This window comes from Pleurodeles waltl, chromosome 4_1 (genome assembly GCF_031143425.1).
Source record: "Pleurodeles waltl isolate 20211129_DDA chromosome 4_1, aPleWal1.hap1.20221129, whole genome shotgun sequence".
Classification (NCBI taxonomy): domain Eukaryota; kingdom Metazoa; phylum Chordata; class Amphibia; order Caudata; family Salamandridae; genus Pleurodeles; species Pleurodeles waltl.
This window is the reverse complement of record NC_090442.1, coordinates 986274775-986346863: the sequence shown is the minus strand read 5'-3', so window position 1 is coordinate 986346863 and position 72089 is coordinate 986274775.

The window sequence follows — 72089 nt, the reverse complement described above, 5'->3', positions numbered from 1 at the left end:
GGCCATGCAATGCCATGCCAAACCAACTGCCCCCTTCTCCACACTTGCTGCATCATGCATTTTCAAGACATAGTCAATCAGAGGCCTGACTTTGTCCTTTTTTGTCACTTCAAAATTCAACATGCTACCTTCTGACTGCAGCTAATAAGGGCTCTTTCACCTGCACAAAATTTTACCCTGCATTAAATCAACACCATTCAACCTATTTTATTATCTGCATGACACCTTCCTCACATAATACAGCTCAATTCTGGCCCCCCTTAGGCCATATTTGTGCTCTCCAGAACACCAATTTGAAGAAAAAACTAATACATTCATAAATGAAGATAAGGCCTTGCTCCTATTTAACCTACTTGAGCAAAAGGAGAGAGGTGGCAGGTGGTGGTGGGGGTGGCAAGATTTGTAAATGTGCCCAACTAATGCAATCAAAAAATGACTTAAATTGTTCCTGTATTGTTTTTAAGTAAAAATAATCTTTTTACGTGCAAAAAATCAAATACTGGATTTTTTTCCATCTAAATATAATTTAACGGGGGTGGTTGGATTCAAACCCCTGTCCAGGGGTAGCTTCCTGCACCAGAGGCATTAGACTTTGCCACTGAGCTATGGGCTCTTCTGGGTTTCTGTTGTGCAAGAGACCCTATCAGCATCTGACAGGCCTCGGTGTCAGTGCTAAAGGCTGCCACTGTACAGGACACATCCTGGCCATGATATAGGGAAGATTTGACAAGCTAGAGATGGGGAAGCCCGTCTGGTCCAGTGGGTAAGTTCCTGTTTTCCACCCAGACAAGCAGGGTTCAATTCCCAAGCCTGACAGATGACACACTCAATCTCTCAGCAAGCATCTGTGCATTAACCACTTTTTTCTTGCAGTTTTCCTGCAAACCCTTCACCACAAATACAGTCCAATCATTCCTCGATACTCCTTCACTCAGTCATTCCACTCCTCCATTCTACAGGCTCAACAAAAACCAACAAGAACAAGAGCTAGTTCAGCAAGCAGATTTAAAGCCTCTCTTTGGATTTATGTTGATGCTGCTGCCCTCTAGTAATGTTATATGGTAACTGCAGCATAATCACAGGATTGAGAAAGGAGCAGTCCTATGCAAATAATCTCCTCCCATGATTACTTCTCTGAGCTTCCGTAGTGGTACGATGATAGGACCTTCAACAAATGGTCTTCAGCAGATTTCTAAAGTTGCCAAATTGTCTTAGGCTAAGGATTGTTCCAGTCGAAGGCCTTCAGATAAGGACCTTACCCTCACTTAGCAGGGTCCAGAATTACCTGCAGTAATCTTCTATACAGAACATGGGCGTTCGTGGGCGTTTGTGGGAGCACTGTAAAGGCTGCATGCTGAAACTGGGATGTCTAAAGTGCCAGTCCAGGTCTCACTGTCAGAGGCACAGCATAAAAGAGCATGCCAGACATGGCCATGCAATCCCATGCCAAACCAACTGCCCCTTCCCCACACTTGCTGCATCATGCATTTTCAAGACATAGTCAATCAGAGGCCTGACTTTGTCCTTTTTTGTCACATCAAAATTCAACATGCTACCTTTTGACTGCAGCTAATAAGGGGCTCTTTCACCTGCACAAAATTTTACCCTGCATTAAATCAACACCATTCAACCTATTTTATTATCTGCATGACACCTTCCTCACATAATACAGCTCAATTCTGGCCCCCCTTAGGCCATATTTGTGCTCTCCAGAACACCAATTTGAAGAAAAAACTAATACATTCATAAATGAAGATAAGGCCTTGCTCCTATTTAACCTACTTGAGCAAAAGGAGGGAGGTGGCAGGTGGTGGTGGGGGTGGCAAGATTTGTAAATGTGCCCAACTAATGCAATCAAAAAATGACTTAAATTGTTCCTGTATTGTTTTTAAGTAAAAATAATCTTTTTACGTGCAAAAAAATCAAATACTGGATTTTTTTCCATCTAAATATAATTTAATGGTGGTGGTTGGATTCAAATGCCTGTCCAGGGGTAGCTTCCTGCACCAGAGGCATTAGACTTTGCCACTGAGCTATGGGCTCTTGTGGGTTTCTGATGTGCAAGAGACCCTATCAGCATCTGACAGGCCTCGGTGTCATTGCTAAAGGCTGCCACTGTAAAGGACACATCCTGGCCATGATATAGGGAAGATTTGACAAGCTAGAGATAGGGAAGCCCGTCTGGTCCAGTGGGTAAGTTCCTGCTTTCCACCCAGACAAGCAGGGTTCAATTACCAGGCCTGACAGATGACATACTCAATCTCTCAGCAAGCATCTGTGCATTAACCACTTTTTTCTTGCAGTTTTCCTTCCAAATCCTGCAACCCCTTCACCACAAATACAGTCCAATCATTCCACGATACTCCTTTACTCAGTCATTCCACTCCTCCATTCTACAGGCTCAACAAAAACCAACAAGAATAAGAGCTGGTTCAGCAAGCAGATTTAAAGCCTCTCTTTGGATTTATGTTGATGCTGCTGCCCTCTAGTAATGTTATATGGCAAATGCAGCATAATCACAGGATTGAGAAAGGGGCAGTCCTATGCAAATAATCTCCTCCCATGATTACTTCTCTGAGCTTCCGTAGTGGTACGATGATAGGACCTTCAACAAATGGTCTTCAGCTAAAGGCTGCATGTTAAAACTGGGATGTCTAAAGTCCCAGTCCAGGTCTCACTGTCAGAGACACAGCATAACATAGCATGCCAAACCAACTGCCCCTTCCCCACACTTGCTGCATAATGCATTTTCAAGACATAGTCAATCAGAGGCCTGACTTTGTCCTTTTTTGTCACTTCAAAATTCAACATGCTACATTCTGACTGCAGCTATTAAGGGCTCTTTCACCTACACAAAATTTTACAGTGCATTAAATCAACACCATTCAACCTATTTTATTATCTGCATGACACCTTCCTCACATAATACAGCTCAATTCTGGCCCTCCTTAGGCCATATTTGTGCTCTCCAAAACACCAATTTGAAGAAAAAACTAATTCATAAATGAAGATAAGACCTTGCTCCTATTCAAACTACTTGAGCAAAAGGAGGGAGGTGGCAGGTGGTGGTGGGGGTGGCAAGATTTGTAAATGTGGCCAACTAATGCAATCAAAAAATGACTTAAGTTGTTCCTGTATTGTTTTTAAGTAAAAATAATCTTTTTACGTGCAAAAAATCAAATACTGGATTTTTTTCCATCTAAATATAATTTAATGGCGGTGGTTGGATTCAAACACCTGTCCAGGGGTAGCTTCCTGCACCAGGAGGCATTAGACTTTGCCACTGAGTTATGGGCTCTTATGGGTTTCTGTTGTGCAAGAGACCATATCAGCATCTGACAGGCCTCGGTGTCATTGCTAAAGGCTGCCACTGTACAGGACACATCATGGCCATGATATAGGGAAGATTTGACAAACTTGAGATAGGGAAGCCACTCTGGTCCCATGGGTAATTTCCTGCTTTCCACCCAGACAAGCAAGGTTCAATTCCCAGTCCTGACAGATGACACACTCAATCTCTCACCAAGCATCTGTGCATTAACCACTCTTTTCTTGCAGTTTTCCTTCCAAATCCTGCAACCCCTTCACCACAAATACAGTCCAATCATTCCACGATACTCCTTTACTCAGTCATTCCACTCCTCCATTCTACAGGCTCAACAAAAACCAACAAGAATATGAGCTGGTTCAGCAAGCAGATTTAAAGCCTCTCTTTGGATTTATGTTGATGCTGCTGCCCTCTAGTAATGTTATATGGCAAATGCAGCATAATCACAGGATTGAGAAAGGGGCAGTCCTATGCAAATAATCTCCTCCCATGATTACTTTTCTGAGCTTCCGTAGTGGTACGATGATAGGACCTTCAACAAATGGTCTTCAGCAGATTTCTAAAGTTGCCAAATTGTCTTAGGCTAAGGATTGTTCCAGTCGAAGGCCTTCAGATAAGGACCCCACCCTCACTTAGCAGGGTCCAGAATTACCTGCAGTAATCCTCTATACAAAAAAATGGGCGTTCATGGGCGTTTGTGGGTGTACTGTAAAGGCTGCATGTTAAAACTGGGATGTCTAAGGTCCTAGTCCAGGTGTCAATGTCAGAGACACAGCATAACATAGCATTCCAGACATGGCCATGCAATGCCGTGCCAAACCAACTGCCCCTTCCCCACACTTGCTGCATCATGCATTTTCAAGACATGGTCAATCAGAGGCCTGACTTTGTCCTTTTTTGTCACTTCAAAATTCAACATGCTACCTTCTGACTGCAGCTAATAAGGGCTCTTTCACCTGCACAAAATTTTACCCTGCATTAAATCAACACCATTCAACCTATTTTATTATCTGCATGACACCTTCCTCACATAATACAGCTCAATTCTGGCCCCCCTTAGGCCATATTTGTGCTCTCCAAAACACCAATTTGAAGAAAAAACTAATACATTCATAAATGAAGATAAGGCTTTGCTCCTATTTAACCTACTTGAGCAAAAGGAGGGAGGTGGCAGGTGGTGGTGGGGGTGGCAAGATTTGTAAATGTGCCCAACTAATGCAATCAAAAAATGACTTAAATTGTTCCTGTATTGTTTTTAAGTAAAAATAATCTTTTTACGTGCAAAAAATTAAATACTCGATTTTTTTCCATCTAAATAGAATTTAATGGTGGTGGTTGGATTCAAACGCCTGTCCAGGGGTAGCTTCCTGCACCAGAGGCATTAGACTTTGCCACTGAGCTATGGGCTCTTGTGCGATTCTGTTGTGCAAGAGACCATATCAGCATCTGACAGGCCTCGGTGTCATTGCTAAAGGCTGCCACTGTAAAGGACACATCCTGGCCATGATATAGGGAAGATTTGACAAGCTAGAGATAGTGAAGCCCGTCTGGTCCAGTGGGTAAGTTCCTGCTTTCCACCCAGCCAAGCAGGGTTCAATTCCCAGGCCTGACAGATGACACACTCAATCTCTCTGCATTGACCACTTTTTTCTTGCAGTTTTCCTTCCAAATCCTGCAACCCCTTCACCACAAATACAGTCCAATCATTCCACGATACTCCTTCACTCAGTCATTCCACTCCTCCATTCTACAGGCTCAACAAAAACCAACAAGAATAAGAGCTGGTTCAGCAAGCAGATTTAAAGCCTCTCTTTGGATTTATGTTGATGCTGCTGCCCTCTAGTAATGTTATATGGCAACTGCAGCATAATCACAGGATTGAGAAAGGAGCAGTCCTATGCAAATAATCTCCTCCCATGATTACTTCTCTGAGCTTCCGTAGTGGTACGATGATAGGACCTTCAACAAATGGTCTTCAGCAGATTTCTAAAGTTGCCAAATTGTCTTAGGTTAAGGATTGTTCCAGTTGAAGGCCTTCAGATAAGGACCCCACCCTCACTTAGCAGGGTCCAGAATTACCTGCAGTAATCCTCTATACAGAACATGGGCGTTCGTGGGCGTTTGTGGGCGTACTGTAAAGGTTGCATGCTAAAACTGGGATGTCTAAAGTCCCAGTCCAGGTCTCACTGTCAGAGACACAGCATAACATAGCATGCCAGACATGGCCATGCAATGCAATGCAATGCCATGCAATGCCATGCCAAACCAACTGCCTCTTCCCCACACTTGCTGCATCATGCATTTTCAAGACATAGTCATTCAGAGGCCTGACTTTGTCCTTTTTTGTCACTTCAAAATTCAACATGCTACCTTCTGACTGCAGGTAATAAGGGCTCTTTCACCTGCACAAAATTTTACCCTGCATTAAATCAACACCATTCAACCTATTTTATTATCTGCATGACACCTTCCTCACATAATACAGCTCAATTCTGGCCCCCCTTAGGCCATATTTGTGCTCTCCAGAACACCAATTTGAAGAAAAAACCAATACATTCATAAATGAAGATAAGGCCTTGCTCCTATTTAACCTACTTGAGCAAAAGGAGGGAGGTGGCAGGTGGTGGTGGGGGTGGCAAGATTTGTAAATGTGCCCAACTAATGCAATCAAAAAATGACTTAAATTGTTCCTGTATTGTTTTTAAGTAAAAATAATCTTTTTACGTACAAAAAATCAAATACTGGATTTTTTTCCATCTAAATATAATTTAATGGTGGTGGTTGGATTCAAATGCCTGTACAGGGGTAGCTTCCTACACCAGAAGCATTAGACTTTGCCACTGAGTTATGGGCTCTTATGGGTTTCTGTTGTGCAAGAGACCATATCAGCATCTGACAGGCCTTGGTGTCATTGCTAAAGGCTGCCACTGTACAGGACACATCATGGCCATGATATAGGGAAGATTTGACAAGCTTGAGATAGGGAAACCCGTCTGGTCCCGTGGGTAAGTTCCTGCTTTCCACCCAGACAAGCAAGGTTCATGTCCCAGTCCTGACAGATGACACACTCAATCTCTCAGCAAGCATCTGTGCATTAACCACTCTTTTCTTGCAGTTTTCCTTCCAAATCCTGCAACCCCTTCACCACAAATACAGTCCAATCATTCCACGATACTCCTTTACTCAGTCATTCCACTCCTCCATTCTACAGGCTCAACAAAAACCAACAAGAATAAGAGCTGGTTCAGCAAGCAGATTTAAAGCCTCTCTTTGGATTTATGTTGATGCTGCTGCCCTCTAGTAATGTTATATGGCAAATGCAGCATAATCACAGGATTGAGAAAGGGGTAGTCCTATGCAAATAATCTCCTCCCATGATTACTTTTCTGAGCTTCCGTAGTGGTACGATGATAGGACCTTCAACAAATGGTCTTCAGCTAAAGGCTGCATGTTAAAACTGGGATGTCTAAAGTCCCAGTCCAGGTCTCACTGTCAGAGGCACAGCATAACATAGCATGCCAAACCAACTGCCCCTTCCCCACACTTGCTGCATAATGCATTTTCATGACATAGTCAATCAGAGGCCTGACTTTGTCCTTTTTTGTCACTTCAAAATTCAACATGCTACCTTCTGACTGCAGCTAATAAGGGCTCTTTCACCTACACAAAATTTTACAGTGCATTAAATCAACACCATTCAACCTATTTTATTATCTGCATGACACCTTCCTCACATAATACAGCTCAATTCTGGCCCTCCTTAGGCCATATTTGTGCTCTCCAAAACACCAATTTGAAGAAAAAACTAATTCATAAATGAAGATAAGACCTTGCTCCTATTTAAACTACTTGAGCAAAAGGAGGGAGGTGGCAGGTGGTGGTGGGGGTGGCAAGATTTGTAAATGTGGCCAACTAATGCTATCAAAAAATGACTTAAATTGTTCCTGTATTGTTTTTAAGTAAAAATAATCTTTTTACGTGCAAAAAATCAAATACTGGATTTTTTTCCATCTAAATATAATTTAATGGCGGTGGTTGGATTCCAACACCTGTCCAGGGGTAGCTTCCTGCACCAGAGGCATTAGACTTTGCCACTGAGTTATGGGCTCTTATGGGTTTCTGTTGTGCAAGAGACCATATCAGCATCTGACAGGCCTCGGTGTCATTGCTAAAGGCTGCCACTGTACAGGACACATCATGGCCATGATATAGGGAAGATTTGACAAGCTTGAGATAGGGAAGCCCGTCTGGTCCCGTGGGTAATTTCCTGCTTTCCACCCAGACAAGCAAGGTTCAATTCCCAGTCCTGACAGATGACACACTCAATCTCTCAGCAAGCATCTGTGCATTAACCACTCTTTTCTTGCAGTTTTCCTTCCAAATCCTGCAACCCCTTCACCACAAATACAGTCCAATCATTCCACGATACTCCTTTACTCAGTCATTCCACTCCTCCATTCTACAGGCTCAACAAAAACCAACAAGAATAAGAGCTGGTTCAGCAAGCAGATTTAAAGCCTCTCTTTGGATTTATGTTGATGCTGCTGCCCTCTAGTAATGTTATATGGCAAATGCAGCATAATCACAGGATTGAGAAAGGGGCAGTCCTATGCAAAAAATCTCCTCCCATGATTTCTTCTCTGAGCTTCCGTAGTGGAACGATGATAGGACCTTCAACAAATGGTCTTCAGCAGATTTCTAAAGTTGCCAAATTGTCTTAGGCTAAGGATTGTTCCAGTCGAAGGCCTTCAGATAAGGACCCCACCCTCACTTAGAAGGGTCCAGAATTACCTGCAGGAATCCTCTATACAGAACATGGGCGTTCGTGGGAGCAGTGTAAAGGCTGCATCCTGAAACTGGGATGTCTAAAGTGCCAGTCCAGGTCTTACTGTCAGAGGCACAGCATAAAAGAGCATGCCAGACATGGCCATGGAATGTCGTGCCAAACCAACTACCCCTTCCCCACACTTGCTGCATCATGCATTTTCAAAATATAGTCAATCAGAGGCCTGACTTTGTCCTTTTTTGTCATTTCAAAATTCAACATGCTACCTTCTGACTGCAGCTAATAAGGGCTCTTTCACCTACACAAAAGTTAACAGTGCATTAAATCAACACCATTCAACCTATTTTATTATCTGCATGACACCTTCCTCCCATAATACTGCTCAATTCTCGCCCTCCTTAGGCCATATTTGTGCTCTCCAGAACACCAATTTGAAGAAAAAACTAATACATTCATAAATGAGGATAAGACCTTGCTCCTATTTAAACTACTTGAGCAAAAGGAGGGAGGTGGCAGGCGGTGGTGGGGGTGGCAAGATTTGTAAATGTGGCCAACTAATGCAATCAAAAAATGAATTAAATTGTTCCTGTATTGTTTTTAAGTAAAAATAATCTTTTTACGTGCAAAAAATCAAATACTGGATTTTTTTCCATCTAAATATAATTTAATGGGTGTGGTTGGATTCAAACCCCTGTCCAGTGGGAGCTTCCTTCACCAGAGGCATTAGACTTTGCCACTGAGCTATGGGCTCTTGTGGGTTTCTGTTGTGCAAGAGACCCTATCAGCATCTGACAGGCCTCGGTGTCATTGCTAAAGGCTGCCACTGTACAGGACACATCCTGGTCATGATATAGGGAAGATTTGAGAAGCTAGAGATAGGGAAACCCGTCTGGTCCAGTGGGTAAGTTCCTGCTTTCCACCCAGACAGGTAGGGTTCAATTCCCAGGCCTGACACATGACACACTCAATCTCTCAGCAAGCATCTGTGCATTAACCACTTTTTTCTTGCAGTTTTCCTTCCAAATCCTGCAACCCCTTCACCACAAATACAGTCCAATCATTCCTCGATACTCCTTCACTCAGTCATTCCACTCCTCCATTCTACAGGCTCAACAAAAACCAACAAGAGGAAGAGCTAGTTCAGCAAGCAGATTTAAAGCCTCTCTTTGGATTTATGTTGATGCTGCTGCCCTCTAGTAATGTTATATGGCAACTGCAGCATAATCACAGGATTGAGAAAGGAGCAGTCCTATGCAAATAATCTCCTCCCATGATTACTTCTCTGAGCTTCCGTAGTGGTACGATGATAGGACCCTCAACAAATGGTCTTCAGCAGATTTCTAAAGTTGCCAAATTGTCTTAGGCTAAGGATTGTTCCAGTCGAAGGCCTTCAGATAAGGACCCCACCCTCACTTAGCAGGGTCCAGAATTACCTGCAGTAATCCTCTATACAGAACATGGGCGTTTGTGGGCGTACTGTAAAGGCTGCATGTTAAAACTGGGATGTTTAAAGTCCCAGTCCAGGTCTCACTGTCAGAGGTACAGCATAACATAGCATGCCAGACATGGCCATGCAATGCCATGCCAAACCAACTGCCCCTTCTCCACACTTGCTGCATCATGCATTTTCAAGACAAAGTCAATCAAAGGCCTGACTTTGTCCTTTTTTGTCACTTCAAAATTCAACATGCTTCCTTCTGACTGCAGCTAATAAGGGCTCTTTCACCTGCACAAAATTTTACCCTGCATTAAATCAACACCATTCAACCTATTTTATTATCTGCATGACACCTTCCTCACATAATACAGCTCAATTCTGGCCCCCCTTAGGCCATATTTGTGCTCTCCAGAACACCAATTTGAAGAAAAAACGAATACATTCATAAATGAAGATAAGGCCTTGCTCCTATTTAACCTACTTGAGCAAAAGGAGAGAGGTGGCAGGTGGTGGTGGGGGTGGCAAGATTTGTAAATGTGCCCAACTAATGCAATCAAAAAATGACTTAAATTGTTCCTGTATTGTTTTTAAGTAAAAATAATCTTTTTACGTGCAAAAAATCAAATACTGGATTTTTTTCCATCTAAATATAATTTAATGGGGGTGGTTGGATTCAAACCCCTGTCCAGGGGTAGCTTCCTGCACCAGAGGCATTAGACTTTGCCACTGAGCTATGGGCTCTTCTGGGTTTCTGTTGTGCAAGAGACCCTATCAGCATCTGACAGGCCTCGGTGTCAGTGCTAAAGGCTGCCACTGTACAGGACACATCCTGGCCATGATATAGGGAAGATTTGACAAGCTAGAGATAGGGAAGCCCGTTTGGTCCAGTGGGTAAGTTCCTGTTTTCCACCCAGACAAGCAGGGTTCAATTCCCAAGCCTGACAGATGACACACTCAATCTCTCAGCAAGCATCTGTGCATTAACCACTTTTTTCTTGCAGTTTTCCTGCCAAATCCTGCAAACCCTTCACCACAAATACAGTCCAATCATTCCTCGATACTCCTTCACTCAGTCATTCCACTCCTCCATTCTACAGGCTCAACAAAAACCAACAAGAACAAGAGCTGGTTCAGCAAGCAGATTTAAAGCCTCTCTTTGGATTTATGTTGATGCTGCTGCCCTCTAGTAATGTTATATGGCAAATGCAGCATAATCACAGGATTGAGAAAGGGGCAGTCCTATGCAAATAATCTCCTCCCATGATTACTTCTCTGAGCTTCCGTAGTGGTACGATGATAGGACCTTCAACAAATGGTCTTCAACAGATTTCTAAAGTTGCCAAATTGTCTTAGGCTAAGGATTGTTCCAGTCGAAGGCCTTCAGATAAGGACCTCACCCTCACTTAGCAGGGTCCAGAATTACCTGCAGTAATCCTCTATACAGAACATGGGCGTTAGTGGGCGTACTGTAAAGGCTGCATGCTAAAACTGGGATGTCTAAAATCCCAGTCCAGGTGTCACTGTCAGAGGCACAGCATAACATAGCATGCCAGACATGGCCCTGCAATGCCGTGCCTAACCAACTGCCTCTTCCCCACACTTGCTGCATCATGCAATTTCAAGACATAGTCAATCAGAGGCCTGACTTTGTCCTTTTTTGTCACTTCAAAATTCAACATGCTACCTTCTGACTGCAGCTAATAAGGGCTCTTTCACCTACACAAAAGTTTACAGTGCATTAAATCAACACCATTCAACCTATTTTATTATCTGCATGACACCTTCCTCACATAATACAGCTCAATTCTGGCCCTCCTTAGGCCATATTTGTGCTCTCCAGAACACCAATTTGAAGAAAAAACTAATACATTCATAAATGAAGATAAGGCCTTGCTCCTATTTAACCTACTTGAGCAAAAGGAGGGAGGTGGCAGGTGGTGGTGGGGGTGACAAGATTTGTAAATGTGCCCAACTAATGCAATCAAAAAATGACTTAAATTGTTCAGGTATTGTTTTTAAGTAAAAATAATCTTTTTACGTGCAAAAAATCAAATACTGGATTTTTTTCCATCTAAATACAATTTAATGGCAGTGGTTGGATTTGAACCCCTGTCCAGGAGTAGCTTCCTGCACCAGAGGCATTAGACTTTGCCACTGAGCTATGGGCTGTTATGGGTTTCTGTTGTGCAAGAGACCATATCAGCATCTGACAGGCCTCGGTGTCATTGCTAAAGGCTGCCATTGTACAGGACACATCATGGCCATGATATAGGGAAGATTTGACAAACTTGAGATAGGGAAGCCAGTCTGGGCCAGTGGGTAATTTCCTGCTTTCCACCCAGACAAGCAGGGTTCAATTCCCAGGCCTGACAGATGATACACTCAATCTCTCAGCAAGCATCTGTGCATTAACCACTTTTTTCTTGCAGTTTTCCTTCCAAATCCTGCAACCCCTTCACCACAAATACAGTCCAATCATTCCACGATACTCCTTTACTCAGTCATTCCACTCCTCCATTCTACAGGCTCAACAAAAACCAACAAGAATAAGAGCTGGTTCAGCAAGCAGATTTAAAGCCTCTCTTTGGATTTATGTTGATGCTGCTGCCCTCTAGTAATGTTATATGGCAAATGCAGCATAATCACAGGATTGAGAAAGGGGCAGTCCTATGCAAAAAATCTCCTCCCATGATTTCTTCTCTGAGCTTCCGTAGTGGAACGATGATAGGACCTTCAACAAATGGTCTTCAGCAGATTTCTAAAGTTGCCAAATTGTCTTAGGCTAAGGATTGTTCCAGTCGAAGGCCTTCAGATAAGGACCCCACCCTCACTTAGAAGGGTCCAGAATTACCTGCAGGAATCCTCTATACAGAACATGGGCGTTCGTGGGAGCAGTGTAAAGGCTGCATCCTGAAACTGGGATGTCTAAAGTGCCAGTCCAGGTCTTACTGTCAGAGGCACAGCATAAAAGAGCATGCCAGACATGGCCATGGAATGTCGTGCCAAACCAACTACCCCTTCCCCACACTTGCTGCATCATGCATTTTCAAAATATAGTCAATCAGAGGCCTGACTTTGTCCTTTTTTGTCATTTCAAAATTCAACATGCTACCTTCTGACTGCAGCTAATAAGGGCTCTTTCACCTACACAAAAGTTAACAGTGCATTAAATCAACACCATTCAACCTATTTTATTATCTGCATGACACCTTCCTCCCATAATACAGCTCAATTCTCGCCCTCCTTAGGCCATATTTGTGCTCTCCAGAACACCAATTTGAAGAAAAAACTAATACATTCATAAATGAGGATAAGACCTTGCTCCTATTTAAACTACTTGAGCAAAAGGAGGGAGGTGGCAGGCGGTGGTGGGGGTGGCAAGATTTGTAAATGTGGCCAACTAATGCAATCAAAAAATGACTTAAATTGTTCCTGTATTGTTTTTAAGTAAAAATAATCTTTTTACGTGCAAAAAATCAAATACTGGATTTTTTTCCATCTAAATACAATTTAATGGGTGTGGTTGGATTCAAACCCCTGTCCAGTGGGAGCTTCCTTCACCAGAGGCATTAGACTTTGCCACTGAGCTATGGGCTCTTGTGGGTTTCTGTTGTGCAAGAGACCCTATCAGCATCTGACAGGCCTCGGTGTCATTGCTAAAGGCTGCCACTGTACAGGACACATCCTGGTCATGATATAGGGAAGATTTGAGAAGCTAGAGATAGGGAAACCCGTCTGGTCCAGTGGGTAAGTTCCTGCTTTCCACCCAGACAGGTAGGGTTCAATTCCCAGGCCTGACAGATGACACACTCAATCTCTCAGCAAGCATCTGTGCATTAACCACTTTTTTCTTGCAGTTTTCCTTCCAAATCCTGCAACCCCTTCACCACAAATACAGTCCAATCATTCCTCGATACTCCTTCACTCAGTCATTCCACTCCTCCATTCTACAGGCTCAACAAAAACCAACAAGAGGAAGAGCTAGTTCAGCAAGCAGATTTAAAGCCTCTCTTTGGATTTATGTTGATGCTGCTGCCCTCTAGTAATGTTATATGGCAACTGCAGCATAATCACAGGATTGAGAAAGGAGCAGTCCTATGCAAATAATCTCCTCCCATGATTACTTCTCTGAGCTTCCGTAGTGGTACGATGATAGGACCCTCAACAAATGGTCTTCAGCAGATTTCTAAAGTTGCCAAATTGTCTTAGGCTAAGGATTGTTCCAGTCGAAGGCCTTCAGATAAGGACCCCACCCTCACTTAGCAGGGTCCAGAATTACCTGCAGTAATCCTCTATACAGAACATGGGCGTTTGTGGGCGTACTGTAAAGGCTGCATGCTAAAACTGGGATGTTTAAAGTCCCAGTCCAGGTCTCACTGTCAGAGGTACAGCATAACATAGCATGCCAGACATGGCCATGCAATGCCATGCCAAACCAACTGCCCCTTCTCCACACTTGCTGCATCATGCATTTTCAAGACATAGTCAATCAGAGGCCTGACTTTGTCCTTTTTTGTCACTTCAAAATTCAACATGCTACCTTCTGACTGCAGCTAATAAGGGCTCTTTCACCTGCACAAAATTTTACCCTGCATTAAATCAACACCATTCAACCTATTTTATTATCTGCATGACACCTTCCTCACATAATACAGCTCAATTCTGGCCCCCCTTAGGCCATATTTGTGCTCTCCAGAACACCAATTTGAAGAAAAAACGAATACATTCATAAATGAAGATAAGGCCTTGCTCCTATTTAACCTACTTGAGCAAAAGGAGAGAGGTGGCAGGTGGTGGTGGGGGTGGCAAGATTTGTAAATGTGCCCAACTAATGCAATCAAAAAATGACTTAAATTGTTCCTGTATTGTTTTTAAGTAAAAATAATCTTTTTACGTGCAAAAAATCAAATACTGGATTTTTTTCCATCTAAATATAATTTAATGGGGGTGGTTGGATTCAAACCCCTGTCCAGGGGTAGCTTCCTGCACCAGAGACATTAGACTTTGCCACTGAGCTATGGGCTCTTCTGGGTTTTTGTTGTGCAAGAGACCCTATCAGCATCTGACAGGCCTCGGTGTCAGTGCTAAAGGCTGCCACTGTACAGGACACATCCTGGCCATGATATAGGGAAGATTTGACAAGCTAGAGATAGGGAAGCCCGTCTGGTCCAGTGGGTAAGTTCCTGTTTTCCACCCAGACAAGCAGGGTTCAATTCCCAAGCCTGACAGATGACACACTCAATCTCTCAGCAAGCATCTGTGCATTAACCACTTTTTTCTTGCAGTTTTCCTGCCAAATCCTGCAAACCCTTCACCACAAATACAGTCCAATCATTCCTCGATACTCCTTCACTCAGTCATTCCACTCCTCCATTCTACAGGCTCAACAAAAACCAACAAGAACAAGAGCTAGTTCAGCAAGCAGATTTAAAGCCTCTCTTTGGATTTATGTTGATGCTGCTGCCCTCTAGTAATGTTATATGGTAACTGCAGCATAATCACAGGATTGAGAAAGGAGCAGTCCTATGCAAATAATCTCCTCCCATGATTACTTCTCTGAGCTTCCGTAGTGGTACGATGATAGGACCTTCAACAAATGGTCTTCAGCAGATTTCTAAAGTTGACAAATTGTCTTAGGCTAAGGATTGTTCCAGTCGAAGGCCTTCAGATAAGGACCTTACCCTCACTTAGCAGGGTCCAGAATTACCTGCAGTAATCTTCTATACAGAACATGGGCGTTCGTGGGCGTTTGTGGGAGCACTGTAAAGGCTGCATGCTGAAACTGGGATGTCTAAAGTGCCAGTCCAGGTCTCACTGTCAGAGGCACAGCATAAAAGAGCATGCCAGACATGGCCATGCAATCCCATGCCAAACCAACTGCCCCTTCCCCACACTTGCTGCATCATGCATTTTCAAGACATAGTCAATCAGAGGCCTGACTTTGTCCTTTTTTGTCACATCAAAATTCAACATGCTACCTTTTGACTGCAGCTAATAAGGGGCTCTTTCACCTGCACAAAATTTTACCCTGCATTAAATCAACACCATTCAACCTATTTTATTATCTGCATGACACCTTCCTCACATAATACAGCTCAATTCTGGCCCCCCTTAGGCCATATTTGTGCTCTCCAGAACACCAATTTGAAGAAAAAACTAATACATTCATAAATGAAGATAAGGCCTTGCTCCTATTTAACCTACTTGAGCAAAAGGAGGGAGGTGGCAGGTGGTGGTGGGGGTGGCAAGATTTGTAAATGTGCCCAACTAATGCAATCAAAAAATGACTTAAATTGTTCCTGTATTGTTTTTAAGTAAAAATAATCTTTTTACGTGCAAAAAATCAAATACTGGATTTTTTTCCATCTAAATATAATTTAATGGTGGTGGTTGGATTCAAATGCCTGTCCAGGGGTAGCTTCCTGCACCAGAGGCATTAGACTTTGCCACTGAGCTATGGGCTCTTGTGGGTTTCTGATGTGCAAGAGACCCTATCAGCATCTGACAGGCCTCGGTGTCATTGCTAAAGGCTGCCACTGTAAAGGACACATCCTGGCCATGATATAGGGAAGATTTGACAAACTAGAGATAGGGAAGCCCGTCTGGTCCAGTGGGTAAGTTCCTGCTTTCCACCCAGACAAGCAGGGTTCAATTACCAGGCCTGACAGATGACACACTCAATCTCTCAGCAAGCATCTGTGCATTAACCACTTTTTTCTTGCAGTTTTCCTTCCAAATCCTGCAACCCCTTCACCACAAATACAGTCCAATCATTCCACGATACTCCTTTACTCAGTCATTCCACTCCTCCATTCTACAGGCTCAACAAAAACCAACAAGAATAAGAGCTGGTTCAGCAAGCAGATTTAAAGCCTCTCTTTGGATTTATGTTGATGCTGCTGCCCTCTAGTAATGTTATATGGCAAATGCAGCATAATCACAGGATTGAGAAAGGGGCAGTCCTATGCAAATAATCTCCTCCCATGATTACTTCTCTGAGCTTCCGTAGTGGTACGATGATAGGACCTTCAACAAATGGTCTTCAGCTAAAGGCTGCATGTTAAAACTGGGATGTCTAAAGTCCCAGTCCAGGTCTCACTGTCAGAGACACAGCATAACATAGCATGCCAAACCAACTGCCCCTTCCCCACACTTGCTGCATAATGCATTTTCAAGACATAGTCAATCAGAGGCCTGACTTTGTCCTTTTTTGTCACTTCAAAATTCAACATGCTACATTCTGACTGCAGCTATTAAGGGCTCTTTCACCTACACAAAATTTTACAGTGCATTAAATCAACACCATTCAACCTATTTTATTATCTGCATGACACCTTCCTCACATAATACAGCTCAATTCTGGCCCTCCTTAGGCCATATTTGTGCTCTCCAAAACACCAATTTGAAGAAAAAACTAATTCATAAATGAAGATAAGACCTTGCTCCTATTCAAACTACTTGAGCAAAAGGAGGGAGGTGGCAGGTGGTGGTGGGGGTGGCAAGATTTGTAAATGTGGCCAACTAATGCAATCAAAAAATGACTTAAATTGTTCCTGTATTGTTTTTAAGTAAAAATAATCTTTTTACGTGCAAAAAATCAAATACTGGATTTTTTTCCATCTAAATATAATTTAATGGCGGTGGTTGGATTCAAACACCTGTCCAGGGGTAGCTTCCTGCACCAGGAGGCATTAGACTTTGCCACTGAGTTATGGGCTCTTATGGGTTTCTGTTGTGCAAGAGACCATATCAGCATCTGACAGGCCTCGGTGTCATTGCTAAAGGCTGCCACTGTACAGGACACATCATGGCCATGATATAGGGAAGATTTGACAAGCTTGAGATAGGGAAGCCACTCTGGTCCCATGGGTAATTTCCTGCTTTCCACCCAGACAAGCAAGGTTCAATTCCCAGTCCTGACAGATGACACACTCAATCTCTCACCAAGCATCTGTGCATTAACCACTCTTTTCTTGCAGTTTTCCTTCCAAATCCTGCAACCCCTTCACCACAAATACAGTCCAATCATTCCACGATACTCCTTTACTCAGTCATTCCACTCCTCCATTCTACAGGCTCAACAAAAACCAACAAGAATATGAGCTGGTTCAGCAAGCAGATTTAAAGCCTCTCTTTGGATTTATGTTGATGCTGCTGCCCTCTAGTAATGTTATATGGCAAATGCAGCATAATCACAGGATTGAGAAAGGGGCAGTCCTATGCAAATAATCTCCTCCCATGATTACTTTTCTGAGCTTCCGTAGTGGTACGATGATAGGACCTTCAACAAATGGTCTTCAGCAGATTTCTAAAGTTGCCAAATTGTCTTAGGCTAAGGATTGTTCCAGTCGAAGGCCTTCAGATAAGGACCCCACCCTCACTTAGCAGGGTCCAGAATTACCTGCAGTAATCCTCTATACAAAAAAATGGGCGTTCATGGGCGTTTGTGGGTGTACTGTAAAGGCTGCATGTTAAAACTGGGAAGTCTAAGGTCCTAGTCCAGGTGTCAATGTCAGAGACACAGCATAACATAGCATTCCAGACATGGCCATGCAATGCCGTGCCAAACCAAATGCCCCTTCCCCACACTTGCTGCATCATGCATTTTCAAGACATGGTCAATCAGAGGCCTGACTTTGTCCTTTTTTGTCACTTCAAAATTCAACATGCTACCTTCTGACTGCAGCTAATAAGGGCTCTTTCACCTGCACAAAATTTTACCCTGCATTAAATCAACACCATTCAACCTATTTTATTATCTGCATGACACCTTCCTCACATAATACAGCTCAATTCTGGCCCCCCTTAGGCCATATTTGTGCTCTCCAAAACACCAATTTGAAGAAAAAACTAATACATTCATAAATGAAGATAAGGCTTTGCTCCTATTTAACCTACTTGAGCAAAAGGAGGGAGGTGGCAGGTGGTGGTGGGGGTGGCAAGATTTGTAAATGTGCCCAACTAATGCAATCAAAAAATGACTTAAATTGTTCCTGTATTGTTTTTAAGTAAAAATAATCTTTTTACGTGCAAAAAATTAAATACTGGATTTTTTTCCATCTAAATAGAATTTAATGGTGGTGGTTGGATTCAAACGCCTGTCCAGGGGTAGCTTCCTGCACCAGAGGCATTAGACTTTGCCACTGAGCTATGGGCTCTTGTGCGATTCTGTTGTGCAAGAGACCATATCAGCATCTGACAGGCCTCGGTGTCATTGCTAAAGGCTGCCACTGTAAAGGACACATCCTGGCCATGATATAGGGAAGATTTGACAAGCTAGAGATAGTGAAGCCCGTCTGGTCCAGTGGGTAAGTTCCTGCTTTCCACCCAGCCAAGCAGGGTTCAATTCCCAGGCCTGACAGATGACACACTCAATCTCTCTGCATTGACCACTTTTTTCTTGCAGTTTTCCTTCCAAATCCTGCAACCCCTTCACCACAAATACAGTCCAATCATTCCACGATACTCCTTCACTCAGTCATTCCACTCCTCCATTCTACAGGCTCAACAAAAACCAACAAGAATAAGAGCTGGTTCAGCAAGCAGATTTAAAGCCTCTCTTTGGATTTATGTTGATGCTGCTGTCCTCTAGTAATGTTATATGGCAACTGCAGCATAATCACAGGATTGAGAAAGGAGCAGTCCTATGCAAATAATCTCCTCCCATGATTACTTCTCTGAGCTTCCGTAGTGGTACGATGATAGGACCTTCAACAAATGGTCTTCAGCAGATTTCTAAAGTTGCCAAATTGTCTTAGGTTAAGGATTGTTCCAGTTGAAGGCCTTCAGATAAGGACCCCACCCTCACTTAGCAGGGTCCAGAATTACCTGCAGTAATCCTCTATACAGAACATGGGCGTTCGTGGGCGTTTGTGGGCGTACTGTAAAGGTTGCATGCTAAAACTGGGATGTCTAAAGTCCCAGTCCAGGTCTCACTGTCAGAGACACAGCATAACATAGCATGCCAGACATGGCCATGCAATGCAATGCAATGCCATGCAATGCCATGCCAAACCAACTGCCTCTTCCCCACACTTGCTGCATCATGCATTTTCAAGACATAGTCATTCAGAGGCCTGACTTTGTCCTTTTTTGTCACTTCAAAATTCAACATGCTACCTTCTGACTGCAGGTAATAAGGGCTCTTTCACCTGCACAAAATTTTACCCTGCATTAAATCAACACCATTCAACCTATTTTATTATCTGCATGACACCTTCCTCACATAATACAGCTCAATTCTGGCCCCCCTTAGGCCATATTTGTGCTCTCCAGAACACCAATTTGAAGAAAAAACCAATACATTCATAAATGAAGATAAGGCCTTGCTCCTATTTAACCTACTTGAGCAAAAGGAGGGAGGTGGCAGGTGGTGGTGGGGGTGGCAAGATTTGTAAATGTGCCCAACTAATGCAATCAAAAAATGACTTAAATTGTTCCTGTATTGTTTTTAAGTAAAAATAATCTTTTTACGTACAAAAAATCAAATACTGGATTTTTTTCCATCTAAATATAATTTAATGGTGGTGGTTGGATTCAAATGCCTGTACAGGGGTAGCTTCCTACACCAGAAGCATTAGACTTTGCCACTGAGTTATGGGCTCTTATGGGTTTCTGTTGTGCAAGAGACCATATCAGCATCTGACAGGCCTTGGTGTCATTGCTAAAGGCTGCCACTGTACAGGACACATCATGGCCATGATATAGGGAAGATTTGACAAGCTTGAGATAGGGAAACCCGTCTGGTCCCGTGGGTAAGTTCCTGCTTTCCACCCAGACAAGCAAGGTTCAAGTCCCAGTCCTGACAGATGACACACTCAATCTCTCAGCAAGCATCTGTGCATTAACCACTCTTTTCTTGCAGTTTTCCTTCCAAATCCTGCAACCCCTTCACCACAAATACAGTCCAATCATTCCACGATACTCCTTTACTCAGTCATTCCACTCCTCCATTCTACAGGCTCAACAAAAACCAACAAGAATAAGAGCTGGTTCAGCAAGCAGATTTAAAGCCTCTCTTTGGATTTATGTTGATGCTGCTGCCCTCTAGTAATGTTATATGGCAAATGCAGCATAATCACAGGATTGAGAAAGGGGTAGTCCTATGCAAATAATCTCCTCCCATGATTACTTTTCTGAGCTTCCGTAGTGGTACGATGATAGGACCTTCAACAAATGGTCTTCAGCTAAAGGCTGCATGTTAAAACTGGGATGTCTAAAGTCCCAGTCCAGGTCTCACTGTCAGAGGCACAGCATAACATAGCATGCCAAACCAACTGCCCCTTCCCCACACTTGCTGCATAATGCATTTTCAAGACATAGTCAATCAGAGGCCTGACTTTGTCCTTTTTTGTCACTTCAAAATTCAACATGCTACCTTCTGACTGCAGCTAATAAGGGCTCTTTCACCTACACAAAATTTTACAGTGCATTAAATCAACACCATTCAACCTATTTTATTATCTGCATGACACCTTCCTCACATAATACAGCTCAATTCTGGCCCTCCTTAGGCCATATTTGTGCTCTCCAAAACACCAATTTGAAGAAAAAACTAATTCATAAATGAAGATAAGACCTTGCTCCTATTTAAACTACTTGAGCAAAAGGAGGGAGGTGGCAGGTGGTGGTGGGGGTGGCAAGATTTGTAAATGTGGCCAACTAATGCAATCAAAAAATGACTTAAATTGTTCCTGTATTGTTTTTAAGTAAAAATAATCTTTTTACGTGCAAAAAATCAAATACTGGATTTTTTTCCATCTAAATATAATTTAATGGCGGTGGTTGGATTCCAACACCTGTCCAGGGGTAGCTTCCTGCACCAGAGGCATTAGACTTTGCCACTGAGTTATGGGCTCTTATGGGTTTCTGTTGTGCAAGAGACCATATCAGCATCTGACAGGCCTCGGTGTCATTGCTAAAGGCTGCCACTGTACAGGACACATCATGGCCATGATATAGGGAAGATTTGACAAGCTTGAGATAGGGAAGCCCGTCTGGTCCCGTGGGTAATTTCCTGCTTTCCACCCAGACAAGCAAGGTTCAATTCCCAGTCCTGACAGATGACACACTCAATCTCTCAGCAAGCATCTGTGCATTAACCACTCTTTTCTTGCAGTTTTCCTTCCAAATCCTGCAACCCCTTCACCACAAATACAGTCCAATCATTCCACGATACTCCTTTACTCAGTCATTCCACTCCTCCATTCTACAGGCTCAACAAAAACCAACAAGAATAAGAGCTGGTTCAGCAAGCAGATTTAAAGCCTCTCTTTGGATTTATGTTGATGCTGCTGCCCTTTAGTAATGTTATATGGCAAATGCAGCATAATCACAGGATTGAGAAAGGGGCAGTCCTATGCAAAAAATCTCCTCCCATGATTTCTTCTCTGAGCTTCCGTAGTGGAACGATGATAGGACCTTCAACAAATGGTCTTCAGCAGATTTCTAAAGTTGCCAAATTGTCTTAGGCTAAGGATTGTTCCAGTCGAAGGCCTTCAGATAAGGACCCCACCCTCACTTAGAAGGGTCCAGAATTACCTGCAGGAATCCTCTATACAGAACATGGGCGTTCGTGGGAGCAGTGTAAAGGCTGCATCCTGAAACTGGGATGTCTAAAGTGCCAGTCCAGGTCTTACTGTCAGAGGCACAGCATAAAAGAGCATGCCAGACATGGCCATGGAATGTCGTGCCAAACCAACTACCCCTTCCCCACACTTGCTGCATCATGCATTTTCAAAATATAGTCAATCAGAGGCCTGACTTTGTCCTTTTTTGTCATTTCAAAATTCAACATGTTACCTTCTGACTGCAGCTAATAAATGGCTCTTTCACCTACACAAAAGTTAACAGTGCATTAAATCAACACCATTCAACCTATTTTATTATCTGCATGACACCTTCCTCCCATAATACTGCTCAATTCTCGCCCTCCTTAGGCCATATTTGTGCTCTCCAGAACACCAATTTGAAGAAAAAACTAATACATTCATAAATGAGGATAAGACCTTGCTCCTATTTAAACTACTTGAGCAAAAGGAGGGAGGTGGCAGGCGGTGGTGGGGGTGGCAAGATTTGTAAATGTGGCCAACTAATGCAATCAAAAAATGAATTAAATTGTTCCTGTATTGTTTTTAATTAAAAATAATCTTTTTACGTGCAAAAAATCAAATACTGGATTTTTTTCCATCTAAATATAATTTAATGGGTGTGGTTGGATTCAAACCCCTGTCCCGTGGGAGCTTCCTTCACCAGAGGCATTAGACTTTGCCACTGAGCTATGGGCTCTTGTGGGTTTCTGTTGTGCAAGAGACCCTATCAGCATCTGACAGGCCTCGGCTTCATTGCTAAAGGCTGCCACTGTACAGGACACATCCTGGTCATGATATAGGGAAGATTTGAGAAGCTAGAGATAGGGAAACCCGTCTGGTCCAGTGGGTAAGTTCCTGCTTTCCACCCAGACAGGTAGGGTTCAATTCCCAGGCCTGACAGATGACACACTCAATCTCTCAGCAAGCATCTGTGCATTAACCACTTTTTTCTTGCAGTTTTCCTTCCAAATCCTGCAACCCCTTCACCACAAATACAGTCCAATCATTCCTCGATACTCCTTCACTCAGTCATTCCACTCCTCCATTCTACAGGCTCAACAAAAACCAACAAGAGGAAGAGCTAGTTCAGCAAGCAGATTTAAAGCCTCTCTTTGGATTTATGTTGATGCTGCTGCCCTCTAGTAATGTTATATGGCAACTGCAGCATAATCACAGGATTGAGAAAGGAGCAGTCCTATGCAAATAATCTCCTCCCATGATTACTTCTCTGAGCTTCCGTAGTGGTACGATGATAGGACCCTCAACAAATGGTCTTCAGCAGATTTCTAAAGTTGCCAAATTGTCTTAGGCTAAGGATTGTTCCAGTCGAAGGCCTTCAGATAAGGACCCCACCCTCACTTAGCAGGGTCCAGAATTACCTGCAGTAATCCTCTATACAGAACATGGGCGTTTGTGGGCGTACTGTAAAGGCTGCATGCTAAAACTGGGATGTTTAAAGTCCCAGTCCAGGTCTCACTGTCAGAGGTACAGCATAACATAGCATGCCAGACATGGCCATGCAATGCCATGCCAAACCAACTGCCCCTTCTCCACACTTGCTGCATCATGCATTTTCAAGACATAGTCAATCAAAGGCCTGGCTTTGTCCTTTTTTGTCACTTCAAAATTCAACATGCTACCTTCTGACTGCAGCTAATAAGGGCTCTTTCACCTGCACAAAATTTTACCCTGCATTAAATCAACACCATTCAACCTATTTTATTATCTGCATGACACCTTCCTCACATAATACAGCTCAATTCTGGCCCCCCTTAGGCCATATTTGTGCTCTCCAGAACACCAATTTGAAGAAAAAACTAATACATTCATAAATGAAGATAAGGCCTTGCTCCTATTTAACCTACTTGAGCAAAAGGCGAGAGGTGGCAGGTGGTGGTGGGGGTGGCAAGATTTGTAAATGTGCCCAACTAATGCAATCAAAAAATGACTTAAATTGTTCCTGTATTGTTTTTAAGTAAAAATAATCTTTTTACGTGCAAAAAATCAAATACTGGATTTTTTTCCATCTAAATATAATTTAATGGGGGTGGTTGGATTCAAACCCCTGTCCAGGGGTAGCTTCCTGCACCAGAGGCATTAGACTTTGCCACTGAGCTATGGGCTCTTCTAGGTTTCTGTTGTGCAAGAGACCCTATCAGCATCTGACAGGCCTCGGTGTCAGTGCTAAAGGCTGCCACTGTACAGGACACATCCTGGCCATGATATAGGGAAGATTTGACAAGCTAGAGATAGGGAAGCCCGTCTGGTCCAGTGGGTAAGTTCCTGTTTTCCACCCAGACAAGCAGGGTTCAATTCCCAAGCCTGACAGATGACACACTCAATCTCTCAGCAAGCATCTGTGCATTAACCACTTTTTTCTTGCAGTTTTCCTGCCAAATCCTGCAAACTTTTCACCACAAATACAGTCCAATCATTCCTCGATACTCCTTCACTCAGTCATTCCACTCCTCCATTCTACAGGCTCAACAAAAACCAACAAGAACAAGAGCTGGTTCAGCAAGCAGATTTAAAGCCTCTCTTTGGATTTATGTTGATGCTGCTGCCCTCTAGTAATGTTATATGGCAAATGCAGCATAATCACAGGATTGAGAAAGGGGCAGTCCTATGCAAATAATCTCCTCCCATGATTACTTCTCTGAGCTTCCGTAGTGGTACGATGATAGGACCTTCAACAAATGGTCTTCAACAGATTTCTAAAGTTGCCAAATTGTCTTAGGCTAAGGATTGTTCCAGTCGAAGGCCTTCAGATAAGGACCTCACCCTCACTTAGCAGGGTCCAGAATTACCTGCAGTAATCCTCTATACAGAACATGGGCGTTAGTGGGCGTACTGTAAAGGCTGCATGCTAAAACTGGGATGTCTAAAATCCCAGTCCAGGTCTCACTGTCAGAGGCACAGCATAACATAGCATGCCAGACATGGCCCTGCAATGCCGTGCCTAACCAACTGCCTCTTCCCCACACTTGCTGCATCATGCAATTTCAAGACATAGTCAATCAGAGGCCTGACTTTGTCCTTTTTTGTCACTTCAAAATTCAACATGCTACCTTCTGACTGCAGCTAATAAGGGCTCTTTCACCTACACAAAAGTTTACAGTGCATTAAATCAACACCATTCAACCTATTTTATTATCTGCATGACACCTTCCTCACATAATACAGCTCAATTCTGGCCCTCCTTAGGCCATATTTGTGCTCTCCAGAACACCAATTTGAAGAAAAAACTAATACATTCATAAATGAAGATAAGGCCTTGCTCCTATTTAACCTACTTGAGCAAAAGGAGGGAGGTGGCAGGTGGTGGTGGGGGTGACAAGATTTGTAAATGTGCCCAACTAATGCAATCAAAAAATGACTTAAATTGTTCAGGTATTGTTTTTAAGTAAAAATAATCTTTTTACGTGCAAAAAATCAAATACTGGATTTTTTTCCATCTAAATACAATTTAATGGCAGTGGTTGGATTTGAACCCCTGTCCAGGAGTAGCTTCCTGCACCAGAGGCATTAGACTTTGCCACTGAGCTATGGGCTGTTATGGGTTTCTGTTGTGCAAGAGACCATATCAGCATCTGACAGGCCTCGGTGTCATTGCTAAAGGCTGCCATTGTACAGGACACATCATGGCCATGATATAGGGAAGATTTGACAAACTTGAGATAGGGAAGCCAGTCTGGTCCAGTGGGTAATTTCCTGCTTTCCACCCAGACAAGCAGGGTTCAATTCCCAGGCCTGACAGATGATACACTCAATCTCTCAGCAAGCATCTGTGCATTAACCACTTTTTTCTTGCAGTTTTCCTTCCAAATCCTGCAACCCCTTCACCACAAATACAGTCCAATCATTCCACGATACTCCTTTACTCAGTCATTCCACTCCTCCATTCTACAGGCTCAACAAAAACCAACAAGAATAAGAGCTGGTTCAGCAAGCAGATTTAAAGCCTCTCTTTGGATTTATGTTGATGCTGCTGCCCTCTAGTAATGTTATATGGCAAATGCAGCATAATCACAGGATTGAGAAAGGGGCAGTCCTATGCAAAAAATCTCCTCCCATGATTTCTTCTCTGAGCTTCCGTAGTGGAACGATGATAGGACCTTCAACAAATGGTCTTCAGCAGATTTCTAAAGTTGCCAAATTGTCTTAGGCTAAGGATTGTTCCAGTCGAAGGCCTTCAGATAAGGACCCCACCCTCACTTAGAAGGGTCCAGAATTACCTGCAGGAATCCTCTATACAGAACATGGGCGTTCGTGGGAGCAGTGTAAAGGCTGCATCCTGAAACTGGGATGTCTAAAGTGCCAGTCCAGGTCTTACTGTCAGAGGCACAGCATAAAAGAGCATGCCAGACATGGCCATGGAATGTCGTGCCAAACCAACTACCCCTTCCCCACACTTGCTGCATCATGCATTTTCAAAATATAGTCAATCAGAGGCCTGACTTTGTCCTTTTCTGTCATTTCAAAATTCAACATGCTACCTTCTGACTGCAGCTAATAAGGGCTCTTTCACCTACACAAAAGTTAACAGTGCATTAAATCAACACCATTCAACCTATTTTATTATCTGCATGACACCTTCCTCCCATAATACAGCTCAATTCTCGCCCTCCTTAGGCCATATTTGTGCTCTCCAGAACACCAATTTGAAGAAAAAACTAATACATTCATAAATGAGGATAAGACCTTGCTCCTATTTAAACTACTTGAGCAAAAGGAGGGAGGTGGCAGGCGGTGGTGGGGGTGGCAAGATTTGTAAATGTGGCCAACTAATGCAATCAAAAAATGACTTAAATTGTTCCTGTATTGTTTTTAAGTAAAAATAATCTTTTTACGTGCAAAAAATCAAATACTGGATTTTTTTCCATCTAAATACAATTAAAGGGTGTGGTTGGATTCAAACCCCTGTCCAGTGGGAGCTTCCTTCACCAGAGGCATTAGACTTTGCCACTGAGCTATGGGCTCTTGTGGGTTTCTGTTGTGCAAGAGACCCTATCAGCATCTGACAGGCCTCGGTGTCATTGCTAAAGGCTGCCACTGTACAGGACACATCCTGGTCATGATATAGGGAAGATTTGAGAAGCTAGAGATAGGGAAACCCGTCTGGTCCAGTGGGTAAGTTCCTGCTTTCCACCCAGACAGGTAGGGTTCAATTCCCAGGCCTGACAGATGACACACTCAATCTCTCAGCAAGCATCTGTGCATTAACCACTTTTTTCTTGCAGTTTTCCTTCCAAATCCTGCAACCCCTTCACCACAAATACAGTCCAATCATTCCTCGATACTCCTTCACTCAGTCATTCCACTCCTCCATTCTACAGGCTCAACAAAAACCAACAAGAGGAAGAGCTAGTTCAGCAAGCAGATTTAAAGCCTCTCTTTGGATTTATGTTGATGCTGCTGCCCTCTAGTAATGTTATATGGCAACTGCAGCATAATCACAGGATTGAGAAAGGAGCAGTCCTATGCAAATAATCTCCTCCCATGATTACTTCTCTGAGCTTCCGTAGTGGTACGATGATAGGACCCTCAACAAATGGTCTTCAGCAGATTTCTAAAGTTGCCAAATTGTCTTAGGCTAAGGATTGTTCCAGTCGAAGGCCTTCAGATAAGGACCCCACCCTCACTTAGCAGGGTCCAGAATTACCTGCAGTAATCCTCTATACAGAACATGGGCGTTTGTGGGCGTACTGTAAAGGCTGCATGCTAAAACTGGGATGTTTAAAGTCCCAGTCCAGGTCTCACTGTCAGAGGTACAGCATAACATAGCATGCCAGACATGGCCATGCAATGCCATGCCAAACCAACTGCCCCTTCTCCACACTTGCTGCATCATGCATTTTCAAGACATAGTCAATCAGAGGCCTGACTTTGTCCTTTTTTGTCACTTCAAAATTCAACATGCTACCTTCTGACTGCAGCTAATAAGGGCTCTTTCACCTGCACAAAATTTTACCCTGCATTAAATCAACACCATTCAACCTATTTTATTATCTGCATGACACCTTCCTCACATAATACAGCTCAATTCTGGCCCCCCTTAGGCCATATTTGTGCTCTCCAGAACACCAATTTGAAGAAAAAACTAATACATTCATAAATGAAGATAAGGCCTTGCTCCTATTTAACCTACTTGAGCAAAAGGAGAGAGGTGGCAGGTGGTGGTGGGGGTGGCAAGATTTGTAAATGTGCCCAACTAATGCAATCAAAAAATGACTTAAATTGTTCCTGTATTGTTTTTAAGTAAAAATAATCTTTTTACGTGCAAAAAATCAAATACTGGATTTTTTTCCATCTAAATATAATTTAATGGGGGTGGTTGGATTCAAACCCCTGTCCAGGGGTAGCTTCCTGCACCAGAGGCATTAGACTTTGCCACTGAGTTATGGGCTCTTCTGGGTTTCTGTTGTGCAAGAGACCCTATCAGCATCTGACAGGCCTCGGTGTCAGTGCTAAAGGCTGCCACTGTACAGGACACATCCTGGCCATGATATAGGGAAGATTTGACAAGCTAGAGATAGGGAAGCCCGTCTGGTCCAGTGGGTAAGTTCCTGTTTTCCACCCAGACAAGCAGGGTTCAATTCCCAAGCCTGACAGATGACACACTCAATCTCTCAGCAAGCATCTGTGCATTAACCACTTTTTTCTTGCAGTTTTCCTGCCAAATCCTGCAAACCCTTCACCACAAATACAGTCCAATCATTCCTCGATACTCCTTCACTCAGTCATTCCACTCCTCCATTCTACAGGCTCAACAAAAACCAACAAGAGCTAGTTCAGCAAGCAGATTTAAAGCCTCTCTTTGGATTTATGTTGATGCTGCTGCCCTCTAGTAATGTTATATGGTAACTGCAGCATAATCACAGGATTGAGAAAGGAGCAGTCCTATGCAAATAATCTCCTCCCATGATTACTTCTCTGAGCTTCCGTAGTGGTACGGTGATAGGACCTTCAACAAATGGTCTTCAGCAGATTTCTAAAGTTGCCAAATTGTCTTAGGCTAAGGATTGTTCCAGTCGAAGGCCTTCAGATAAGGACCTTACCCTCACTTAGCAGGGTCCAGAATTACCTGCAGTAATCCTCTATACAAAAAAATGGGCGTTCATGGGCGTTTGTGGGTGTACTGTAAAGGCTGCATGTTAAAACTGGGATGTCTAAGGTCCTAGTCCAGGTGTCAATGTCAGAGACACAGCATAACATAGCATTCCAGACATGGCCATGCAATGCCGTGCCAAACCAACTGCCCCTTCCCCACACTTGCTGCATCATGCATTTTCAAGACATGGTCAATCAGAGGCCTGACTTTGTCCTTTTTTGTCACTTCAAAATTCAACATGCTACCTTCTGACTGCAGCTAATAAGGGCTCTTTCACCTGCACAAAATTTTACCCTGCATTAAATCAACACCATTCAACCTATTTTATTATCTGCATGACACCTTCCTCACATAATACAGCTCAATTCTGGCCCCCCTTAGGCCATATTTGTGCTCTCCAAAACACCAATTTGAAGAAAAAACTAATACATTCATAAATGAAGATAAGGCTTTGCTCCTATTTAACCTACTTGAGCAAAAGGAGGGAGGTGGCAGGTGGTGGTGGGGGTGGCAAGATTTGTAAATGTGCCCAACTAATGCAATCAAAAAATGACTTAAATTGTTCCTGTATTGTTTTTAAGTAAAAATAATCTTTTTACGTGCAAAAAATTAAATACTGGATTTTTTTCCATCTAAATAGAATTTAATGGTGGTGGTTGGATTCAAACGCCTGTCCAGGGGTAGCTTCCTGCACCAGAGGCATTAGACTTTGCCACTGAGCTATGGGCTCTTGTGCTATTCTGTTGTGCAAGAGACCATATCAGCATCTGACAGGCCTCGGTGTCAGTGCTAAAGGCTGCCACTGTAAAGGACACATCCTGGCCATGATATAGGGAAGATTTGACAAGCTAGAGATAGTGAAGCCCGTCTGGTCCAGTGGGTAAGTTCCTGCTTTCCACCCAGCCAAGCAGGGTTCAATTCCCAGGCCTTACAGATGACACACTCAATCTCTCTGCATTGACCACTTTTTTCTTGCAGTTTTCCTTCCAAATCCTGCAACCCCTTCACCACAAATACAGTCCAATCATTCCACGATACTCCTTCACTCAGTCATTCCACTCCTCCATTCTACAGGCTCAACAAAAACCAACAAGAATAAGAGCTGGTTCAGCAAGCAGATTTAAAGCCTCTCTTTGGATTTATGTTGATGCTGCTGCCCTCTAGTAATGTTATATGGCAACTGCAGCATAATCACAGGATTGAGAAAGGAGCAGTCCTATGCAAATAATCTCCTCCCATGATTACTTCTCTGAGCTTCCGTAGTGGTACGATGATAGGACCTTCAACAAATGGTCTTCAGCAGATTTCTAAAGTTGCCAAATTGTCTTAGGTTAAGGATTGTTCCAGTTGAAGGCCTTCAGATAAGGACCCCACCCTCACTTAGCAGGGTCCAGAATTACCTGCAGTAATCCTCTATACAGAACATGGGCGTTCGTGGGCGTTTGTGGGCGTACTGTAAAGGTTGCATGCTAAAACTGGGATGTCTAAAGTCCCAGTCCAGGTCTCACTGTCAGAGATACAGCATAACATAGCATGCCAGACATGGCCATGCAATGCAATGCAATGCAATGCCATGCCAAACCAACTGCCTCTTCCCCACACTTGCTGCATCATGCATTTTCAAGACATAGTCATTCAGAGGCCTGACTTTGTCCTTTTTTGTCACTTCAAAATTCAACATGCTACCTTCTGACTGCAGGTAATAAGGGCTCTTTCACCTGCACAAAATTTTACCCTGCATTAAATCAACACCATTCAACCTATTTTATTATCTGCATGACACCTTCCTCACATAATACAGCTCAATTCTGGCCCCCCTTAGGCCATATTTGTGCTCTCCAGAACACCAATTTGAAGAAAAAACCAATACATTCATAAATGAAGATAAGGCCTTGCTCCTATTTAACCTACTTGAGCAAAAGGAGGGAGGTGGCAGGTGGTGGTGGGGGTGGCAAGATTTGTAAATGTGGCCAACTAATGCAATCAAAAAATGACTTAAATTGTTCCTGTATTGTTTTTAAGTAAAAATAATCTTTTTACGTGCAAAAAATCAAATACTGGATTTTTTTCCATCTAAATATAATTTAATGGCGGTGGTTGGATTCCAACACCTGTCCAGGGGTAGCTTCCTGCACCAGAGGCATTAGACTTTGCCACGGAGTTATGGGCTCTTATGGGTTTCTGTTGTGCAAGAGACCATATCAGCATCTGACAGGCCTCGGTGTCATTGCTAAAGGCTGCCACTGTACAGGACACATCATGGCCATGATATAGGGAAGATTTGACAAGCTTGAGATAGGGAAGCCCGTCTGGTCCCGTGGGTAATTTCCTACTTTCCACCCAGACAAGCAAGGTTCAATTCCCAGTCCTGACAGATGACACACTCAATCTCTCAGCAAGCATCTGTGCATTAACCACTCTTTTCTTGCAGTTTTCCTTCCAAATCCTGCAACCCCTTCACCACAAATACAGTCCAATCATTCCACGATACTCCTTTACTCAGTCATTCCACTCCTCCATTCTACAGGCTCAACAAAAACCAACAAGAATAAGAGCTGGTTCAGCAAGCAGATTTAAAGCCTCTCTTTGGATTTATGTTGATGCTGCTGCCCTCTAGTAATGTTATATGGCAAATGCAGCATAATCACAGGATTGAGAAAGGGGCAGTCCTATGCAAAAAATCTCCTCCCATGATTTCTTCTCTGAGCTTCCGTAGTGGAACGATGATAGGACCTTCAACAAATGGTCTTCAGCAGATTTCTAAAGTTGCCAAATTGTCTTAGGCTAAGGATTGTTCCAGTCGAAGGCCTTCAGATAAGGACCCCACCCTCACTTAGAAGGGTCCAGAATTACCTGCAGGAATCCTCTATACAGAACATGGGCGTTCGTGGGAGCAGTGTAAAGGCTGCATCCTGAAACTGGGATGTCTAAAGTGCCAGTCCAGGTCTTACTGTCAGAGGCACAGCATAAAAGAGCATGCCAGACATGGCCATGGAATGTCGTGCCAAACCAACTACCCCTTCCCCACACTTGCTGCATCATGCATTTTCAAAATATAGTCAATCAGAGGCCTGACTTTGTCCTTTTTTGTCATTTCAAAATTCAACATGCTACCTTCTGACTGCAGCTAATAAGGGCTCTTTCACCTACACAAAAGTTAACAGTGCATTAAATCAACACCATTCAACCTATTTTATTATCTGCATGACACCTTCCTCCCATAATACTGCTCAATTCTCGCCCTCCTTAGGCCATATTTGTGCTCTCCAGAACACCAATTTGAAGAAAAAACTAATACATTCATAAATGAGGATAAGACCTTGCTCCTATTTAAACTACTTGAGCAAAAGGAGGGAGGTGGCAGGCGGTGGTGAGGGTGGCAAGATTTGTAAATGTGGCCAACTAATGCAATCAAAAAATGAATTAAATTGTTCCTGTATTGTTTTTAAGTAAAAATAATCTTTTTACGTGCAAAAAATCAAATACTGGATTTTTTTCCATCTAAATATAATTTAATGGGAGTGGTTGGATTCAAACCCCTGTCCAGTGGGAGCTTCCTTCACCAGAGGCATTAGACTTTGCCACTGAGCTATGGGCTCTTGTGGGTTTCTGTTGTGCAAGAGACCCTATCAGCATCTGACAGGCCTCGGTGTCATTGCTAAAGGCTGCCACTGTACAGGACACATCCTGGTCATGATATAGGGAAGATTTGAGAAGCTAGAGATAGGGAAACCCGTCTGGTCCAGTGGGTAAGTTCTTGCTTTCCACCCAGACAGGTAGGGTTCAATTCCCAGGCCTGACAGATGACACACTCAATCTCTCAGCAAGCATCTGTGCATTAACCACTTTTTTCTTGCAGTTTTCCTTCCAAATCCTGCAACCCCTTCACCACAAATACAGTCCAATCATTCCTCGATACTCCTTCACTCAGTCATTCCACTCCTCCATTCTACAGGCTCAACAAAAACCAACAAGAGGAAGAGCTAGTTCAGCAAGCAGATTTAAAGCCTCTCTTTGGATTTATGTTGATGCTGCTGCCCTCTAGTAATGTTATATGGCAACTGCAGCATAATCACAGGATTGAGAAAGGAGCAGTCCTATGCAAATAATCTCCTCCCATGATTACTTCTCTGAGCTTCCGTAGTGGTACGATGATAGGACCCTCAACAAATGGTCTTCAGCAGATTTCTAAAGTTGCCAAATTGTCTTAGGCTAAGGATTGTTCCAGTCGAAGGCCTTCAGATAAGGACCCCACCCTCACTTAGCAGGGTCCAGAATTACCTGCAGTAATCCTCTATACAGAACATGGGCGTTTGTGGGCGTACTGTAAAGGCTGCATGCTAAAACTGGGATGTTTAAAGTCCCAGTCCAGGTCTCACTGTCAGAGGTACAGCATAACATAGCATGCCAGACAGGGCCATGCAATGCCATGCCAAACCAACTGCTCCTTCTCCACACTTGCTGCATCATGCATTTTCAAGACATAGTCAATCAAAGGCCTGACTTTGTCCTTTTTTGTCACTTCAAAATTCAACATGCTACCTTCTGACTGCAGCTAATAAGGGCTCTTTCACCTGCACAAAATTTTACCCTGCATTAAATCAACACCATTCAACCTATTTTATTATCTGCATGACACCTTCCTCACATAATACAGCTCAATTCTGGCCCCCCTTAGGCCATATTTGTGCTCTCCAGAACACCAATTTGAAGAAAAAACGAATACATTCATAAATGAAGATAAGGCCTTGCTCCTATTTAACCTACTTGAGCAAAAGGAGAGAGGTGGCAGGTGGTGGTGGGGGTGGCAAGATTTGTAAATGTGCCCAACTAATGCAATCAAAAAATGACTTAAATTGTTCCTGTATTGTTTTTAAGTAAAAATAATCTTTTTACGTGCAAAAAATCAAATACTGGATTTTTTTCCATCTAAATATAATTTAATGGGGGTGGTTGGATTCAAACCCCTGTCCAGGGGTAGCTTCCTGCACCAGAGGCATTAGACTTTGCCACTGAGCTATGGGCTCTTCTGGATTTCTGTTGTGCAAGAGACCCTATCAGCATCTGACAGGCCTCGGTGTCAGTGCTAAAGGCTGCCACTGTACAGGACACATCCTGGCCATGATATAGGGAAGATTTGACAAGCTAGAGATAGGGAAGCCCGTCTGGTCCAGTGGGTAAGTTCCTGTTTTCCACCCAGACAAGCAGGGTTCAATTCCCAAGCCTGACAGATGACACACTCAATCTCTCAGCAAGCATCTGTGCATTAACCACTTTTTTCTTGCAGTTTTCCTGCCAAATCCTGCAAACCCTTCACCACAAATACAGTCCAATCATTCCTCGATACTCCTTCACTCAGTCATTCCACTCCTCCATTCTACAGGCTCAACAAAAACCAACAAGAACAAGAGCTGGTTCAGCAAGCAGATTTAAAGCCTCTCTTTGGATTTATGTTGATGCTGCTGCCCTCTAGTAATGTTATATGGCAAATGCAGCATAATCACAGGATTGAGAAAGGGGCAGTCCTATGCAAATAATCTCCTCCCATGATTACTTCTCTGAGCTTCCGTAGTGGTACGATGATAGGACCTTCAACAAATGGTCTTCAACAGATTTCTAAAGTTGCCAAATTGTCTTAGGCTAAGGATTGTTCCAGTCGAAGGCCTTCAGATAAGGACCTCACCCTCACTTAGCAGGGTCCAGAATTACCTGCAGTAATCCTCTATACAGAACATGGGCGTTAGTGGGCGTACTGTAAAGGCTGCATGCTAAAACTGGGATGTCTAAAATCCCAGTCCAGGTCTCACTGTCAGAGGCACAGCATAACATAGCATGCCAGACATGGCCCTGCAATGCCGTGCCTAACCAACTGCCTCTTCCCCACACTTGCTGCATCATGCAATTTCAAGACATAGTCAATCAGAGGCCTGACTTTGTCCTTTTTTGTCACTTCAAAATTCAACATGCTACCTTCTGACTGCAGCTAATAAGGGCTCTTTCACCTACACAAAAGTTTACAGTGCATTAAATCAACACCATTCAACCTATTTTATTATCTGCATGACACCTTCCTCACATAATACAGCTCAATTCTGGCCCTCCTTAGGCCATATTTGTGCTCTCCAGAACACCAATTTGAAGAAAAAACTAATACATTCATAAATGAAGATAAGGCCTTGCTCCTATTTAACCTACTTGAGCAAAAGGAGGGAGGTGGCAGGTGGTGGTGGGGGTGACAAGATTTGTAAATGTGCCCAACTAATGCAATCAAAAAATGACTTAAATTGTTCAGGTATTGTTTTTAAGTAAAAATAATCTTTTTACGTGCAAAAAATCAAACACTGGATTTTTTTCCATCTAAATACAATTTAATGGCAGTGGTTGGATTTTAACCCCTGTCCAGGAGTAGCTTCCTGCACCAGAGGCATTAGACTTTGCCACTGAGCTATGGGCTGTTATGGGTTTCTGTTGTGCAAGAGACCATATCAGCATCTGACAGGCCTCGGTGTCATTGCTAAAGGCTGCCATTGTACAGGACACATCATGGCCATGATATAGGGAAGATTTGACAAACTTGAGATAGGGAAGCCAGTCTGGTCCAGTGGGTAATTTCCTGCTTTCCACCCAGACAAGCAGGGTTCAATTCCCAGGCCTGACAGATGATACACTCAATCTCTCAGCAAGCATCTGTGCATTAACCACTTTTTTCTTGCAGTTTTCCTTCCAAATCCTGCAACCCCTTCACCACAAATACAGTCCAATCATTCCACGATACTCCTTTACTCAGTCATTCCACTCCTCCATTCTACAGGCTCAACAAAAACCAACAAGAATAAGAGCTGGTTCAGCAAGCAGATTTAAAGCCTCTCTTTGGATTTATGTTGATGCTGCTGCCCTCTAGTAATGTTATATGGCAAATGCAGCATAATCACAGGATTGAGAAAGGGGCAGTCCTATGCAAAAAATCTCCTCCCATGATTTCTTCTCTGAGCTTCCGTAGTGGAACGATGATAGGACCTTCAACAAATGGTCTTCAGCAGATTTCTAAAGTTGCCAAATTGTCTTAGGCTAAGGATTGTTCCAGTCGAAGGCCTTCAGATAAGGACCCCACCCTCACTTAGAAGGGTCCAGAATTACCTGCAGGAATCCTCTATACAGAACATGGGCGTTCGTGGGAGCAGTGTAAAGGCTGCATCCTGAAACTGGGATGTCTAAAGTGCCAGTCCAGGTCTTACTGTCAGAGGCACAGCATAAAAGAGCATGCCAGACATGGCCATGGAATGTCGTGCCAAACCAACTACCCCTTCCCCACACTTGCTGCATCATGCATTTTCAAAATATAGTCAATCAGAGGCCTGACTTTGTCCTTTTTTGTCATTTCAAAATTCAACATGCTACCTTCTGACTGCAGCTAATAAGGGCTCTTTCACCTACACAAAAGTTAACAGTGCATTAAATCAACACCATTCAACCTATTTTATTATCTGCATGACACCTTCCTCCCATAATACAGCTCAATTCTCGCCCTCCTTAGGCCATATTTGTGCTCTCCAGAACACCAATTTGAAGAAAAAACTAATACATTCATAAATGAGGATAAGACCTTGCTCCTATTTAAACTACTTGAGCAAAAGGAGGGAGGTGGCAGGCGGTGGTGGGGGTGGCAAGATTTGTAAATGTGGCCAACTAATGCAATCAAAAAATGACTTAAATTGTTCCTGTATTGTTTTTAAGTAAAAATAATCTTTTTACGTGCAAAAAATCAAATACTGGATTTTTTTCCATCTAAATACAATTTAATGGGTGTGGTTGGATTCAAACCCCTGTCCAGTGGGAGCTTCCTTCACCAGAGGCATTAGACTTTGCCACTGAGCTATGGGCTCTTGTGGGTTTCTGTTGTGCAAGAGACCCTATCAGCATCTGACAGGCCTCGGTGTCATTGCTAAAGGCTGCCACTGTACAGGACACATCCTGGTCATGATATAGGGAAGATTTGAGAAGCTAGAGATAGGGAAACCTGTCTGGTCCAGTGGGTAAGTTCCTGCTTTCCACCCAGACAGGTAGGGTTCAATTCCCAGGCCTGACAGATGACACACTCAATCTCTCAGCAAGCATCTGTGCATTAACCACTTTTTTCTTGCAGTTTTCCTTCCAAATCCTGCAACCCCTTCACCACAAATACAGTCCAATCATTCCTCGATACTCCTTCACTCAGTCATTCCACTCCTCCATTCTACAGGCTCAACAAAAACCAACAAGAGGAAGAGCTAGTTCAGCAAGCAGATTTAAAGCCTCTCTTTGGATTTATGTTGATGCTGCTGCCCTCTAGTAATGTTATATGGCAACTGCAGCATAATCACAGGATTGAGAAAGGAGCAGTCCTATGCAAATAATCTCCTCCCATGATTACTTCTCTGAGCTTCCGTAGTGGTACGATGATAGGACCCTCAACAAATGGTCTTCAGCAGATTTCTAAAGTTGCCAAATTGTCTTAGGCTAAGGATTGTTCCAGTCGAAGGCCTTCAGATAAGGACCCCACCCTCACTTAGCAGGGTCCAGAATTACCTGCAGTAATCCTCTATACAGAACATGGGCGTTTGTGGGCGTACTGTAAAGGCTGCATGCTAAAACTGGGATGTTTAAAGTCCCAGTCCAGGTCTCACTGTCAGAGGTACAGCATAACATAGCATGCCAGACATGGCCATGCAATGCCATGCCAAACCAACTGCCCCTTTTCCACACTTGCTGCATCATGCATTTTCAAGACATAGTCAATCAGAGGCCTGACTTTGTCCTTTTTTGTCACTTCAAAATTCAACATGCTACCTTCTGACTGCAGCTAATAAGGGCTCTTTCACCTGCACAAAATTTTACCCTGCATTAAATCAACACCATTCAACCTATTTTATTATCTGCATGATACCTTCCTCACATAATACAGCTCAATTCTGGCCCCCCTTAGGCCATATTTGTGCTCTCCAGAACACCAATTTGAAGAAAAAACTAATACATTCATAAATGAAGATAAGGCCTTGCTCCTATTTAACCTACTTGAGCAAAAGGAGAGAGGTGGCAGGTGGTGGTGGGGGTGGCAAGATTTGTAAATGTGCCCAACTAATGCAATCAAAAAATGACTTAAATTGTTCCTGTATTGTTTTTAAGTAAAAATAATCTTTTTACGTGCAAAAAATCAAATACTGGATTTTTTTCCATCTAAATATAATTTAATGGGGGTGGTTGGATTCAAACCCCTGTCCAGGGGTAGCTTCCTGCACCAGAGGCATTAGACTTTGCCACTGAGCTATGGGCTCTTCTGGGTTTCTGTTGTGCAAGAGACCCTATCAGCATCTGACAGGCCTCGGTGTCAGTGCTAAAGGCTGCCACTGTACAGGACACATCCTGGCCATGATATAGGGAAGATTTGACAAGCTAGAGATAGGGAAGCCCGTCTGGTCCAGTGGGTAAGTTCCTGTTTTCCACCCAGACAAACAGGGTTCAATTCCCAAGCCTGACAGATGACACACTCAATCTCTCAGCAAGCATCTGTGCATTAACCACTTTTTTCTTGCAGTTTTCCTGCCAAATCCTGCAAACCCTTCACCACAAATACAGTCCAATCATTCCTCGATACTCCTTCACTCAGTCATTCCACTCCTCCATTCTACAGGCTCAACAAAAACCAACAAGAACAAGAGCTAGTTCAGCAAGCAGATTTAAAGCCTCTCTTTGGATTTATGTTGATGCTGCTGCCCTCTAGTAATGTTATATGGTAACTGCAGCATAATCACAGGATTGAGAAAGGAGCAGTCCTATGCAAATAATCTCCTCCCATGATTACTTCTCTGAGCTTCCGTAGTGGTACGATGATAGGACCTTCAACAAATGGTCTTCAGCAGATTTCTAAAGTTGCCAAATTGTCTTAGGCTAAGGATTGTTCCAGTCGAAGGCCTTCAGATAAGGACCTTACCCTCACTTAGCAGGGTCCAGAATTACCTGCAGTAATCTTCTATACAGAACATGGGCGTTCGTGGGCGTTTGTGGGAGCACTGTAAAGGCTGCATGCTGAAACTGGGATGTCTAAAGTGCCAGTCCAGGTCTCACTGTCAGAGGCACAGCATAAAAGAGCATGCCAGACATGGCCATGCAATCCCATGCCAAACCAACTGCCCCTTCCCCACACTTGCTGCATCATGCATTTTCAAGACATAGTCAATCAGAGGCCTGACTTTGTCCTTTTTTGTCACATCAAAATTCAACATGCTACCTTTTGACTGCAGCTAATAAGGGGCTCTTTCACCTGCACAAAATTTTACCCTGCATTAAATCAACACCATTCAACCTATTTTATTATCTGCATGACACCTTCCTCACATAATACAGCTCAATTCTGGCCCCCCTTAGGCCATATTTGTGCTCTCCAGAACACCAATTTGAAGAAAAAACTAATACATTCATAAATGAAGATAAGGCCTTGCTCCTATTTAACCTACTTGAGCAAAAGGAGGGAGGTGGCAGGTGGTGGTGGGGGTGGCAAGATTTGTAAATGTGCCCAACTAATGCAATCAAAAAATGACTTAAATTGTTCCTGTATTGTTTTTAAGTAAAAATAATCTTTTTACGTGCAAAAAATCAAATACTGGATTTTTTTCCATCTAAATATAATTTAATGGTGGTGGTTGGATTCAAATGCCTGTCCAGGGGTAGCTTCCTGCACCAGAGGCATTAGACTTTGCCACTGAGCTATGGGCTCTTGTGGGTTTCTGATGTGCAAGAGACCCTATCAGCATCTGACAGGCCTCGGTGTCATTGCTAAAGGCTGCCACTGTAAAGGACACATCCTGGCCATGATATAGGGAAGATTTGACAAGCTAGAGATAGGGAAGCCCGTCTGGTCCAGTGGGTAAGTTCCTGCTTTCCACCCAGACAAGCAGGGTTCAATTACCAGGCCTGACAGATGACACACTCAATCTCTCAGCAAGCATCTGTGCATTAACCACTTTTTTCTTGCAGTTTTCCTTCCAAATCCTGCAACCCCTTCACCACAAATACAGTCCAATCATTCCACGATACTCCTTTACTCAGTCATTCCACTCCTCCATTCTACAGGCTCAACAAAAACCAACAAGAATAAGAGCTGGTTCAGCAAGCAGATTTAAAGCCTCTCTTTGGATTTATGTTGATGCTGCTGCCCTCTAGTAATGTTATATGGCAAATGCAGCATAATCACAGGATTGAGAAAGGGGCAGTCCTATGCAAATAATCTCCTCCCATGATTACTTCTCTGAGCTTCCGTAGTGGTACGATGATAGGACCTTCAACAAATGGTCTTCAGCTAAAGGCTGCATGTTAAAACTGGGATGTCTAAAGTCCCAGTCCAGGTCTCACTGTCAGAGACACAGCATAACATAGCATGCCAAACCAACTGCCCCTTCCCCACACTTGCTGCATAATGCATTTTCAAGACATAGTCAATCAGAGGCCTGACTTTGTCCTTTTTTGTCACTTCAAAATTCAACATGCTACATTCTGACTGCAGCTATTAAGGGCTCTTTCACCTACACAAAATTTTACAGTGCATTAAATCAACACCATTCAACCTATTTTATTATCTGCATGACACCTTCCTCACATAATACAGCTCAATTCTGGCCCTCCTTAGGCCATATTTGTGCTCTCCAAAACACCAATTTGAAGAAAAAACTAATTCATAAATGAAGATAAGACCTTGCTCCTATTCAAACTACTTGAGCAAAAGGAGGGAGGTGGCAGGTGGTGGTGGGGGTGGCAAGATTTGTAAATGTGGCCAACTAATGCAATCAAAAAATGACTTAAATTGTTCCTGTATTGTTTTTAAGTAAAAATAATCTTTTTACGTGCAAAAAATCAAATACTGGATTTTTTTCCATCTAAATATAATTTAATGGCGGTGGTTGGATTCAAACACCTGTCCAGGGGTAGCTTCCTGCACCAGGAGGCATTAGACTTTGCCACTGAGTTATGGGCTCTTATGGGTTTCTGTTGTGCAAGAGACCATATCAGCATCTGACAGGCCTCGGTGTCATTGCTAAAGGCTGCCACTGTACAGGACACATCATGGCCATGATATAGGGAAGATTTGACAAGCTTAAGATAGGGAAGCCACTCTGGTCCCATGGGTAATTTCCTGCTTTCCACCCAGACAAGCAAGGTTCAATTCCCAGTCCTGACAGATGACACACTCAATCTCTCACCAAGCATCTGTGCATTAACCACTCTTTTCTTGCAGTTTTCCTTCCAAATCCTGCAACCCCTTCACCACAAATACAGTCCAATCATTCCACGATACTCCTTTACTCAGTCATTCCACTCCTCCATTCTACAGGCTCAACAAAAACCAACAAGAATATGAGCTGGTTCAGCAAGCAGATTTAAAGCCTCTCTTTGGATTTATGTTGATGCTGCTGCCCTCTAGTAATGTTATATGGCAAATGCAGCATAATCACAGGATTGAGAAAGGGGCAGTCCTATGCAAATAATCTCCTCCCATGATTACTTTTCTGAGCTTCCGTAGTGGTACGATGATAGGACCTTCAACAAATGGTCTTCAGCAGATTTCTAAAGTTGCCAAATTGTCTTAGGCTAAGGATTGTTCCAGTCGAAGGCCTTCAGATAAGGACCCCACCCTCACTTAGCAGGGTCCAGAATTACCTGCAGTAATCCTCTATACAAAAAAATGGGCGTTCCTGGGCGTTTGTGGGTGTACTGTAAAGGCTGCATGTTAAAACTGGGATGTCTAAGGTCCTAGTCCAGGTGTCAATGTCAGAGACACAGCATAACATAGCATTCCAGACATGGCCATGCAATGCAATGCCGTGCCAAACCAACTGCCCCTTCCCCACACTTGCTGCATCATGCATTTTCAAGACATGGTCAATCAGAGGCCTGACTTTGTCCTTTTTTGTCACTTCAAAATTCAACATGCTACCTTCTGACTGCAGCTAATAAGGGCTCTTTCACCTGCACAAAATTTTACCCTGCATTAAATCAACACCATTCAACCTATTTTATTATCTGCATGACACCTTCCTCACATAATACAGCTCAATTCTGGCCCCCCTTAGGCCATATTTGTGCTCTCCAAAACACCAATTTGAAGAAAAAACTAATACATTCATAAATGAAGATAAGGCTTTGCTCCTATTTAACCTACTTGAGCAAAAGGAGGGAGGTGGCAGGTGGTGGTGGGGGTGGCAAGATTTGTAAATGTGCCCAACTAATGCAATCAAAAAATGACTTAAATTGTTCCTGTATTGTTTTTAAGTAAAAATTATCTTTTTACGTGCAAAAAATTAAATACTGGATTTTTTTCCATCTAAATAGAATTTAATGGTGGTGGTTGGATTCAAACGCCTGTCCAGGGGTAGCTTCCTGCACCAGAGGCATTAGACTTTGCCACTGAGCTATGGGCTCTTGTGCGATTCTGTTGTGCAAGAGACCATATCAGCATCTGACAGGCCTCGGTGTCATTGCTAAAGGCTGCCACTGTAAAGGACACATCCTGGCCATGATATAGGGAAGATTTGACAAGCTAGAGATAGTGAAGCCCGTCTGGTCCAGTGGGTAAGTTCTTGCTTTCCACCCAGCCAAGCAGGGTTCAATTCCCAGGCCTGACAGATGACACACTCAATCTCTCTGCATTGACCACTTTTTTCTTGCAGTTTTCCTTCCAAATCCTGCAACCCCTTCACCACAAATACAGTCCAATCATTCCACGATACTCCTTCACTCAGTCATTCCACTCCTCCATTCTACAGGCTCAACAAAAAACAACAAGAATAAGAGCTGGTTCAGCAAGCAGATTTAAAGCCTCTCTTTGGATTTATGTTGATGCTGCTGCCCTCTAGTAATGTTATATGGCAACTGCAGCATAATCACAGGATTGAGAAAGGAGCAGTCCTATGCAAATAATCTCCTCCCATGATTACTTCTCTGAGCTTCCGTAGTGGTACGATGATAGGACCTTCAACAAATGGTCTTCAGCAGATTTCTAAAGTTGCCAAATTGTCTTAGGTTAAGGATTGTTCCAGTCGAAGGCCTTCAGATAAGGACCCCACCCTCACTTAGAAGGGTCCAGAATTACCTGCAGGAATCCTCTATACAGAACATGGGCGTTCGTGGGAGCAGTGTAAAGGCTGCATCCTGAAACTGGGATGTCTAAAGTGCCAGTCCAGGTCTTACTGTCAGAGGCACAGCATAAAAGAGCATGCCAGACATGGCCATGGAATGTCGTGCCAAACCAACTACCCCTTCCCCACACTTGCTGCATCATGCATTTTCAAAATATAGTCAATCAGAGGCCTGACTTTGTCCTTTTTTGTCATTTCAAAATTCAACATGCTACCTTCTGACTGCAGCTAATAAGGGCTCTTTCACCTACACAAAAGTTAACAGTGCATTAAATCAACACCATTCAACCTATTTTATTATCTGCATGACACCTTCCTCCCATAATACTGCTCAATTCTCGCCCTCCTTAGGCCATATTTGTGCTCTCCAGAACACCAATTTGAAGAAAAAACTAATACATTCATAAATGAGGATAAGACCTTGCTCCTATTTAAACTACTTGAGCAAAAGGAGGGAGGTGGCAGGCGGTGGTGGGGGTGGCAAGATTTGTAAATGTGGCCAACTAATGCAATCAAAAAATGAATTAAATTGTTCCTGTATTGTTTTTAAGTAAAAATAATCTTTTTACGTGCAAAAAATCAAATACTGGATTTTTTTCCATCTAAATATAATTTAATGGGTGTGGTTGGATTCAAACCCCTGTCCAGTGGGAGCTTCCTTCACCAGAGGCATTAGACTTTGCCACTGAGCTATGGGCTCTTGTGGGTTTCTGTTGTGCAAGAGACCCTATCAGCATCTGACAGGCCTCGGTGTCATTGCTAAAGGCTGCCACTGTACAGGACACATCCTGGTCATGATATAGGGAAGATTTGAGAAGCTAGAGATAGGGAAACCCGTCTGGTCCAGTGGGTAAGTTCCTGCTTTTCACCCAGACAGGTAGGGTTCAATTCCCAGGCCTGACAGATGACACACTCAATCTCTCAGCAAGCATCTGTGCATTAACCACTTTTTTCTTGCAGTTTTCCTTCCAAATCCTGCAACCCCTTCACCACAAATACAGTCCAATCATTCCTCGATACTCCTTCACTCAGTCATTCCACTCCTCCATTCTACAGGCTCAACAAAAACCAACAAGAGGAAGAGCTAGTTCAGCAAGCAGATTTAAAGCCTCTCTTTGGATTTATGTTGATGCTGCTGCCCTCTAGTAATGTTATATGGCAACTGCAGCATAATCACAGGATTGAGAAAGGAGCAGTCCTATGCAAATAATCTCCTCCCATGATTACTTCTCTGAGCTTCCGTAGTGGTACGATGATAGGACCCTCTACAAATGGTCTTCAGCAGATTTCTAAAGTTGCCAAATTGTCTTAGGCTAAGGATTGTTCCAGTCGAAGGCCTTCAGATAAGGACCCCACCCTCACTTAGCAGGGTCTAGAATTACCTGCAGTAATCCTCTATACAGAACATGGGCGTTTGTGGGCGTACTGTAAAGGCTGCATGCTAAAACTGGGATGTTTAAAGTCCCAGTCCAGGTCTCACTGTCAGAGGTACAGCATAACATAGCATGCCAGACATGGCCATGCAATGCCATGCCAAACCAACTGCCCCTTCTCCACACTTGCTGCATCATGCATTTTCAAGACATAGTCAATCAAAGGCCTGACTTTGTCCTTTTTTGTCACTTCAAAATTCAACATGCTACCTTCTGACTGCAGCTAATAAGGGCTCTTTCACCTGCACAAAATTTTACCCTGCATTAAATCAACACCATTCAACCTATTTTATTATCTGCATGACACCTTCCTCACATAATACAGCTCAATTCTGGCCCCCCTTAGGCCATATTTGTGCTCTCCAGAACACCAATTTGAAGAAAAAACTAATACATTCATAAATGAAGATAAGGCCTTGCTCCTATTTAACCTACTTGAGCAAAAGGAGAGAGGTGGCAGGTGGTGGTGGGGGTGGCAAGATTTGTAAATGTGCCCAACTAATGCAATCAAAAAATGACTTAAATTGTTCCTGTATTGTTTTTAAGTAAAAATAATCTTTTTACGTGCAAAAAATCAAATACTGGATTTTTTTCCATCTAAATATAATTTAATGGGGGTGGTTGGATTCAAACCCCTGTCCAGGGGTAGCTTCCTGCACCAGAGGCATTAGACTTTGCCACTGAGCTATGGGCTCTTCTGGGTTTCTGTTGTGCAAGAGACCCTATCAGCATCTGACAGGCCTCGGTGTCAGTGCTAAAGGCTGCCACTGTACAGGACACATCCTGGCCATGATATAGGGAAGATTTGACAAGCAAGAGATAGGGAAGCCCGTCTGGTCCAGTGGGTAAGTTCCTGTTTTCCACCCAGACAAGCAGGGTTCAATTCCCAAGCCTGACAGATGACACACTCAATCTCTCAGCAAGCATCTGTGCATTAACCACTTTTTTCTTGCAGTTTTCCTGCCAAATCCTGCAAACCCTTCACCACAAATACAGTCCAATCATTCCTCGATACTCCTTCACTCAGTCATTCCACTCCTCCATTCTACAGGCTCAACAAAAACCAACAAGAACAAGAGCTGGTTCAGCAAGCAGATTTAAAGCCTCTCTTTGGATTTATGTTGATGCTGCTGCCCTCTAGTAATGTTATATGGCAAATGCAGCATAATCACAGGATTGAGAAAGGGGCAGTCCTATGCAAATAATCTCCTCCCATGATTACTTCTCTGAGCTTCCGTAGTGGTACGATGATAGGACCTTCAACAAATGGTCTTCAACAGATTTCTAAAGTTGCCAAATTGTCTTAGGCTAAGGATTGTTCCAGTCGAAGGCCTTCAGATAAGGACCTCACCCTCACTTAGCAGGGTCCAGAATTACCTGCAGTAATCCTCTATACAGAACATGGGCGTTAGTGGGCGTACTGTAAAGGCTGCATGCTAAAACTGGGATGTCTAAAATCCCAGTCCAGGTCTCACTGTCAGAGGCACAGCATAACATAGCATGCCAGACATGGCCCTGCAATGCCGTGCCTAACCAACTGCCTCTTCCCCACACTTGCTGCATCATGCAATTTCAAGACATAGTCAATCAGAGGCCTGACTTTGTCCTTTTTTGTCACTTCAAAATTCAACATGCTACCTTCTGACTGCAGCTAATAAGGGCTCTTTCACCTACACAAAAGTTTACAGTGCATTAAATCAACACCATTCAACCTATTTTATTATCTGCATGACACCTTCCTCACATAATACAGCTCAATTCTGGCCCTCCTTAGGCCATATTTGTGCTCTCCAGAACACCAATTTGAAGAAAAAACTAATACATTCATAAATGAAGATAAGGCCTTGCTCCTATTTAACCTACTTGAGCAAAAGGAGGGAGGTGGCAGGTGGTGGTGGGGGTGACAAGATTTGTAAATGTGCCCAACTAATGCAATCAAAAAATGACTTAAATTGTTCAGGTATTGTTTTTAAGTAAAAATAATCTTTTTACGTGCAAAAAATCAAATACTGGATTTTTTTCCATCTAAATACAATTTAATGGCAGTGGTTGGATTTGAACCCCTGTCCAGGAGTAGCTTCCTGCACCAGAGGCATTAGACTTTGCCACTGAGGTATGGGCTGTTATGGGTTTCTGTTGTGCAAGAGACCATATCAGCATCTGACAGGCCTCGGTGTCATTGCTAAAGGCTGCCATTGTACAGGACACATCATGGCCATGATATAGGGAAGATTTGACAAACTTGAGATAGGGAAGCCAGTCTGGTCCAGTGGGTAATTTCCTGCTTTCCACCCAGACAAGCAGGGTTCAATTCCCAGGCCTGACAGATGATACACTCAATCTCTCAGCAAGCATCTGTGCATTAACCACTTTTTTCTTGCAGTTTTCCTTCCAAATCCTGCAACCCCTTCACCACAAATACAGTCCAATCATTCCACGATACTCCTTTACTCAGTCATTCCACTCCTCCATTCTACAGGCTCAACAAAAACCAACAAGAATAAGAGCTGGTTCAGCAAGCAGATTTAAAGCCTCTCTTTGGATTTATGTTGATGCTGCTGCCCTCTAGTAATGTTATATGGCAAATGCAGCATAATCACAGGATTGAGAAAGGGGCAGTCCTATGCAAAAAATCTCCTCCCATGATTTCTTCTCTGAGCTTCCGTAGTGGAACGATGATAGGACCTTCAACAAATGGTCTTCAGCAGATTTCTAAAGTTGCCAAATTGTCTTAGGCTAAGGATTGTTCCAGTCGAAGGCCTTCAGATAAGGACCCCACCCTCACTTAGAAGGGTCCAGAATTACCTGCAGGAATCCTCTATACAGAACATGGGCGTTCGTGGGAGCAGTGTAAAGGCTGCATCCTGAAACTGGGATGTCTAAAGTGCCAGTCCAGGTCTTACTGTCAGAGGCACAGCATAAAAGAGCATGCCAGACATGGCCATGGAATGTCGTGCCAAACCAACTACCCCTTCCCCACACTTGCTGCATCATGCATTTTCCAAACATAGTCAATCAGAGGCCTGACTTTGTCCTTTTTTGTCATTTCAAAATTCAACATGCTACCTTCTGACTGCAGCTAATAAGGGCTCTTTCACCTACACAAAAGTTAACAGTGCATTAAATCAACACCATTCAACCTATTTTATTATCTGCATGACACCTTCCTCCCATAATACAGCTCAATTCTCGCCCTCCTTAGGCCATATTTGTGCTCTCCAGAACACCAATTTGAAGAAAAAACTAATACATTCATAAATGAGGATAAGACCTTGCTCCTATTTAAACTACTTGAGCAAAAGGAGGGAGGTGGCAGGCGGTGGTGGGGGTGGCAAGATTTGTAAATTAGGCCAACTAATGCAATCAAAAAATGACTTAAATTGTTCCTGTATTGTTTTTAAGTAAAAATAATCTTTTTACGTGCAAAAAATAAAATACTGGATTTTTTTCCATCTAAATACAATTTAATGGGTGTGGTTGGATTCAAACCCCTGTCCAGTGGGAGGTTCCTTCACCAGAGGCATTAGACTTTGCCACTGAGCTATGGGCTCTTGTGGGTTTCTGTTGTGCAGGAGACCCTATCAGCATCTGACAGGCCTCGGTGTCATTGCTAAAGGCTGCCACTGTACAGGACACATCCTGGTCATGATATAGGGAAGATTTGAGAAGCTAGAGATAGGGAAACCCGTCTGGTCCAGTGGGTAAGTTCCTGCTTTCCACCCAGACAGGTAGGGTTCAATTCCCAGGCCTGACAGATGACACACTCAATCTCTCAGCAAGCATCTGTGCATTAACCACTTTTTTCTTGCAGTTTTCCTTCCAAATCCTGCAACCCCTTCACCACAAATACAGTCCAATCATTCCTCGATACTCCTTCACTCAGTCATTCCACTCCTCCATTCTACAGGCTCAACAAAAACCAACAAGAGGAAGAGCTAGTTCAGCAAGCAGATTTAAAGCCTCTCTTTGGATTTATGTTGATGCTGCTGCCCTCTAGTAATGTTATATGGCAACTGCAGCATAATCACAGGATTGAGAAAGGAGCAGTCCTATGCAAATAATCTCCTCCCATGATTACTTCTCTGAGCTTCCGTAGTGGTACGATGATAGGACCCTCAACAAATGGTCTTCAGCAGATTTCTAAAGTTGCCAAATTGTCTTAGGCTAAGGATTGTTCCAGTCGAAGGCCTTCAGATAAGGACCCCACCCTCACATAGCAGGGTCCAGAATTACCTGCAGTAATCCTCTATACAGAACATGGGCGTTTGTGGGCGTACTGTAAAGGCTGCATGCTAAAACTGGGATGTTTAAAGTCCCAGTCCAGGTCTCACTGTCAGAGGTACAGCATAACATAGCATGCCAGACATGGCCATGCAATGCCATGCCAAACCAACTGCCCCTTCTCCACACTTGCTGCATCATGCATTTTCAAGACATAGTCAATCAGAGGCCTGACTTTGTCCTTTTTTGTCACTTCAAAATTCAACATGCTACCTTCTGACTGCAGCTAATAAGGGCTCTTTCACCTGCACAAAATTTTACCCTGCATTAAATCAACACCATTCAACCTATTTTATTATCTGCATGACACCTTCCTCACATAATACAGCTCAATTCTGGCCCCCCTTAGGCCATATTTGTGCTCTCCAGAACACCAATTTGAAGAAAAAACTAATACATTCATAAATGAAGATAAGGCCTTGCTCCTATTTAACCTACTTGAGCAAAAGGAGAGAGGTGGCAGGTGGTGGTGGGGGTGGCAAGATTTGTAAATGTGCCCAACTAATGCAATCAAAAAATGACTTAAATTGTTCCTGTATTGTTTTTAAGTAAAAATAATCTTTTTACGTGCAAAAAATCAAATACTGGATTTTTTTCCATCTAAATATAATTTAATGGGGGTGGTTGGATTCAAACCCCTGTCCAGGGGTAGCTTCCTGCACCAGAGGCATTAGACTTTGCCACTGAGCTATGGGCTCTTCTGGGTTTCTGTTGTGCAAGAGACCCTATCAGCATCTGACAGGCCTCGGTGTCAGTGCTAAAGGCTGCCACTGTACAGGACACATCCTGGCCATGATATAGGGAAGATTTGACAAGCTAGAGATAGGGAAGCCCGTCTGGTCCAGTGGGTAAGTTCCTGTTTTCCACCCAGACAAGCAGGGTTCAATTCCCAAGCCTGACAGATGACACACTCAATCTCTCAGCAAGCATCTGTGCATTAACCACTTTTTTCTTGCAGTTTTCCTGCCAAATCCTGCAAACCCTTCACCACAAATACAGTCCAATCATTCCTCGATACTCCTTCACTCAGTCATTCCACTCCTCCATTCTACAGGCTCAACAAAAACCAACAAGAACAAGAGCTAGTTCAGCAAGCAGATTTAAAGCCTCTCTTTGGATTTATGTTGATGCTGCTGCCCTCTAGTAATGTTATATGGTAACTGCAGCATAATCACAGGATTGAGAAAGGAGCAGTCCTATGCAAATAATCTCCTCCCATGATTACTTCTCTGAGCTTCCGTAGTGGTACGATGATAGGACCTTCAACAAATGGTCTTCAGCAGATTTCTAAAGTTGCCAAATTGTCTTAGGCTAAGGATTGTTCCAGTCGAAGGCCTTCAGATAAGGACCTTACCCTCACTTAGCAGGGTCCAGAATTACCTGCAGTAATCTTCTATACAGAACATGGGCGTTCGTGGGCGTTTGTGGGAGCACTGTAAAGGCTGCATGCTGAAACTGGGATGTCTAAAGTGCCAGTCCAGGTCTCACTGTCAGAGGCACAGCATAAAAGAGCATGCCAGACATGGCCATGCAATCCCATGCCAAACCAACTGCCCCTTCCCCACACTTGCTGCATCATGCATTTTCAAGACATAGTCAATCAGAGGCCTGACTTTGTCCTTTTTTGTCACATCAAAATTCAACATGCTACCTTTTGACTGCAGCTAATAAGGGGCTCTTTCACCTGCACAAAATTTTACCCTGCATTAAATCAACACCATTCAACCTATTTTATTATCTGCATGACACCTTCCTCACATAATACAGCTCAATTCTGGCCCCCCTTAGGCCATATTTGTGCTCTCCAGAACACCAATTTGAAGAAAAAACTAATACATTCATAAATGAAGATAAGGCCTTGCTCCTATTTAACCTACTTGAGCAAAAGGAGGGAGGTGGCAGGTGGTGGTGGGGGTGGCAAGATTTGTAAATGTGCCCAACTAATGCAATCAAAAAATGACTTAAATTGTTCCTGTATTGTTTTTAAGTAAAAATAATCTTTTTACGTGCAAAAAATCAAATACTGGATTTTTTTCCATCTAAATATAATTTAATGGTGGTGGTTGGATTCAAATGCCTGTCCAGGGGTAGCTTCCTGCACCAGAGGCATTAGACTTTGCCACTGAGCTATGGGCTCTTGTGGGTTTCTGATGTGCAAGAGACCCTATCAGCATCTGACAGGCCTCGGTGTCATTGCTAAAGGCTGCCACTGTAAAGGACACATCCTGGCCATGATATAGGGAAGATTTGACAAGCTAGAGATAGGGAAGCCCGTCTGGTCCAGTGGGTAAGTTCCTGCTTTCCACCCAGACAAGCAGGGATCAATTACCAGGCCTGACAGATGACACACTCAATCTCTCAGCAAGCATCTGTGCATTAACCACTTTTTTCTTGCAGTTTTCCTTCCAAATCCTGCAACCCCTTCACCACAAATACAGTCCAATCATTCCACGATACTCCTTTACTCAGTCATTCCACTCCTCCATTCTACAGGCTCAACAAAAACCAACAAGAATAAGAGCTGGTTCAGCAAGCAGATTTAAAGCCTCTCTTTGGATTTATGTTGATGCTGCTGCCCTCTAGTAATGTTATATGGCAAATGCAGCATAATCACAGGATTGAGAAAGGGGCAGTCCTATGCAAATAATCTCCTCCCATGATTACTTCTCTGAGCTTCCGTAGTGGTACGATGATAGGACCTTCAACAAATGGTCTTCAGCTAAAGGCTGCATGTTAAAACTGGGATGTCTAAAGTCCCAGTCCAGGTCTCACTGTCAGAGACACAGCATAACATAGCATGCCAAACCAACTGCCCCTTCCCCACACTTGCTGCATAATGCATTTTCAAGACATAGTCAATCAGAGGCCTGACTTTGTCCTTTTTTGTCACTTCAAAATTCAACATGCTACATTCTGACTGCAGCTATTAAGGGCTCTTTCACCTACACAAAATTTTACAGTGCATTAAATCAACACCATTCAACCTATTTTATTATCTGCATGACACCTTCCTCACATAATACAGCTCAATTCTGGCCCTCCTTAGGCCATATTTGTGCTCTCCAAAACACCAATTTGAAGAAAAAACTAATTCATAAATGAAGATAAGACCTTGCTCCTATTCAAACTACTTGAGCAAAAGGAGGGAGGTGGCAGGTGGTGGTGGGGGTGGCAAGATTTGTAAATGTGGCCAACTAATGCAATCAAAAAATGACTTAAATTGTTCCTGTATTGTTTTTAAGTAAAAATAATCTTTTTACGTGCAAAAAATCAAATACTGGATTTTTTTCCATCTAAATATAATTTAATGGCGGTGGTTGGATTCAAACACCTGTCCAGGAGTAGCTTCCTGCACCAGGAGGCATTAGACTTTGCCACTGAGTTATGGGCTCTTATGGGTTTCTGTTGTGCAAGAGACCATATCAGCATCTGACAGGCCTCGGTGTCATTGCTAAAGGCTGCCACTGTACAGGACACATCATGGCCATGATATAGGGAAGATTTGACAAGCTTGAGATAGGGAAGCCACTCTGGTCCCATGGGTAATTTCCTGCTTTCCACCCAGACAAGCAAGGTTCAATTCCCAGTCCTGACAGATGACACACTCAATCTCTCACCAAGCATCTGTGCATTAACCACTCTTTTCTTGCAGTTTTCCTTCCAAATCCTGCAACCCCTTCACCACAAATACAGTCCAATCATTCCACGATACTCCTTTACTCAGTCATTCCACTCCTCCATTCTACAGGCTCAACAAAAACCAACAAGAATATGAGCTGGTTCAGCAAGCAGATTTAAAGCCTCTCTTTGGATTTATGTTGATGCTGCTGCCCTCTAGTAATGTTATATGGCAAATGCAGCATAATCACAGGATTGAGAAAGGGGCAGTCCTATGCAAATAATCTCCTCCCATGATTACTTTTCTGAGCTTCCGTAGTGGTACGATGATAGGACCTTCAACAAATGGTCTTCAGCAGATTTCTAAAGTTGCCAAATTGTCTTAGGCTAAGGATTGTTCCAGTCCAAGGCCTTCAGATAAGGACCCCACCCTCACTTAGCAGGGTCCAGAATTACCTGCAGTAATCCTCTATACAAAAAAATGGGCGTTCCAGGGCGTTTGTGGGTGTACTGTAAAGGCTGCATGTTAAAACTGGGATGTCTAAGGTCCTAGTCCAGGTGTCAATGTCAGAGACACAGCATAACATAGCATTCCAGACATGGCCATGCAATGCCGTGCCAAACCAACTGCCCCTTCCCCACACTTGCTGCATCATGCATTTTCAAGACATGGTCAATCAGAGGCCTGACTTTGTCCTTTTTTGTCACTTCAAAATTCAACATGCTACCTTCTGACTGCAGCTAATAAGGGCTCTTTCACCTGCACAAAATTTTACCCTGCATTAAATCAACACCATTCAACCTATTTTATTATCTGCATGACACCTTCCTCACATAATACAGCTCAATTCTGGCCCCCCTTAGGCCATATTTGTGCTCTCCAAAACACCAATTTGAAGAAAAAACTAATACATTCATAAATGAAGATAAGGCTTTGCTCCTATTTAACCTACTTGAGCAAAAGGAGGGAGGTGGCAGGTGGTGGTGGGGGTGGCAAGATTTGTAAATGTGCCCAACTAATGCAATCAAAAAATGACTTAAATTGTTCCTGTATTGTTTTTAAGTAAAAATAATCTTTTTACGTGCAAAAAATTAAATACTGGATTTTTTTCCATCTAAATAGAATTTAATGGTGGTGGTTGGATTCAAACGCCTGTCCAGGGGAAGCTTCCTGCACCAGAGGCATTAGACTTTGCCACTGAGCTATGGGCTCTTGTGCGATTCTGTTGTGCAAGAGACCATATCAGCATCTGACAGGCCTCGGTGTCATTGCTAAAGGCTGCCACTGTAAAGGACACATCCTGGCCATGATATAGGGAAGATTTGACAAGCTAGAGATAGTGAAGCCCGTCTGGTCCAGTGGGTAAGTTCCTGCTTTCCACCCAGCCAAGCAGGGTTCAATTCCCAGGCCTGACAGATGACACACTCAATCTCTCTGCATTGACCACTTTTTTCTTGCAGTTTTCCTTCCAAATCCTGCAACCCCTTCACCACAAATACAGTCCAATCATTCCACGATAGTCCTTCACTCAGTCATTCCACTCCTCCATTCTACAGGCTCAACAAAAACCAACAAGAATAAGAGCTGGTTCAGCAAGCAGATTTAAAGCCTCTCTTTGGATTTATGTTGATGCTGCTGCCCTCTAGTAATGTTATATGGCAACTGCAGCATAATCACAGGATTGAGAAAGGAGCAGTCCTATGCAAATAATCTCCTCCCATGATTACTTCTCTGAGCTTCCGTAGTGGTACGATGATAGGACCTTCAACAAATGGTCTTCAGCAGATTTCTAAAGTTGCCAAATTGTCTTAGGTTAAGGATTGTTCCAGTTGAAGGCCTTAAGATAAGGACCCCACCCTCACTTAGCAGGGTCCAGAATTACCTGCAGTAATCCTCTATACAGAACATGGGCGTTCGTGGGCGTTTGTGGGCGTACTGTAAAGGTTGCATGCTAAAACTGGGATGTCTAAAGTCCCAGTCCAGGTCTCACTGTCAGAGACACAGCATAACATAGCATGCCAGACATGGCCATGCAATGCCATGCAATGCCATGCAATGCCATGCCAAACCAACTGCCTCTTCCCCACACTTGCTGCATCATGCATTTTCAAGACATAGTCATTCAGAGGCCTGACTTTGTCCTTTTTTGTCACTTCAAAATTCAACATGCTACCTTCTGACTGCAGGTAATAAGGGCTCTTTCACCTGCACAAAATTTTACCCTGCATTAAATCAACACCATTCAACCTATTTTATTATCTGCATGACACCTTCCTCACATAATACAGCTCAATTCTGGCCCCCCTTAGGCCATATTTGTGCTCTCCAGAACACCAATTTGAAGAAAAAACCAATACATTCATAAATGAAGATAAGGCCTTGCTCCTATTTAACCTACTTGAGCAAAAGGAGGGAGGTGGCAGGTGGTGGTGGGGGTGGCAAGATTTGTAAATGTGCCCAACTAATGCAATCAAAAAATGACTTAAATTGTTCCTGTATTGTTTTTAAGTAAAAATAATCTTTTTACGTACAAAAAATCAAATACTGGATTTTTTTCCATCTAAATATAATTTAATGGTGGTGGTTGGATTCAAATGCCTGTACAGGGGTAGCTTCCTACACCAGAAGCATTAGACTTTGCCACTGAGTTATGGGCTCTTATGGGTTTCTGTTGTGCAAGAGACCATATCAGCATCTGACAGGCCTTGGTGTCATTGCTAAAGGCTGCCACTGTACAGGACACATCATGGCCATGATATAGGGAAGATTTGACAAGCTTGAGGTAGGGAAACCCGTCTGGTCCCGTGGGTAAGTTCCTGCTTTCCACCCAGACAGGCAAGGTTCAAGTCCCAGTCCTGACAGATGACACACTCAATCTCTCAGCAAGCATCTGTGCATTAACCACTCTTTTCTTGCAGTTTTCCTTCCAAATCCTGCAACCCCTTCACCACAAATACAGTCCAATCATTCCACGATACTCCTTTACTCAGTCATTCCACTCCTCCATTCTACAGGCTCAACAAAAACCAACAAGAATAAGAGCTGGTTCAGCAAGCAGATTTAAAGCCTCTCTTTGGATTTATGTTGATGCTGCTGCCCTCTAGTAATGTTATATGGCAAATGCAGCATAATCACAGGATTGAGAAAGGGGTAGTCCTATGCAAATAATCTCCTCCCATGATTACTTTTCTGAGCTTCCGTAGTGGTACGATGATAGGACCTTCAACAAATGGTCTTCAGCTAAAGGCTGCATGTTAAAACTGGGATGTCTAAAGTCCCAGTCCAGGTCTCACTGTCAGAGGCACAGCATAACATAGCATGCCAAACCAACTGCCCCTTCCCCACACTTGCTGCATAATGCATTTTCAAGACATAGTCAATCAGAGGCCTGACTTTGTCCTTTTTTGTCACTTCAAAATTCAACATGCTACCTTCTGACTGCAGCTAATAAGGGCTCTTTCACCTACACAAAATTTTACAGTGCATTAAATCAACACCATTCAACCTATTTTATTATCTGCATGACACCTTCCTCACATAATACAGCTCAATTCTGGCCCTCCTTAGGCCATATTTGTGCTCTCCAAAACACCAATTTAAAGAAAAAACTAATTCATAAATGAAGATAAGACCTTGCTCCTATTTAAACTACTTGAGCAAAAGGAGGGAGGTGGCAGGTGGTGGTGGGGGTGGCAAGATTTGTAAATGTGGCCAACTAATGCAATCAAAAAATGACTTAAATTGTTCCTGTATTGTTTTTAAGTAAAAATAATCTTTTTACGTGCAAAAAATCAAATACTGGATTTTTTTCCATCTAAATATAATTTAATGGCGGTGGTTGGATTCCAACACCTGTCCAGGGGTAGCTTCCTGCACCAGAGGCATTAGACTTTGCCACTGAGTTATGGGCTCTTATGGGTTTCTGTTGTGCAAGAGACCATATCAGCATCTGACAGGCCTCGGTGTCATTGCTAAAGGCTGCCACTGTACAGGACACATCATGGCCATGATATAGGGAAGATTTGACAAGCTTGAGATAGGGAAGCCCGTCTGGTCCCGTGGGTAATTTCCTGCTTTCCACCCAGACAAGCAAGGTTCAATTCCCAGTCCTGACAGATGACACACTCAATCTCTCAGCAAGCATCTGTGCATTAACCACTCTTTTCTTGCAGTTTTCCTTCCAAATCCTGCAACCCCTTCACCACAAATACAGTCCAATCATTCCACGATACTCCTTTACTCAGTCATTCCACTCCTCCATTCTACAGGCTCAACAAAAACCAACAAGAATAAGAGCTGGTTCAGCAAGCAGATTTAAAGCCTCTCTTTGGATTTATGTTGATGCTGCTGCCCTCTAGTAATGTTATATGGCAAATGCAGCATAATCACAGGATTGAGAAAGGGGCAGTCCTATGCAAAAAATCTCCTCCCATGATTTCTTCTCTGAGCTTCCGTAGTGGAACGATGATAGGACCTTCAACAAATGGTCTTCAGCAGATTTCTAAAGTTGCCAAATTGTCTTAGGCTAAGGATTGTTCCAGTCGAAGGCCTTCAGATAAGGACCCCACCCTCACTTAGAAGGGTCCAGAATTACCTGCAGGAATCCTCTATACAGAACATGGGCGTTCGTGGGAGCAGTGTAAAGGCTGCATCCTGAAACTGGGATGTCTAAAGTGCCAGTCCAGGTCTTACTGTCAGAGGCACAGCATAAAAGAGCATGCCAGACATGGCCATGGAATGTCGTGCCAAACCAACTACCCTTTCCCCACACTTGCTGCATCATGCATTTTCAAAATATAGTCAATCAGAGGCCTGACTTTGTCCTTTTTTGTCATTTCAAAATTCAACATGCTACCTTCTGACTGCAGCTAATAAGGGCTCTTTCACCTACACAAAAGTTAACAGTGCATTAAATCAACACCATTCAACCTATTTTATTATCTGCATGACACCTTCCTCCCATAATACTGCTCAATTCTCGCCCTCCTTAGGCCATATTTGTGCTCTCCAGAACACCAATTTGAAGAAAAAACTAATACATTCATAAATGAGGATAAGACCTTGCTCCTATTTAAACTACTTGAGCAAAAGGAGGGAGGTGGCAGGCGGTGGTGGGGGTGGCAAGATTTGTAAATGTGGCCAACTAATGCAATCAAAAAATGACTTAAATTGTTCCTGTATTGTTTTTAAGTAAAAATAATCTTTTTACGTGCAAAAAATCAAATACTGGATTTTTTTCCATCTAAATATAATTTAATGGGGGTGGTTGGATTCAAACCCCTGTCCAGGGGTAGCTTCCTGCACCAGAGGCATTAGACTTTGCCACTGAGCTATGGGCTCTTCTGGGTTTCTGTTGTGCAAGAGACCCTATCAGCATCTGACAGGCCTCGGTGTCAGTGCTAAAGGCTGCCACTGTACAGGACACATCCTGGCCATGATATAGGGAAGATTTGACAAGCTAGAGATAGGGAAGCCCGTCTGGTCCAGTGGGTAAGTTCCTGTTTTCCACCCAGACAAGCAGGGTTCAATTCCCAAGCCTGACAGATGACACACTCAATCTCTCAGCAAGCATCTGTGCATTAACCACTTTTTTCTTGCAGTTTTCCTGCCAAATCCTGCAAACCCTTCACCACAAATACAGTCCAATCATTCCTCGATACTCCTTCACTCAGTCATTCCACTCCTCCATTCTACAGGCTCAACAAAAACCAACAAGAACAAGAGCTAGTTCAGCAAGCAGATTTAAAGCCTCTCTTTGGATTTATGTTGATGCTGCTGCCCTCTAGTAATGTTATATGGTAACTGCAGCATAATCACAGGATTGAGAAAGGAGCAGTCCTATGCAAATAATCTCCTCCCATGATTACTTCTCTGAGCTTCCGTAGTGGTACGATGATAGGACCTTCAACAAATGGTCTTCAGCAGATTTCTAAAGTTGCCAAATTGTCTTAGGCTAAGGATTGTTCCAGTCGAAGGCCTTCAGATAAGGACCTTACCCTCACTTAGCAGGGTCCAGAATTACCTGCAGTAATCTTCTATACAGAACATGGGCGTTCGTGGGCGTTTGTGGGAGCACTGTAAAGGCTGCATGCTGAAACTGGGATGTCTAAAGTGCCAGTCCAGGTCTCACTGTCAGAGGCACAGCATAAAAGAGCATGCCAGACATGGCCATGCAATCCCATGCCAAACCAACTGCCCCTTCCCCACACTTGCTGCATCATGCATTTTCAAGACATAGTCAATCAGAGGCCTGACTTTGTCCTTTTTTGTCACATCAAAATTCAACATGCTACCTTTTGACTGCAGCTAATAAGGGGCTCTTTCACCTGCACAAAATTTTACCCTGCATTAAATCAACACCATTCAACCTATTTTATTATCTGCATGACACCTTCCTCACATAATACAGCTCAATTCTGGCTCCCCTTAGGCCATATTTGTGCTCTCCAGAACACCAATTTGAAGAAAAAACTAATACATTCATAAATGAAGATAAGGCCTTGCTCCTATTTAACCTACTTGAGCAAAAGGAGGGAGGTGGCAGGTGGTGGTGGGGGTGGCAAGATTTGTAAATGTGCCCAACTAATGCAATCAAAAAATGACTTAAATTGTTCCTGTATTGTTTTTAAGTAAAAATAATCTTTTTACGTGCAAAAAATCAAATACTGGATTTTTTTCCATCTAAATATAATTTAATGGTGGTGGTTGGATTCAAATGCCTGTCCAGGGGTAGCTTCCTGCACCAGAGGCATTAGACTTTGCCACTGAGCTATGGGCTCTTGTGGGTTTCTGATGTGCAAGAGACCCTATCAGCATCTGACAGGCCTCGGTGTCATTGCTAAAGGCTGCCACTGTAAAGGACACATCCTGGCCATGATATAGGGAAGATTTGACAAGCTAGAGATAGGGAAGCCCGTCTGGTCCAGTGGGTAAGTTCCTGCTTTCCACCCAGACAAGCAGGGATCAATTACCAGGCCTGACAGATGACACACTCAATCTCTCAGCAAGCATCTGTTCATTAACCACTTTTTTCTTGCAGTTTTCCTTCCAAATCCTGCAACCCCTTCACCACAAATACAGTCCAATCATTCCACGATACTCCTTTACTCAGTCATTCCACTCCTCCATTCTACAGGCTCAACAAAAACCAACAAGAATAAGAGCTGGTTCAGCAAGCAGATTTAAAGCCTCTCTTTGGATTTATGTTGATGCTGCTGCCCTCTAGTAATGTTATATGGCAAATGCAGCATAATCACAGGATTGAGAAAGGGGCAGTCCTATGCAAATAATCTCCTCCCATGATTACTTCTCTGAGCTTCCGTAGTGGTACGATGATAGGACCTTCAACAAATGGTCTTCAGCTAAAGGCTGCATGTTAAAACTGGGATGTCTAAAGTCCCAGTCCAGGTCTCACTGTCAGAGACACAGCATAACATAGCATGCCAAACCAACTGCCCCTTCCCCACACTTGCTGCATAATGCATTTTCAAGACATAGTCAATCAGAGGCCTGACTTTGTCCTTTTTTGTCACTTCAAAATTCAACATGCTACATTCTGACTGCAGCTATTAAGGGCTCTTTCACCTACACAAAATTTTACAGTGCATTAAATCAACACCATTCAACCTATTTTATTATCTGCATGACACCTTCCTCACATAATACAGCTCAATTCTGGCCCTCCTTAGGCCATATTTGTGCTCTCCAAAACACCAATTTGAAGAAAAAACTAATTCATAAATGAAGATAAGACCTTGCTCCTATTCAAACTACTTGAGCAAAAGGAGGGAGGTGGCAGGTGGTGGTGGGGGTGGCAAGATTTGTAAATGTGGCCAACTAATGCAATCAAAAAATGACTTAAATTGTTCCTGTATTGTTTTTAAGTAAAAATAATCTTTTTACGTGCAAAAAATCAAATACTGGATTTTTTTCCATCTAAATATAATTTAATGGCGGTGGTTGGATTCAAACACCTGTCCAGGGGTAGCTTCCTGCACCAGGAGGCATTAGACTTTGCCACTGAGTTATGGGCTCTTATGGGTTTCTGTTGTGCAAGAGACCATATCAGCATCTGACAGGCCTCGGTGTCATTGCTAAAGGCTGCCACTGTACAGGACACATCATGGCCATGATATAGGGAAGATTTGACAAGCTTGAGATAGGGAAGCCACTCTGGTCCCATGGGTAATTTCCTGCTTTCCACCCAGACAAGCAAGGTTCAATTCCCAGTCCTGACAGATGACACACTCAATCTCTCACCAAGCATCTGTGCATTAACCACTCTTTTCTTGCAGTTTTCCTTCCAAATCCTGCAACCCCTTCACCACAAATACAGTCCAATCATTCCACGATACTCCTTTACTCAGTCATTCCACTCCTCCATTCTACAGGCTCAACAAAAACCAACAAGAATATGAGCTGGTTCAGCAAGCAGATTTAAAGCCTCTCTTTGGATTTATGTTGATGCTGCTGCCCTCTAGTAATGTTATATGGCAAATGCAGCATAATCACAGGATTGAGAAAGGGGCAGTCCTATGCAAATAATCTCCTCCCATGATTACTTTTCTGAGCTTCCGTAGTGGTACGATGATAGGACCTTCAACAAATGGTCTTCAGCAGATTTCTAAAGTTGCCAAATTGTCTTAGGCTAAGGATTGTTCCAGTCCAAGGCCTTCAGATAAGGACCCCACCCTCACTTAGCAGGGTCCAGAATTACCTGCAGTAATCCTCTATACAAAAAAATGGGCGTTCCTGAGCGTTTGTGGGTGTACTGTAAAGGCTGCATGTTAAAACTGGGATGTCTAAGGTCCTAGTCCAGGTGTCAATGTCAGAGACACAGCATAACATAGCATTCCAGACATGGCCATGCAATGCCGTGCCAAACCAACTGCCCCTTCCCCACACTTGCTGCATCATGCATTTTCAAGACATGGTCAATCAGAGGCCTGACTTTGTCCTTTTTTGTCACTTCAAAATTCAACATGCTACCTTCTGACTGCAGCTAATAAGGGCTCTTTCACCTGCACAAAATTTTACCCTGCATTAAATCAACACCATTCAACCTATTTTATTATCTGCATGACACCTTCCTCACATAATACAGCTCAATTCTGGCCCCCCTTAGGCCATATTTGTGCTCTCCAAAACACCAATTTGAAGAAAAAACTAATACATTCATAAATGAAGATAAGGCTTTGCTCCTATTTAACCTACTTGAGCAAAAGGAGGGAGGTGGCAGGTGGTGGTGGGGGTGGCAAGATTTGTAAATGTGCCCAACTAATGCAATCAAAAAATGACTTAAATTGTTCCTGTATTGTTTTTAAGTAAAAATAATCTTTTTACGTGCAAAAAATTAAATACTGGATTTTTTTCCATCTAAATAGAATTTAATGGTGGTGGTTGGATTCAAACGCCTGTCCAGGGGTAGCTTCCTGCACCAGAGGCATTAGACTTTGCCACTGAGCTATGGGCTCTTGTGCGATTCTGTTGTGCAAGAGACCATATCAGCATCTGACAGGCCTCGGTGTCATTGCTAAAGGCTGCCACTGTAAAGGACACATCCTGGCCATGATATAGGGAAGATTTGACAAGCTAGAGATAGTGAAGCCCGTCTGGTCCAGTGGGTAAGTTCCTGCTTTCCACCCAGCCAAGCAGGGTTCAATTCCCAGGCCTGACAGATGACACACTCAATCTCTCTGCATTGACCACTTTTTTCTTGCAGTTTTCCTTCCAAATCCTGCAACCCCTTCACCACAAATACAGTCCAATCATTCCACGATAGTCCTTCACTCAGTCATTCCACTCCTCCATTCTACAGGCTCAACAAAAACCAACAAGAATAAGAGCTGGTTCAGCAAGCAGATTTAAAGCCTCTCTTTGGATTTATGTTGATGCTGCTGCCCTCTAGTAATGTTATATGGCAACTGCAGCATAATCACAGGATTGAGAAAGGAGCAGTCCTATGCAAATAATCTCCTCCCATGATTACTTCTCTGAGCTTCCGTAGTGGTACGATGATAGGACCTTCAACAAATGGTCTTCAGCAGATTTCTAAAGTTGCCAAATTGTCTTAGGTTAAGGATTGTTCCAGTTGAAGGCCTTAAGATAAGGACCCCACCCTCACTTAGCAGGGTCCAGAATTACCTGCAGTAATCCTCTATACAGAACATGGGCGTTCGTGGGCGTTTGTGGGCGTACTGTAAAGGTTGCATGCTAAAACTGGGATGTCTAAAGTCCCAGTCCAGGTCTCACTGTCAGAGACACAGCATAACATAGCATGCCAGACATGGCCATGCAATGCCATGCAATGCCATGCCAAACCAACTGCCTCTTCCCCACACTTGCTGCATCATGCATTTTCAAGACATAGTCATTCAGAGGCCTGACTTTGTCCTTTTTTGTCACTTCAAAATTCAACATGCTACCTTCTGACTGCAGGTAATAAGGGCTCTTTCACCTGCACAAAATTTTACCCTGCATTAAATCAACACCATTCAACCTATTTTATTATCTGCATGACACCTTCCTCACATAATACAGCTCAATTCTGGCCCCCCTTAGGCCATATTTGTGCTCTCCAGAACACCAATTTGAAGAAAAAACCAATACATTCATAAATGAAGATAAGGCCTTGCTCCTATTTAACCTACTTGAGCAAAAGGAGGGAGGTGGCAGGTGGTGGTGGGGGTGGCAAGATTTGTAAATGTGCCCAACTAATGCAATCAAAAAATGACTTAAATTGTTCCTGTATTGTTTTTAAGTAAAAATAATCTTTTTACGTACAAAAAATCAAATACTGGATTTTTTTCCATCTAAATATAATTTAATGGTGGTGGTTGGATTCAAATGCCTGTACAGGGGTAGCTTCCTACACCAGAAGCATTAGACTTTGCCACTGAGTTATGGGCTCTTATGGGTTTCTGTTGTGCAAGAGACCATATCAGCATCTGACAGGCCTTGGTGTCATTGCTAAAGGCTGCCACTGTACAGGACACATCATGGCCATGATATAGGGAAGATTTGACAAGCTTGAGGTAGGGAAACCCGTCTGGTCCCGTGGGTAAGTTCCTGCTTTCCACCCAGACAAGCAAGGTTCAAGTCCCAGTCCTGACAGATGACACACTCAATCTCTCAGCAAGCATCTGTGCATTAACCACTCTTTTCTTGCAGTTTTCCTTCCAAATCCTGCAACCCCTTCACCACAAATACAGTCCAATCATTCCACGATACTCCTTTACTCAGTCATTCCACTCCTCCATTCTACAGGCTCAACAAAAACCAACAAGAATAAGAGCTGGTTCAGCAAGCAGATTTAAAGCCTCTCTTTGGATTTATGTTGATGCTGCTGCCCTCTAGTAATGTTATATGGCAAATGCAGCATAATCACAGGATTGAGAAAGGGGTAGTCCTATGCAAATAATCTCCTCCCATGATTACTTTTCTGAGCTTCCGTAGTGGTACGATGATAGGACCTTCAACAAATGGTCTTCAGCTAAAGGCTGCATGTTAAAACTGGGATGTCTAAAGTCCCAGTCCAGGTCTCACTGTCAGAGGCACAGCATAACATAGCATGCCAAACCAACTGCCCCTTCCCCACACTTGCTGCATAATGCATTTTCAAGACATAGTCAATCAGAGGCCTGACTTTGTCCTTTTTTGTCACTTCAAAATTCAACATGCTACCTTCTGACTGCAGCTAATAAGGGCTCTTTCACCTACACAAAATTTTACAGTGCATTAAATCAACACCATTCAACCTATTTTATTATCTGCATGACACCTTCCTCACATAATACAGCTCAATTCTGGCCCTCCTTAGGCCATATTTGTGCTCTCCAAAACACCAATTTAAAGAAAAAACTAATTCATAAATGAAGATAAGACCTTGCTCCTATTTAAACTACTTGAGCAAAAGGAGGGAGGTGGCAGGTGGTGGTGGGGGTGGCAAGATTTGTAAATGTGGCCAACTAATGCAATCAAAAAATGACTTAAATTGTTCCTGTATTGTTTTTAAGTAAAAATAATCTTTTTACGTGCAAAAAATCAAATACTGGATTTTTTTCCATCTAAATATAATTTAATGGCAGTGGTTGGATTCCAACACCTGTCCAGGGGTAGCTTCCTGCACCAGAGGCATTAGACTTTGCCACTGAGTTATGGGCTCTTATGGGTTTCTGTTGTGCAAGAGACCATATCAGCATCTGACAGGCCTCGGTGTCATTGCTAAAGGCTGCCACTGTACAGGACACATCATGGCCATGATATAGGGAAGATTTGAGAAGCTTGAGATAGGGAAGCCCGTCTGGTCCCGTGGGTAATTTCCTGCTTTCCACCCAGACAAGCAAGGTTCAATTCCCAGTCCTGACAGATGACACACTCAATCTCTCAGCAAGCATCTGTGCATTAACCACTCTTTTCTTGCAGTTTTCCTTCCAAATCCTGCAACCCCTTCACCACAAATACAGTCCAATCATTCCACGATACTCCTTTACTCAGTCATTCCACTCCTCCATTCTACAGGCTCAACAAAAACCAACAAGAATAAGAGCTGGTTCAGCAAGCAGATTTAAAGCCTCTCTTTGGATTTATGTTGATGCTGCTGCCCTCTAGTAATGTTATATGGCAAATGCAGCATAATCACAGGATTGAGAAAGGGGCAGTCCTATGCAAAAAATCTCCTCCCATGATTTCTTCTCTGAGCTTCCGTAGTGGAACGATGATAGGACCTTCAACAAATGGTCTTCAGCAGATTTCTAAAGTTGCCAAATTGTCTTAGGCTAAGGATTGTTCCAGTCGAAGGCCTTCAGATAAGGACCCCACCCTCACTTAGAAGGGTCCAGAATTACCTGCAGGAATCCTCTATACAGAACATGGGCGTTCGTGGGAGCAGTGTAAAGGCTGCATCCTGAAACTGGGATGTCTAAAGTGCCAGTCCAGGTCTTACTGTCAGAGGCACAGCATAAAAGAGCATGCCAGACATGGCCATGGAATGTCGTGCCAAACCAACTACCCCTTCCCCACACTTGCTGCATCATGCATTTTCAAAATATAGTCAATCAGAGGCCTGACTTTGTCCTTTTTTGTCATTTCAAAATTCAACATGCTACCTTCTGACTGCAGCTAATAAGGGCTCTTTCACCTACACAAAAGTTAACAGTGCATTAAATCAACACCATTCAACCTATTTTATTATCTGCATGACACCTTCCTCCCATAATACTGCTCAATTCTCGCCCTCCTTAGGCCATATTTGTGCTCTCCAGAACACCAATTTGAAGAAAAAACTAATACATTCATAAATGAGGATAAGACCTTGCTCCTATTTAAACTACTTGAGCAAAAGGAGGGAGGTGGCAGGCGGTGGTGGGGGTGGCAAGATTTGTAAATGTGGCCAACTAATGCAATCAAAAAATGAATTAAATTGTTCCTGTATTGTTTTTAAGTAAAAATAATCTTTTTACGTGCAAAAAATCAAATACTGGATTTTTTTCCATCTAAATATAATTTAATGGGTGTGGTTGGATTCAAACCCCTGTCCAGTGGGAGCTTCCTTCACCAGAGGCATTAGACTTTGCCACTGAGCTATGGGCTCTTGTGGGTTTCTGTTGTGCAAGAGACCCTATCAGCATCTGACAGGCCTCGGTGTCATTGCTAAAGGCTGCCACTGTACAGGACACATCCTGGTCATGATATAGGGAAGATTTGAGAAGCTAGAGATAGGGAAACCCGTCTGGTCCAGTGGGTAAGTTCCTGCTTTCCACCCAGACAGGTAGGGTTCAATTCCCAGGCCTGACAGATGACACACTCAATCTCTCAGCAAGCATCTGTGCATTAACCACTTTTTTCTTGCAGTTTTCCTTCCAAATCCTGCAACCCCTTCACCACAAATACAGTCCAATCATTCCTCGATACTCCTTCACTCAGTCATTCCACTCCTCCATTCTACAGGCTCAACAAAAACCAGCAAGAGGAAGAGCTAGTTCAGCAAGCAGATTTAAAGCCTCTCTTTGGATTTATGTTGATGCTGCTGCCCTCTAGTAATGTTATATGGCAACTGCAGCATAATCACAGGATTGAGAAAGGAGCAGTCCTATGCAAATAATCTCCTCCCATGATTACTTCTCTGAGCTTCCGTAGTGGTACGATGATAGGACCCTCAACAAATGGTCTTCAGCAGATTTCTAAAGTTGCCAAATTGTCTTAGGCTAAGGATTGTTCCAGTCGAAGGCCTTCAGATAAGGACCCCACCCTCACTTAGCAGGGTCCAGAATTACCTGCAGTAATCCTCTATACAGAACATGGGCGTTTGTGGGCGTACTGTAAAGGCTGCATGCTAAAACTGGGATGTTTAAAGTCCCAGTCCAGGTCTCACTGTCAGAGGTACAGCATAACATAGCATGCCAGACATGGCCATGCAATGCCATGCCAAACCAACTGCCCCTTCTCCACACTTGCTGCATCATGCATTTTCAAGACATAGTCAATCAAAGGCCTGACTTTGTCCTTTTTTGTCACTTCAAAATTCAACATGCTACCTTCTGACTGCAGCTAATAAGGGCTCTTTCACCTGCACAAAATTTTACCCTGCATTAAATCAACACCATTCAACCTATTTTATTATCTGCATGACACCTTCCTCACATAATACAGCTCAATTCTGGCCCCCCTTAGGCCATATTTGTGCTCTCCAGAACACCAATTTGAAGAAAAAACTAATACATTCATAAATGAAGATAAGGCCTTGCTCCTATTTAACCTACTTGAGCAAAAGGAGAGAGGTGGCAGGTGGTGGTGGGGGTGGCAAGATTTGTAAATGTGCCCAACTAATGCAATCAAAAAATGACTTAAATTGTTCCTGTATTGTTTTTAAGTAAAAATAATCTTTTTACGTGCAAAAAATCAAATACTGGATTTTTTTCCATCTAAATATAATTTAATGGGGGTGGTTGGATTCAAACCCCTGTCCAGGGGTAGCTTCCTGCACCAGAGGCATTAGACTTTGCCACTGAGCTATGGGCTCTTCTGGGTTTCTGTTGTGCAAGAGACCCTATCAGCATCTGACAGGCCTCGGTGTCAGTGCTAAAGGCTGCCACTGTACAGGACACATCCTGGCCATGATATAGGGAAGATTTGACAAGCTAGAGATAGGGAAGCCCGTCTGGTCCAGTGGGTAAGTTCCTGTTTTCCACCCAGACAAGCAGGGTTCAATTCCCAAGCCTGACAGATGACACACTCAATCTCTCAGCAAGCATCTGTGCATTAACCACTTTTTTCTTGCAGTTTTCCTGCCAAATCCTGCAAACCCTTCACCACAAATACAGTCCAATCATTCCTCGATACTCCTTCACTCAGTCATTCCACTCCTCCATTCTACAGGCTCAACAAAAACCAACAAGAACAAGAGCTGGTTCAGCAAGCAGATTTAAAGCCTCTCTTTGGATTTATGTTGATGCTGCTGCCCTCTAGTAATGTTATATGGCAAATGCAGCATAATCACAGGATTGAGAAAGGGGCAGTCCTATGCAAATAATCTCCTCCCATGATTACTTCTCTGAGCTTCCGTAGTGGTACGATGATAGGACCTTCAACAAATGGTCTTCAACAGATTTCTAAAGTTGCCAAATTGTCTTAGGCTAAGGATTGTTCCAGTCGAAGGCCTTCAGATAAGGACCTCACCCTCACTTAGCAGGGTCCAGAATTACCTGCAGTAATCCTCTATACAGAACATGGGCGTTAGTGGGCGTACTGTAAAGGCTGCATGCTAAAACTGGGATGTCTAAAATCCCAGTCCAGGTCTCACTGTCAGAGGCACAGCATAACATAGCATGCCAGACATGGCCCTGCAATGCCGTGCCTAACCAACTGCCTCTTCCCCACACTTGCTGCATCATGCAATTTCAAGACATAGTCAATCAGAGGCCTGACTTTGTCCTTTTTTGTCACTTCAAAATTCAACATGCTACCTTCTGACTGCAGCTAATAAGGGCTCTTTCACCTACACAAAAGTTTACAGTGCATTAAATCAACACCATTCAACCTATTTTATTATCTGCATGACACCTTCCTCACATAATACAGCTCAATTCTGGCCCTCCTTAGGCCATATTTGTGCTCTCCAGAACACCAATTTGAAGAAAAAACTAATACATTCATAAATGAAGATAAGGCCTTGCTCCTATTTAACCTACTTGAGCAAAAGGAGGGAGGTGGCAGGTGGTGGTGGGGGTGACAAGATTTGTAAATGTGCCCAACTAATGCAATCAAAAAATGACTTAAATTGTTCAGGTATTGTTTTTAAGTAAAAATAATCTTTTTACGTGCAAAAAATCTAATACTGGATTTTTTTCCATCTAAATACAATTTAATGGCAGTGGTTGGATTTGAACCCCTGTCCAGGAGTAGCTTCCTGCACCAGAGGCATTAAACTTTGCCACTGAGCTATGGGCTGTTATGGGTTTCTGTTGTGCAAGAGACCATATCAGCATCTGACAGGCCTCGGTGTCATTGCTAAAGGCTGCCATTGTACAGGACACATCATGGCCATGATATAGGGAAGATTTGACAAACTTGAGATAGGGAAGCCAGTCTGGTCCAGTGGGTAATTTCCTGCTTTCCACCCAGACAAGCAGGGTTCAATTCCCAGGCCTGACAGATGATACACTCAATCTCTCAGCAAGCATCTGTGCATTAACCACTTTTTTCTTGCAGTTTTCCTTCCAAATCCTGCAACCCCTTCACCACAAATACAGTCCAATCATTCCACGATACTCCTTTACTCAGTCATTCCACTCCTCCATTCTACAGGCTCAACAAAAACCAACAAGAATAAGAGCTGGTTCAGCAAGCAGATTTAAAGCCTCTCTTTGGATTTATGTTGATGCTGCTGCCCTCTAGTAATGTTATATGGCAAATGCAGCATAATCACAGGATTGAGAAAGGGGCAGTCCTATGCAAAAAATCTCCTCCCATGATTTCTTCTCTGAGCTTCCGTAGTGGAACGATGATAGGACCTTCAACAAATGGTCTTCAGCAGATTTCTAAAGTTGCCAAATTGTCTTAGGCTAAGGATTGTTCCAGTCGAAGGCCTTCAGATAAGGACCCCACCCTCACTTAGAAGGGTCCAGAATTACCTGCAGGAATCCTCTATACAGAACATGGGCGTTCGTGGGAGCAGTGTAAAGGCTGCATCCTGAAACTGGGATGTCTAAAGTGCCAGTCCAGGTCTTACTGTCAGAGGCACAGCATAAAAGAGCATGCCAGACATGGCCATGGAATGTCGTGCCAAACCAACTACCCCTTCCCCACACTTGCTGCATCATGCATTTTCAAAATATAGTCAATCAGAGGCCTGACTTTGTCCTTTTTTGTCATTTCAAAATTCAACATGCTACCTTCTGACTGCAGCTAATAAGGGCTCTTTCACCTACACAAAAGTTAACAGTGCATTAAATCAACACCATTCAACCTATTTTATTATCTGCATGACACCTTCCTCCCATAATACAGCTCAATTCTCGCCCTCCTTAGGCCATATTTGTGCTCTCCAGAACACCAATTTGAAGAAAAAACTAATACATTCATAAATGAGGATAAGACCTTGCTCCTATTTAAACTACTTGAGCAAAAGGAGGGAGGTGGCAGGCGGTGGTGGGGGTGGCAAGATTTGTAAATGTGGCCAACTAATGCAATCAAAAAATGACTTAAATTGTTCCTGTATTGTTTTTAAGTAAAAATAATCTTTTTACGTGCAAAAAATCAAATACTGGATTTTTTTCCATCTAAATACAATTTAATGGGTGTGGTTGGATTCAAACCCCTGTCCAGTGGGAGCTTCCTTCACCAGAGGCATTAGACTTTGCCACTGAGCTATGGGCTCTTGTGGGTTTCTGTTGTGCAAGAGACCCTATCAGCATCTGACAGGCCTCGGTGTCATTGCTAAAGGCTGCCACTGTACAGGACACATCCTGGTCATGATATAGGGAAGATTTGAGAAGCTAGAGATAGGGAAACCCGTCTGGTCCAGTGGGTAAGTTCCTGCTTTCCACCCAGACAGGTAGGGTTCAATTCCCAGGCCTGACAGATGACACACTCAATCTCTCAGCAAGCATCTGTGCATTAACCACTTTTTTCTTGCAGTTTTCCTTCCAAATCCTGCAACCCCTTCACCACAAATACAGTCCAATCATTCCTCGATACTCCTTCACTCAGTCATTCCACTCCTCCATTCTACAGGCTCAACAAAAACCAACAAGAGGAAGAGCTAGTTCAGCAAGCAGATTTAAAGCCTCTCTTTGGATTTATGTTGATGCTGCTGCCCTCTAGTAATGTTATATGGCAACTGCAGCATAATCACAGGATTGAGAAAGGAGCAGTCCTATGCAAATAATCTCCTCCCATGATTACTTCTCTGAGCTTCCGTAGTGGTACGATGATAGGACCCTCAACAAATGGTCTTCAGCAGATTTCTAAAGTTGCCAAATTGTCTTAGGCTAAGGATTGTTCCAGTCGAAGGCCTTCAGATAAGGACCCCACCCTCACTTAGCAGGGTCCAGAATTACCTGCAGTAATCCTCTATACAGAACATGGGCGTTTGTGGGAGCACTGTAAAGGCTGCATGCTGAAACTGGGATTTCTAAAGTGCCAGTCCAGGTCTCACTGTCAGAGGCACAGCATAAAAGAGCATGCCAGACATGGCCATGCAATCCCATGCCAAACCAACTGCCCCTTCCCCACACTTGCTGCATCATGCATTTTCAAGACATAGTCAATCAGAGGCCTGACTTTGTCCTTTTTTGTCACATCAAAATTCAACATGCTACCTTTTGACTGCAGCTAATAAGGGGCTCTTTCACCTGCACAAAATTTTACCCTGCATTAAATCAACACCATTCAACCTATTTTATTATCTGCATGACACCTTCCTCACATAATACAGCTCAATTCTGCCCCCCCTTAGGCCATATTTGTGCTCTCCAGAACACCAATTTGAAGAAAAAACTAATACATTCATAAATGAAGATAAGGCCTTGCTCCTATTTAACCTACTTGAGCAAAAGGAGGGAGGTGGCAGGTGGTGGTGGGGGTGGCAAGATTTGTAAATGTGCCCAACTAATGCAATCAAAAAATGACTTAAATTGTTCCTGTATTGTTTTTAAGTAAAAATAATCTTTTTACGTGCAAAAAATCAAATACTGGATTTTTTTCCATCTAAATATAATTTAATGGTGGTGGTTGGATTCAAATGCCTGTCCAGGGGTAGCTTCCTGCACCAGAGGAATTAGACTTTGCCACTGAGCTATGGGCTCTTGTGGGTTTCTGATGTGCAAGAGACCCTATCAG